We start from the raw sequence: 72,089 nt of genomic DNA, 5'->3' as shown, positions 1-72,089 counted from the left end.
AGGGAAAAGTGATTTTTCTTCATTTCTTTCTTCTTCTCCATCAAGCCCAACCACGACCGATCAAACCCATCTCCAATTACTCTCTGGTTAGTGCTTCATTTTTTATTTCCTTGTGTATTTAAGTTCATTGATCACATTAATCTTGATTTTGCTTCTTGTTTCAAAATTTATGGTGGTTTGAAAGTATTTCTTCCTTAAAATCTGATTTTCATGGAATCCTTTCATTCCTTTTTGCAAACCTTTGTTTCTTTGTTATTTTGTTGCAATGGAAGGAAGAAATAGGAAGAGAACAACTTATGGTCCTTCTTCTTCCCGTTCTGCACCCATTACCGTGCATCACCTTCGCCCTCCTGAAGAGGATCCCGAGAGTATGCGAGATTTTCGTCATAGAAATGTTATTGTTGAGCATGTTGTCCTTGTTGATCATATTGAATGCTTCAACATTGTCCCTCTCCTTCAAGCTGTAGGATGGGAAAACATACTATCTTGGGGCGGTCCTGCATACCGATCCATTGCGCAGGGCATGTACACTTGTGTTACTGAGTTCTCTCAAGATGATTTGACATTTACTGTGTCAACTAGAGAAGGTCCAATTAAGGTAGACCGTCGTTTAATCTCCACAATTATGAGTATACTTGTTGTTGATGATGGTGTACCCATATCCACTTTATAAGCTAGACCTTCTGAAAATGCTAAAAAATTGATTATGAGACTTCTCTATAACATGAATGTAGAATGGAACAACGGTACTACACTCAGTTCCAAATATACGTTGCCCAGATACAGGGTCTTGCATCGGATTTTTATTTCGAATGTCTATCCTCACTCCAGTAACAAGAGTAAGCTGACCTCTTTTATGACTCGCATTATGCATTCTGTTGTAACTGGCATCCATATCTATCTTCCTTCTCTGATCTGTCACCATATTATTCAGTTTCGTCTTCACCCTGGTCATAGCGATATTCCTTTCACTTATCTTATGACTGCCTTAGCTGATCATGCTTTGATAGTTATGCTGGTTGAGGAAGGTTCTATTAATCTCTGTCTATTTAACAACTCTGATATCAACAAGATGAACCTGGACTTGGCACCTAGTTAAGTTGATGGGAATGCTGGAGGAGATAAAGAAGCTGAAGATGTTGACACTTTACCTTAAGAAGACGTTAATATGGATGATTTATTTAATGAACTTGAATAAGATTTTGAGGCTGACTCTGATTATCAACCTTCTGATTTTACTAAGAGGTTACATACTCTTGAGGAACAGGTGGCTCAGATTTGTGTAACCCAGGATTCTCAATTTGCTTATATGCACAAATATATGAGGTGCATTAATAAGGGTTTACAACAAATTGATCCATCTATTCCTACTCCCTCTTCAGGATCTAACTAGTTTTTTTATATGCTATCTGTATTAACTTAATTCTAACTCTTTTCCCTATGACTGCTTGGATAATGTTGTTTAACTTCTTCTCTATGGTAGCAGTTCAGATACTATGTTTTATTTGATTTGGATGAGTAGTTATTAATTCTACTTGCTCTCTTCTTATATTCCTTTATCAGTATTCACTTCCTTTATCATGTTGTGACAAAAAGGGGGAGAAAATGTTGTTGAATGATATGAGGAAATAATATGATAGCTATGATGAAATGGGCTAATATTTTTAATATTTTTTTGGTAGAGAGTAGTGTGGATTAAGGGGGAGAGTTAATTATTAATTATTGATTATTATATTCATATCTTAATATGCTATGTAATGTGTTGTTTGAATATCTATTGCATATTATAATTTTGGTTTCGTCACAAATTTGAACAAAGGGGGAGATTGAAAGTGCTATGTTGATAACCCTAAGTATTGTCAAATTTTGGTGTGCCAAACTAATTCAAGTTTATATCTTGATTTGTATCAAGCTTGTGCATCTGTTCATATGGAATCTTCAACGTTCGTTCTGTTCGTGCTGAATCTGTCTACGATGAACTTACCGAGATATTCAAACTGGAAGAAAGTGAAGACTTAGCTTTCAAGAACATTACGGTTCAAAATCTGGAACCAAAAAAGTTTAAGAACTCAAGACCTAGTTGAAGATTATGTTTGGTATGTCAAGTTCAAGAATTGAAGATCGCAAGAATTAAAGTTACTGAAGTGATCGATAGTTTGATGGTTCATATGTTCTATCTCACAAGTAAGGTATGATTAACCTAGATTGATCTTAGATCATGATTAGATCATTTCATACTTTCGGCTGGTCATTTTGGTCATTTTATAAGTGTAAAATTCTGCTCTTTCGACTAACCCTAGCATTGGCTCGACCAGTCCTAGAATTTCCTCGACTAGTCCAGGATTTGTTATGAATTTTAAAAAATTTTCTGTTAGTCTACAACTAGTCCTGGAAACTGCTCGACCAGTTGTGTGAATAGTACTCGACTCTTTTTTCAGCAAGTAATCTGGACTCACACTACCAGTCGTGTGGTGTCCACAACCAGTCGAGTAGGCCACTCGACCAGTTGTGGGACCCACAAGGCCAGTCGTGCAACTGAAAAATCTTATCGCGCTAGAATTTTTGAAAATCTGTTTAGATAAGGCCAGTCATAGCTATTCAAAGGCCAGTCGTGTGAATCAATTTTTCACCTATAAATTGTGCTCGAATTTTAGAGTTTTTTTTATTCAATTCTTATCATTCTTATGCAATCACTCTGTGTTAATTTTGAGTGCATTCTAAGCTATTTTGTGCATATTTTAGATTCTTTAAAGTAGCTCTTGTAATGTGATTTTGAATCTCTATTCCATTCTTATATTGAAAAGTGATATTTGATTTACCCTTCTTGAGATCAAAATCAATACAAAGCCTCTGCTGATTTAATTAAAAATCATCTAGACTTAGAATCCTATATACTTGTGAGACTGAACATTGAACATCTACGTCGTCATCAAGTTGGTTTTATCGGGCTGCTTCAGAATCGTCATACAGATAAGTATTTTACTTTTTCTGTAATTCAATTCTATTTGTTTGGTTGGTGAGATTGCTCTAGAAAATCTCCATTTATGGTTTGTCTAAGGTAATCCAGAAAACTCAGAGCATGGGGTTTTTGAATTGTGTAAGCCCACTTGAAAGACACGATTGTGAAGGTTTTAGGTGAACCTTGAAAAACCTATTTTGATTAGTGAATGCTAATATCCCGAGGGAGTGGATATTAGGAGTGGATTAGTTGTGTGGCTGTTGTTTAACAGTTGGTGTACACACAAGCAAACTAATCTAATTCTTTGTGTTTGGTGGATGTGTGGTTAATTTCTTTATCTTTTATTATTTAAGATTGTAGGATGTATTTGTGGATGTGAATGTTGTAATCTTTACATTTCAGCATTGTGTACTGAATGTTGTAAAAGATTAGATTCTATTTCTTTCATTTCCTCTTCAGTTTGAGTTTTTGATACTCACCCATGTTCTAGTAATGTTGTCCTGCCATAAACCATTGGTTTTTGGTGTTAAGTTTTCCTTAGAACCAAGTTGGTATCAATCTCTCAATACTTGATTTTTGAGGTTATTATTTCCTTTGATTATTTGCTTTTCATTTGGCTATCTTATTGTTTATATTCCGCTTATTATTTTTTATTTGGCATAGTCCTATTCACCCCCCTGTAGGACATATTGCTCGGCCTTTTCATTTTCAATGTCATCGAAGGCTACTCGATGACATCGAGCTTGGGCCAAAAACAGTTCGACAACCAAAGAGTGAAAATCTGGAAATTGTTAATGACATCAAACCTTGTTCGATGACATCGAACTTAGGTTTGATGACATTGAAAAGAGGCTAAAACACTCTAACAAGCTTTTAAGGAAAATCAGTATTTCTTCGATGGCATTGAACCTAGTTCGATGACATCGAACTTAGGTTCAATAACATTTAAAAAAATCATTTTTTCCAACAAGATAACAAGGAAAATATGATATTCTCAATGACATCGAAGCATGTTTGATAACATCAAACTTCAAATTTCGATGGCATTGAACTCATCTTTGATGACATCGAAGAAGTGCTCAAACAGTCCAGAGAGTTATCTCAAAAAATTAGAATTATGGCGATGGCATCGAAATTCAAATTTCGATGGCATCGAACTCATCTTCGACGACATCAAAGAAGTGCTCAAACAATCTAAAGAATTATCTCAGAAAATTAGAATTATGGCGATTGAAAGTGTCATGGGTTGTCAATTAGCGTGAATGTTGAGTCAGCAAGACAAGTGAGCCCTATAGGAAGATTGTTCAATCGTCTGCCTCAATCAGATGTGGCTTCAGATCTCTACAAAGGTGAACTTAGCCTCACATCCCATGTCCCAAAAAACCAGGTAAATAAAACCCTTAAAAATGCTTAGAACAACATAGGGTTTAAGGTGTGAAAACTGTTTTGCAAAATCAGGAAAATATCTAAGTTTTCAGCCTTTGTCGATTTATCGACAGTGCTTCGATGAAACCGGGCTCTGTTATCGAATGAGGACTTCAGATGTCCAGCAGCCAAAATGAATATTGGGCTGAATTCTCGATGAGTCGATGCCAGGACTGATATCATCAACTTTTAAATCTCGAGTTCATCGAAATGGCTTGATAAAATCGACATCTGATCAGTCTGTGTCCAAAAAGCAGTTAAGGAAAATCATGTGATTTTCATCGTCTCGTAGAGAGTCTTGATATCTTTGAAATTTAAATCTTGATGATATCGATGGACCTTCGATGAATCGGATTGGGGCACAAATCTGACCAGCAAGCTTTCAGGTAAAATCTCTTAAATGTTCAAAGTATCAAGAATCACATGATGATATCGATATTTAAAGATCGATCATATCGATTCCAGGTCGATGTTATCGAATTGGGACACAAAATTGTCTAGCAAGTTTATAGGAAAATTCCTTGAAAAGATTAATGAATCAGACCTGGTATCGATATCATCGATATTCAAAACCATATGATATCGAGGAGTGCTTGATCATAGCAATACTTGTTCATTTCCTAAGGCAAGTCTGCTCTCATGTTTTTAAATGTTGAGGAATCGAACCATGGGTCAATGAAATCGGAGACCGAAATCTGATGAAAAGATCAATGAATCAAACCTGGTATCGATATCATCGATATTCAAAACTAGATGATATCGAGGAGTGCTTGATCATAGCAATACCTGTTCAGTTCCTAAGGCAAGTCTGCTCTCATGTTTTTAAATGTCTAGGAATCGAACCATGGGTTGATGAAATTGGATATCGAAATCCAATGACATCAAAGTATGTTCGATATCTTTGATCAGTTGCAAAAAGGGTCAAAAGCGTTTGACAAATTGAGTTTGTGTCATCGAATGGCCATTCAAAGTTATGGAGAGTATACGTTCGATGATATCAAAAACTGCTCAATGATATCGAATGCTTCAAAAATATGACTGTTTTATTTCCGTTGGAACTTTCTGCCTATTTAATGAGTGCTTGCCTTAGGTTGTTTGTAGAGAAAACAAATAGAACTTTTGAGTGTTTAATTCAGATCACCTACCCTAAGCCCTTTTCTCTCATGGGAGTTCATCCTCCAACCCACCTTCATCACTGATATTTAATAGAGTGGATTGAAGAATGAACTTCTGCATTTAAGGATCATCCAGCTACCACCTTAATGGTAAATCATTGAGCTGGGATACCTTGAATGCTTAGATGCTTAGAATCACTCTGTTTCTAAAATAGGAAAACATTTAATAGAGTAGGATTCCAACATAACCTTGACCCAACCCATCGCTATACATTGGAGCATCATCAGTGTTGTAGATCAAGGGAACCGAAGATTCTTCATCATCAAAGGAGGAGATCTTCATTAACGTGCTTAATGAGGCTCATCTACTTATCTGTAAGTCATTAGAGTCCAGAGACCCTACTGATCATTCTTTGTGTAAGATTGGGTCACAGGTGATTCTCACCCCTTTCAAGACCTCGTAGAAAGCCTCCGACAGGAGAATACGTGTGGGTGCTGTGTTTTGACCGTTGCTCTTGGTGCTATGTGGCCCGTGTCGCCTAAAACCCTAGGTGTTATGTGTTGACCTTTGCTCCTATGTAGGGCATAAACTCTAGGTTCCTTATGTGGATCCTCGGCCTGTGTGGCCTAAAACCTGGGTGCTGTGTGTTGACCCTTACTCCTATATGGGGCATAAACTTATATCTTGTGGAGACCTGTTAGGTAACTTGTATAGGTCCTAGAGTCAACCCTGTGTAGGTTGTACTAGTTTGAGGTAAACCTGATTTGAAACCTTTGTTAGTGAAATCCGGTACACTCAAGGGTTGAGTGCGTCCGCCAGGAGTGGAGTAGGCAAGTAGCCAAACCACTATAGATGACTATGTTTGGGATTGGTTAGTTGCACTTTACTTTTCTGTGTTTTCTTCAAATGTTCACATGATGCATGATGACATGACTATTTAGAACTGATAAGTATCACATTCCACACACAGTTACTCATTTTATCCATCATAAACTAAATTTATATATTGCTTAGATATTGAATAGTCTTTTGATTGGATTCTCTATTTAGCTTGGAAGACATTAGACTTAAGTTAAAGAAATTTTGATAAATTGTTATATTAGATCAAGATTATGATGATAAGATTTTAAACTGTCCTAAAATTTTATAAAGTCCTATTCACCCCCTTCTAGGACACTTTGACCTATTCCTACTTCTACTAGAGCAGCCATTACTGCAATTTCAATTGGTATCAAAGAGAGGTCTCTCTTAAGGGCTTCACCACCTAGAGAGTGATCTTGATTGAAGTTGGAATCATGGCTAAAGGAGAGGGCTCATCTGTAACTAGACCTCCTGTATTTGATGGATTTAATTATGCTTACTGGAAGGCTAGGATGCATTACTTTCTGAGATCTTTGGATCATGATATTTAGAACATTGTCGAAAATGGATATGTGCCGCCAACCGAACAGATAGTACTTGACAATAACACAACCATATCCAAACCAAAATCTAAAGAAAAATGGTCATCATTTGATAAAGAAAAATAAACTGCTAAAGCAAAAGCCATGAATGCCATTTACTGTGATGTGTCCTAAGAAGTCTTTAATTAAATCAGTATCTGTGGTACTTCTAAAGAAGCATGAGACTTGTTGGAAACAGCATCACAGTTTGAAAGTCTCAGAATGGAAGAGCATGAGACCTTCATGGAGTTTTTCATGAAACTGAATATCATCTGCAACTCCATGGGTTGATTAGGAGAAAAAATTTTGGTTCCAAAAATCTGTAGGAAAATTCTGAGATTCTTACCGAAATGGTTCAACTCGAAAGTTACAACCATTGAAGAATGTAGAAACATGGATGAAATGAAAGTAGAAGAACTCGTAGGTTCCCTACAAACATTTGAACTACACTTCAAGCAAACTCCTAAACTTAAAAATACTGTCCTCAAAACTTCAAAGCACACTACTAATGAGGAAGAGGAAAGTGAAAAGGAAAATGAAAATGAAGAAGTGGCTCTTTTAGGTCAACTGTTCAAAAAATTCTTCCATAAAAATCATGGCCGACCATTTAAAGGAAAACAGTTGGACAACAAAAATTATACAGGTTAACCTGGTAAAAAGTCCAAAGAGCCACAGTGTTACACTTACTGAAAGTTTGGACACCTATTCACTGAATGCCCAAATAGGAAAACCAAAGGAAAGGCGATGACAGCCACATGGGATGATACTGAAGAGTCAAATTCAGAATGTAATGACTTAGAGAGTGATGGAGACCAAAAATCCCTAAAAATTCTTATGGCCTCTACAACCTCCAACAGTCTCATAGAGACTGAAGAACCTCAAGCCACAGGATCATTTCCATCTAATGATGAGGAGATAGAGAAAGAAGAAGAAGAAAAAGATAAATTACAGGATGCCTATAATCAACTTTATACTCATAGCATCCATATCCTTAAAAGACTTGGGATAAATGAAAACAAAAATAAATTACTGCAAATGGATCTAGACAAAACATTGGAAATCAATACACACTTGATTAATGATCTTCAGCAATACCACTCAGAAAATGATAGGTTCAAAAGAATCAATACTTTTCTCAAATCTAAGTCTGAAAAACTAAACAAATAGATTGAATTATTGAAAGATAAACACATGCATCTTCAGAATGAAAATCACACACTTATGTTTGATATAGAGAAATCCAGAAAATCTGTTGAACTGAATTACAAATTCTCCTAAAGTAGTGAAAAATTAGAAAGACTCTTAGGGATTGGGAGACCCGGAAAAGACAAGAATGGATTGGGATATGGAAAAGGTAAACCAAGTCCCAAAAATGCAGCACCAACGGTTGAGAAATCAACTGCATCAGGGTGTACTTGTCATTCATGTGGAGATTCTGGCCATTATAAATTTGAATGCATGTCTCCTAGGAGGACTCAACTCAATTCTGGTCTAAATTATACTAGTAAATACAGACCAAGTAGAAGAACAATACAAAATGTCAAGAGTCCACCTAGGAATATGGCTAGAGGTAATACACATCCATCTCCACCTAGAAGGATCAATAGAATGGAGGAGCTATTGAATCAAGTGGCTAGACTGAATCGGAAAACAAATGAATTAATAAAACAAGGAAATATGATTCAGTCGCCCAACATGCCTACAAAAATTCTAAATAAAGAAAAAAACCACCATAGTAAGAAATCCTGTCACAAAATAGGTAGTGAAAGAAAAGAAAAATTGCCTTGTTACTCACAGGCAATAATGCTAAATGGTACCTAGATAGCGGATGCTCTAGATATGTCACAGGTGACAAATCTCTTCTCTCAAATTATTCAAATCTTAATGATGGGACAGTCACTTATGGGGATGGAAGCACCGCTAAGGTTGTAAGGCATGAAACTATTAAAGGAATGGATATGCTCAAAAATAAAAATGCATTTTGCATAAAAGGATTGACACATAATCTTCTAAGCGTTTCTCAAATATGTGACAATGAACATGTGGTTACATTTAACAAGTAAGAAAGAGAGATCCTTGACCTATCATGTCACGCCCCAAACTCAGAAATCGGGCTCATAAAATCCCGATCGCCGAATCTGGCACCGACAGCCTCCATAGTACCCCATTCTTGGCTTCCGGCATCTATACACCAGGTTCCGATCCTGGGATCCTACAAGGAGGATTTCAAGCATGATTTTGATTCAGTATAAGCATAACCCACGAACAATAACCACAAGAACACCATCACATAATCCACTATGATAAAAAACTTTAAATACAATGCGCATGAAGGGAAATACAAGATAATGATAATAACAGAAACTCTAAAAGCTCGGCTACACACTCCAACTGCGATAAGGCTACGGCTGCGTCCTGGCATCACCTACACGCATCAATCGTGCATAAGCTTATAAAAAGCTTAGAGGGCGGTGTAAGTGTGTGTGCAATATGAGCGTGCTCAGAATGTAAGGTAAGAGTAGTGTGGAAACATGCAGATGAGTACATGAATGCAATCGGCCATACCAAGGCTATGTGGTGTAAGATATGAATGCTATCAACCATGTCAAGACCATGCGATGCGAGATGTAACTCAAGTATACCAATCCTCATCAAATATCAGTACAGTTCTCATTCTGGATAATCACCGGGGTTTAGTACACTTCAAATGGCACTGTCGCTCTCATAGCCGCGCAGTCTAAGTGAGCGTAAGAAACATCACTATCCGCCTGACCAATAGTTTTCCAATACCTATCTGACACGTCAATAGCGGACCCATTCACGAGTTGGTCAAACTCAGCCTAGTATTACCCACTACTCTGGGGCGAGTAAGGCCACACCCCTTTCCAACTAATCACGACACAGTGGGAGATGCTTCCTCCTGTTATTCGGCCCTCATGCGCTCATATATCCACTCGGTCTTGACATTGGAGTCGTCCTCTGGTACCATCGGGTTTAGAGATTTTCACCCAGGGACATCTATGGCGCCCCGATGCTTGGTAACAATTTTTCGGTATCCGATCCTGCCATTAACGATGTGTCTGTGGAGGTTATGGCCCTGATGCCGCTAGGGCACAATATAATCACAATCACATGAATGCAAGTGCATGAATCACCCTACCAAACATTCAACAATCCTGCACATACCGCTCGCTCATGTAGGGCAACTCCGCCTATCAGGGAGCCCATAAACAATCCGCCCGAAGGCATATGCTATGATCAGTCACTCCTCATATCAGGCATACATATGATGCGTATGATCATGAATCATGGATCTATACTAAACAAGTTATGTGGTGATGAGCTCTATTCATAACAAAGATGGTCCTAAACGACCTACACACTAGCAGTATGGGCCTAACAATGGGCCCTAGGGAGAGTGACAATGTGGACATTTAACCAACATCATCCTTACAATGGGGACATCAAACCATCATTGCTCCCAAGACATGGCTTGCCATGAACATCATTACATAAACCATGGTGGAATCACACATTGCAATGGGCCTTATGTACATCACGTTGGGCCTCGACCCAAGGGCTCCAAATGCATCAAATGGGCCGCATCACATGGGCCTCATATATATCTAGGTGGGCCTCAACATCGGGCCTCATATATCACATTGGGCCTAATCAAATGGGCCGAATCAACTGGCCTAAGTCGAATGAAATGGGCCGAGTTGAATATGCCGAGTCGAGTGGGCCAAGTCAAATACATCAAATGGGCTGCATCACATGGGCCTCATATATATCTAAGTGGGCCTCAATAACATACCTAAAAAGAGCCATATTGTAGGATCATTTGGACCATACCCCAAGTAACAATGGAGATAATTTTCGCTGTTTAAACAATTCACAGGGGCCCACCATAAGATTTATTTCCCACCCAATGAATTCTTAAGGTCTTAAGGACTTGGATTAAGAGGGAAAAATAAATATCATATTATTCCAAACCTTGTAGTCCAAGGGTTTTAATGGTGCACATTCAAACCCACTGTTTCCTGAAATGTGGTCCACCTGATCCTAGATTTGTCTTATTTTTAGTTTCAAGCCTTAAAATTATCTTTTAAAAATGGTTGGACGGTTTGGATGCAACACATACATTATGGTAGGTCTAATAGGGATAGTCGGCATAGATGAATCACATACCTCATGGTGGAGAAGTTGAATTACTGAAATGCCCTTCTTTAAATTACCATTTTTAATTCGAAAATATGTCCTTTTTTTTCTAGAGAAAATACTAGAAAGGGAATTGTTTAGAAGATCGGGTTTGCAGCTCTAGTATTTCACTCGCCAGGCACGTGTAAACGGGAGAAGCATGTATGAGACACGAGCCGATTGTTATGGGGGCCCCACCATAGATGTCAAGGTATACTAAATACAGGCAGGTAAGATAATTGCAACGGCTTGATTTGAGTGGCTAAAAACTGGCAGTTAACAAGTTGTTCAGCCGTCTATCCTTTCCCTCAAATCCAACAGTCAAGAGTATAGCACAGAATCTACTTAGAGGTTGTGTGCCCCACTCACTTAGAGGTGGAAATAGGCTGAGTTAGCTCAAGCTAGGCTGGCGTAGCCTGCTTAACACTTAGGGGACGTTTGACACATGGTGTAGATATGATTAGGTATGATGGAATTGCATTTGGTTGGGTGCAAGTTCTATAATGTGTTTTGGGAGGATGGAAAAGGTTGAGATTTGGTGGGATGAAATTGCATTTGGTCTCATGGAAGGAACTGTATTTGGTCCTGGTCCCATGCTGGGTTTTTATGTATTTTTTATTTTTTATTTTTTTTAAAGAAACTTTGGAAATTTGTAGTATCAATAGTTGTGAAAAAACGGTTATCAAAAGATTTTGGAAGCACTCAACTTTGAGTAAGTAACTTTTTCTTATAAGAAGATTAGAAGTGTCCAATTTGAACATTTTTGCTATTAGTTAGGATGAGCGGTATAGATCATTAGAAACAAGTGATATGGGTATGTTTCTTAGATCATTAGAAACAAGTGATATGGGTATGTTTCTTAACGTAGGTATAGAAATTTCCTCCTCCGAAGGCATTAGGTCCTTGTTCATGTATGCTGCGGATTTAGAGCTGGGCATTAAGTCAAGTTGTACAGAGTTATGGCTAACCCAACTCGATCTGGTTTTGAAATATACCCGAACTTGATCTGACTTGGTACTAAGTCCAATATGTCTGACTCAATCCGAATCTATGTCTAGCAAGTCCAACCCAGTCACAAGTACTGAGTCATCACCAAGTCAGTTCAGGTGCAGCAAGTATTCACAGCTGAAATCACAGCTCACTTAGGTGCACTTGCTAGATTTATGGCCTTTCCAACTACACGGCATCTCATATTTGACACACACGCATATATATATATATATATATATAGAGAGAGAGAGAGAGAGAGAGAGAGAGAGAGAGAGAGAGAGATGCTCACCCCTGTGTGAACCTTTGCATACATGTCTTAGGCATGTAATCTAAATAATCAACGTGGCACTCCCTGAAACCTCATAAGCCCAATTTCTTGCCCGATAGAAAACTCTAGTGGGCATGGATAAAGGAAACAGGCTCCTCCCTTGATTTGCATTTCTTTTTGCTATGGCCCACTAGAGTTTTGAATTGGGTGCTGCATTAAGTGGACCATTCAAATTTTGTGCCCACGACATGTGTGCAATGGTGTGCACGGATGCTTACGTAAGAAGGTGCACAAGTGAGCTCACGGATGCTATGACCCTCTATGCTCACATGTGCATCTTCTCACGTGAGCATCTGTGAGCACCTTTGAGCACCTTTGCAGAGTCTTATGGGCACATAATCTGAACAGTATACATGATGCGCACCCCTTGAATCCTCACACGCCCAACTTTAAGCCCGATACATAACTCTGGTGGGCCATGGCAAAAGAAAACAATTTCCTTAATTGATTTGCATTTCTCTTTGCCATGGCCCACTAGAATTTTGGAGCAGGCTGGAAATTGGGTTTGTGAGGTTTCGAAGGGTGCCGAATCACGTGGACCATTCAGATTCTATGCCCATGACATGTGTGTAAAGGTGCTCATGTAGGAAGCTGCCTATTTGAGCATTCCTCTCTCTATACACACATGAGTCAAGTTTTGTACCGAGTGAATAAGTACCAAGTTCGATTTTGGTTCGAGTCAAATCATCTGGGGACTCGAACTCAACTTAGCTTGAGTGCGTACAAGATGAAGTCTACTTCGGATGGACTCACCCACTCAGTTTAGATCGAGTTTGGTCTAAACGAGTCATACAAGTTGGGTTTACCGAGTCGAGTCGTCCAGTGACCCGCTATAGTACTGGCAGTTGGCTGGTAGAGCATATTGCATGTGTTCAGGGCATAGAGATACTTGTGCTCGTAATTGTATGGGCCCACTGAGATGTCTGTAACAAATCCACTCAGTCCATCTGTTTTTAAAGAACACAATAGGATATGAATCTATTGAAATAAGGCATATCCAAAACTCATGTGGGCCATGCCACATGAAACGGTGGGATTAGAACGCCTGGGGGTGATGGAAGTTTTGGCTCAGGATGATATTCGTTCCTACAGTTTATCTGAGTGTTAATAACCATATGAACGGTTTGGATGGAATATAAATATCATGGTCAGGTCCAGGATAAGGATATTGATGCTCTGGGATGGAGAGAGAAATCAGACGGTGGAGCCCGAAGAACCCAAAAGTGGTAGATCCATCTCTCCATAGTACACGTGGCAGGAAGATGTATCTATCGGGACCATCCATCTAGTGGGCTCTACCATGGATGGCTCTTGTTTTCAAAAAATCACCTAATCAGACATCCATCAATTAAATTTCTCAGATTTTGCTTGATGAATGTTTGACCATTAACTACTTTCATCTCACACCATAGATTTGAAGGCCACTTTCAAATGGATAGGATAATCGGGTATTTGTGTATTTTAAAACACTAACCATCCAAAGCATGGACAGCTAGATGAGTGGACCCGACTGATTCATTACCCTCTCACTTGATGGAATCATCATAGCAACGGTCCGCATTCAATGGATCAAAGGAGAGATTGGATGATAGATTTCTAATGTGGGAAAACCTTTTTTTGGGCCATGGTCCCAAAGAAGCAACATTTAGTTGGGAGTGGAAGAACATCTGGTGCGTGTGTAAAAGGAGAAAGTCGGTCCCTTTCAATGCAGTTTCAGAAGGCGACGTCAAACGTCTTGATACGTTCCTGCGAGTATCATTTGCGTAGCTCTGAAGGAGATGTATACACTTCGATCTGTAAATCTGGACCGTTCATCTATTGGACACGGCCCGGATGGCTAGGATCATCCAATTGATGGACTTGTGTTTCTTCCCATATCGAAAATATCTTAGGGTTGTCAACGCGACGGGCCCAATCAACCTCCCGAGCCTGCTAATCGGCGCCCAATAAGTGCGGCCTCGCCAACATGATGTTTGTGAGGAATCCGGGTCCACCCAACACCATGTGGTCCTGACCGTGGGACCCAAACAACGTGCGGTCCAAACACCATGCGGTTCTGACCGTGGGGCCAATTTGATATATATTGTATATCCATGCCGTTCACCCATTTGCCAGCTCCTTAGTTCACCACATGCAATCCTATTGAAAGACAACTTATTTATGAGGTGTTTTCATGAAAATCTAATTAAGAAAGATAACCAAATGTAAATATCATATCAATTAAGTATTATTTTATAAAATTGTCTATTTTATATATAAATTTGTTATATCTTACCAATTTCCACTTATAATCCTTAGTTATGCAATCCCATTTCATTGGTCACGTACCCAAATAGTAGGAGTGAAATGGAAAAAAGGATGAGTTAAGTTGTAAGCGAAGTTTTTGTGATGATCTAATCTTCTTGGGAGATAGAGAAGTGAGATAAAAATGGGCCCCGGTATTTTTTATTTATTTATTTTTAAAAAGATCAAATATTCCAATAAATTCACTATTTTATTTATTGATTTTGTTCCTTCTTCGATGGGGTAAAATAGGAAGAAAAAAAAATCTCCATGGAGCGTGAGATTATGCATGTGATAATGGTAGGCTCCTCACCATGTATCATCTGCATGGCCACACCCGTGTGATATCTAAATGGATGGCTAGAAAACTGGGCAACCTTTTACGGAAATGCCAGGTTCAGTCGGGCATTTAGCCAATGGGCAATGGTCCACATCCGTGCCCCACCACTTCAGGCTCACATTCTGATTCTGTAGCGCGAAATACAGAAGAACACCCATGAATGCCGTCCCGGCATCTAATGCCGCCGATAGAACGTAGTTATACTTCTGCCACCACCCTTTCCGGTACCGGAAAACAAAGTAGTTGAAGATGGTCCCTGTGACGAGCCAGCTGGAGATGTTGGTGGGAGTTGCAGGCGGCATTCCTGCAAAACCGTAGGAAATAACTGGTATGTTGATCAACGGAATCCATTCCTTCTCCGGGTAGATCTTGCTAAGTATCCATATGGGCACGGGCAAGACCGCTCCAATTAGGAATAGCCAGACCAAGTTCCTGTACATTCCGCCGGGCCCAAACAGCCGCCTCGGTCCAATGAGGCCCCATATGACAGATGCGTCGAATGTGACCCTGAATTTTGGGCACGTCCATGGGCTTTCTGGATGGAGAGCTTCAACGTCGCAGATGTTCTCGATGCTCCCAAGCATCCACCATGCGACTGCAAGGTTGACGGTGGCTGAAATTACCGTCCCGGCTAGCTGCGAAAGTTGTAGATGGAATTACATAACTGAAATTAACCTACCAAACGCTACTTAATGTGTGATTTATCCAGCATAGTTTAAAAGCACAAAAAATATATATATAAACAAATCGTATGATCCTGAGCATCCGATCGACAACATGGAAAATGGACAGTCGAGATTGAGCGAAGAAACCAGTTCAGTCCAATCATCATCTTGAACCATCTATTTGATAGATCACACTTTGAATTGCTTATGATTCCACTAGTAGCCATTTGGTTTGATTATTCTAACCAAGTAACCATGCGATTTGTGACTCGCATGCAACTAGGTACAAGCCATGGTGCAAAAACCACGCCAACCATGTGATCCTAAGCATCCGACCAACAGCATGAAAAATGGACTGTCGAGATTGACCAGAGAAACAAAATAGGTCCAATCATCATTTTGAACCATCTATCTGATAGATCCCACTTTGAATTGCATACGATTCCACCAGTAGCACTTTGATTTGATGATTCCAACAATGCGATCTGTGGCCCATAAAAAAACAGAATTGGAACAAATTGGCCTCATTCATAGGGTTAGGATCAACAGATTGGCATGATTCTTACACCATGGCTTGCTCCAAAAGGTACTATTGAATGAACGGCCCTCATTGATAATGGGGTGCGCCATCTGTCATTCAAACGCTTTGGACACGTTGCTAACATCCCCGTGAAGGTTTTCTAGAGTTTCACCTGAATTTTTTGAAGTTTTTCTGGAGTTTTGACTAAGTAGTGCCAGATAAAGTTTCTCTCCATGGTGGAATCTGGTCAGTGTGAGTCAACTCAGGCGAGTTGAGTCGAGTTTTTTTCAAGTTCTTAAACCATGGTATCCATGCCTTCATCTAGTGGGTCCACCATGCCTTACCCCAAGACCCAGATGATCAGGTTACCAGTTATGTGCATCTTGTTGACCACCGGTCGTTTTCTATAACTGCACATTGTTTTCCGTAAAGGTGTGGCCCACCCCATGAATTGACCAGCTGTTTTTTAAGCCATGGAACATATACAGTGGGATCCACCAGATGAGTGGCCCAGAACTCACACACACTCTTGCAATGGTAGGAATCAGGGTGGCTACCCTTGTGGGTATCCATTACATTCTTCTTCTGAAATTGAAAAGAAAGAGACTTCGTATATTAGTTGAAAAGGTTTTCAGCATACCTGAGCTGTAAACATGCACCGGGGTGGGATTTTCATGTAATGGCCTAGTTTCAGATCGGATAAGAAAGAAAGTGCATGGATGGTGCTGATCCGTCCATAGATCTTGAAAAGCAGATTCGCGATCGGCTTCCCGGGCATGATGTATCCAATTATGAATTGCGCTATGATATCGTAACCAGGTTGCTGTTTATTCAAAATTGAAGGGAAAAAAAAAAACATAGAAATGTTAATATCCAATCTGCAATTTCAATCTCTGTATCATGCTGACATGGCACATGTGAGTAAGATCCAAATGTCCATCAGGTGGGTCACATCGATGTATTTCCATGATCCTAGAATCAGTCCGATCCACTAATCAAGTGGGCGAATTTGAATAAACAAGCAGGCAGCTTGTATCCGTGAACTGTAGACCACCTGGCCAAAGGACTCAGCTGATCTTTTCGTGTAGGGATCCTCATGGTGGAGCCCACCCGGTGGACAGATCGGGATAGGATCCACAATTGGGGAAACAAGAAAACCGGTGCCTAAGATGCTGCATCATAGAATAAAGCATTGCACCAGCATTCAAAACATGCGGACATAAGTTGGAACTCAGCCAAGTCACCTCAGTTTAATAATGCAGAATTACTGAGTCCATTATCCAGTTTTATATGAATCGATCCAAGTAGAAAATTGACTCAGCTGGTATTTAATAAAATCACCAAGTAATTAATCCCTCTACATTAGTGCTAGAAAAACAAAAGATCAATTTCCAAAAAAAATAAAATAAAAATACTAGTGTGCCTCAGGAACAACTTGATGTGCATGAATTTCAGGCCGATCCTAAGCTTGGGTGGGCCATACCACAGGGAATGGTTGAGATCTCAACATGGTGTAAATATGCCATCCAATCCACTCAACCAATGTGCTCCTCTAGGATAACAGGATGCCCCAAAAATCAGGCTATTCCAAAACTCATGTGGGCCATGCCTAGTGAATTTAGGGGTTTATGCATGATAGTAAACATTTTCCTATGGTGTGGCCCACCTGAGTTTTGGGTCCACCTGAGTTTTGGGTCAGCCTTATTTTTGGGCTCTCGGGCTGACGAATGAGGATCTCATGCACATTTCCTCCACAGGGCTCTCTGCTACTGCCAATCATATTGCATGCAATCATATGCACCCATGCAAGTCATGCTAGAGCGGTTCTTCTCAAATCAGGTCAAGAGTCCTTTTAATTATTTATTTTTTTCAACACACGCACCGCAATGGGTACTTGAACCCATGACCTTATTGTTAATGTTTTGTGACTACAATTATGCAGCCATGAATGAAAGCTTATGAAGTCTTTAATCAGACCACGAATCTGCGGCCCAGAATGGATGCTTATGAAATTTAATCTAAGATCTACATTTCCAATTTATCAGAGGGTAGGGTTGTAGATGGGGGGCCTGACGAGCATTGTCCATGCTCAGCCATAAGCTAGATATATATGCTTGGGTCTAGGCCAGCCTGCTTCCCAGCTACTAGGCCCGGGCCCGGTCATGGTTAAACAACAAGGCAACTTGGACCAACACATCCGGTCTCGAGTTGAGTCAGGACTAGAGCTGTACAAGAACCGAGTTAGCTTGGTTAACTGGCTCAACTCGACTCAGAAAAGCTCGACTCGACTCAGCTCGAAATTGGATTCAAGCAGAGTCAAGCTGATTTTTTTAGCTCGAAAAAATTTCGAGCCGAGCCCGAGCTAGACCGAGCTCAACTCAACTCGGTTGGAATAGATTCAACTCGGATCGAGTTCACTTAGTATAAATATTTTGTATATATTTAAATAAATTATATTACATATATACATATATATATACACACACACACACACACACACACACATATATATATATATATATATATATACACACACACACACACACACACACACACACACACACATATATATATATATATATATATATATATATATATATATATATATATATATATATATAAAACTATAAAACCTAAACTCGAACTCAGCTCATAGGTTTGAACTTGAACTCGAACTCGACTTGAAAGCGAGCTCAAGCTTGACTCGAACTCGGCTCAAGCTGGCGCAAGCTGCCCGGTCAGGCTCGAAGACTGAGCCGAGCCGAGTTTGAGCCGTGGTAGCCTGCTAGCCGAGCTGAACTGGGCCAAAGCTCGACTCGGTTCGACTTGTGTATAGCTCTAGTCAGGACTCTCCCTCTTTGGGGTGTATTGGCCCGACTTGCCCGAGTCGGGTGTCAAACCAGATCAGGTCAGACTAAGTCCAAGTTGACTCAGAAGAGACGCTTAGGACTTGTCAAGTTTAAAACCACAGTACCAACCCTAATAGTGTAAAACAGGCTCGGCTGGGATGTCATGTTGGGCCATTACAAGCCCGGTCAGATAAGTTGTTGGGCCTCAAAATTATAGCTGGGCCCAGCCCCATAGGCCTTTTGCCTCAGCCCAATCCAGCCAAAAGTGGACTCTGACCAGACCTGTACGACCCCCTTTCATCCCTCTCTGTAAGCAACCTTTTCAGTACCAGAAACACAAGCATTGATGCTGTGCATTGAACTAAAAACAGAGTAACTTGATATAATCTGACAGGGTATTGACAACTCATATGCATGCATACAGCAACTGTAAGCTCAACCTGCATGCACCCCAATCAAAAGATTCAAAACTGCCCAAATCATTGGCCTCACTGTCGATGAATCATAACCCAAAATCAAACTGAAAAACTGATCCTATATGTCTGGTGGATGAATCATAAGCCGAAAATCAAACTGAAAAAGGGTCCTGTCCGATTGTTAGCCGGAAAAAATGAAAAATGGCATATGGCCTGAATTCAACAAAAATAAAAGAAACGTCTGTTAATCATAAGTCATGATGATCAACCAACTGAATCGACTTTTGGATCATGCCAAATCTCCATCAGGGCTCCCGATGCCGATGATTTGGGTTGAGGTGCATGCATGCAACCTGTGTACTGCTGTATAAATGTGTGTATCATCTAACTCTGTCAGAGCATCAAATAACTCAGCTGAAAGAACCAGCAAGAAAGCACAGTTCCCTACATCTATAGGAAGGCATTAAACAAAGTAGCAGAGCTCCCTAAGAGGGCAATGAAATCATGGCCTTGAATTCATATTTGGGGAATTGCAAAAACCTACTAAGCATTGATGGGCGGTCTAGATTCTAGAAACTGCATGTGGAATGCTAGAAAATGGGTCAGAAACAGTAGGACAAATATTGCCGAGATTTTCAAAATCCAGCAATATTATCGCAATATTTTATTTTTTTTAATGAAACGATCTTATCTTGGCAACATCACTAGATTTTCAAGATATCTGCATTTTTCAAAATTTTATCATCCCGACATTTACGTGAAAATTATTCAAAATTTTAACTACTTCACTAATAAATCTATATTTAAAACTTTAAAACTATTTATTAATTTATAGTAATGATTTTTGTCTTTATTTTTGTTGAGATTTTTTCTGATAATATCCCAAGAAAACATCAAATTTTGAAAATCTCCTGAGAAATTCCCCGTGTCAAGAAATTCTCGAGAATGACATTTGCCCATATGCTTAGAAGGCTCAGTATCCATGGTGCTCCATCCTCGAATCGATCTCCTATATAGATCTTCAATGAGAATGTGATTGCTATACCCAGACATGCGGATGTGGCATATTCACCAGATTCAGGCTGTTTTATCTTGCAGACTTCCATCTGTGTTGTAGTGGCCAAAAATCAGGCTAGTCAGGCAATCAGATGGGCCAGATGTGAATGTCAGACATGGGCCATTATATTTTTCTCTAACGCAGCATGTGGTAGCCCACATGATAACTGGAGCAGATTTTTTTTTCTACACAAGGGAAGAGGGGCACCTGATGAATGGCGAAGAACTCAATCCCATGGAATTGAACTTCAGGCATTTTAAATTTCATAAATGCTCTACAAATCAGATTCCCTTCTTAAATTAAAATCATTCATGGAAATGGGTTCCACTTTCTAGAGATTCTTGAGCAAAAGTGCTCCAGAATATCTTTGCGGATTTCAAGTTTGAAACGTAGCGATAACAGATTTGGGTGCAGGAGCAGGGATTTGTCTGTTTCTAAATTTAGCAAGTTTAAACAGTGAGGCAGCAGGAATTGGACGCGGATTTCCTGCGAAAGCCTTTCGCAGGAAGTTCCTGCGCAAGGATGCTGGGTGGGGTCCACCGACATGTTTTTGATAAATCCAATCCGTCCATCCGTTTTTCAAGATCATTTAAGGACTTGATATCAAAAATTAGGTGTATATGGAACTAAAGTGGGACACACGAGAGGAAACAGTGATCATTCAGTGAGCACCATTGAAGCATTCTTATGCCCAAAAAATTATTGTATCAGTCTATATTTTTGGTTTTTTCACTTCATCCCATTGACAATGACCTTATAAAGGGTTTAGATAACATATAAACATCAAAGTGGAGACTAGGAAGATTTCAACGGTAGAAATTTCTTTCCCTAATTTTTCCTCTCGTGTGACCCACTTGAGTTTTTTATCAACCTCATTTTTTGTCACACACCCTAAAATGAAATCTCAAAACGGACAGACAGAATGGATTTCTCACATACATTGTAGTGGGCCCCACCCAGATCTTTGCGCAGGAACTTCCTGCGAAAGGCTTTCGCAGGAAATCCGCGTCCGCAGGAATTGAAAGGCTCGAACACATGGGTCCATAGGATTTGACAGTATCTAACACAAACTTAGGGACCTACACGCAGCCAAAGGTGGACACCCACATCCAGCAATCCGCCTAACTACCATGGGAGCAGAAAGGAACATCACCCCTCTAATCCTATGGTTAGAATGGCCACCAGACACGATCAACTGTTTAGATCATCTATAGACAACATAATGGACCATAGATATTCTCTCATTACTCCTCTCAATTCTCTGGGGAATTTCTCAGATGGATTCATTTACTGAGGGACTGTCTTATCACAATCTTCTCTCATTTAAATTTGAATTCAAGGGGACTGGCAAAAGGGATATCCAACTGGAAATGTTTCCAGAGATAACTATGTGGGGGGACTCACCCACTAGTAGTTGCCCATGAGTGGGCCTCACATGCCCATATCTAACAAGAAGGCGGATGAGATTCAAAGCAAGAGGCGGGAGTGGCACCTGGTTAGAAGGACCATGCAACTAAGGTCGGGATCTTCTCAAATTTTGATAAGCAGATCTGACAGGGAGTTTCCAAAACCAAATAACATTTCATGATGGTTTTGTATACTATGTATGTCATCTACATTGTTGCATTCGCTTCAAAACCAGGTTGCTTTACTCAAGAGAGTGTAGAAGCTCTACAAGCTCAGGTATACATGCAAATGTAAATGGATTTTGAGCTATTTAATAAGGAATGCACCTTCCTTATTTTTCAAATGGTGGCATTTCAACATGTTGCCATGTCCACATTCTGACAATCCTGGACACGCCGCATAATATGTCTAACTATTATTATACTTTATTTTGGGATACTCTGGTATGTATAAATAATTGATTTTTAGGATTTCCACTACTACTATTATAATTGTTACCAAGGGTTGTGACACACGTGGAACGGGGAGAGAGAGAGAGAGAGAGAGAGAGAGAGAGAGAGAGAGAGAGAGAGAGATGTGGGGGTTATGCATGCCATAGATAGAAGGGAACGGTGGGCGACCCATCCTACAGTTTTCCTTGCTGTGACCCATGCAAGTCCCTGATCTGCCTAATTTTTTAACTAGTGTCCTAATGCGAGCAACAAATGTACAGAGTGGACGTGTACAAAGTCATTAGGGTAGGCCGTACAGAGCCTTTTTCGCACTTTAGACGCTTCATGCATGTGTTGGCGACACACGGACAAGTCCATGTGAGTTATATGCATTAAAAGAAGTGAAAGGAAGGAGGTGGAATCTATGTTGTCCCATGTGCAAATTTACCCTCTCTTGACCAATGTTGTGAAGACTAGTTGTGAAAGCAAAAACATCATATGCTATTCACGTTATATATAGTAGAGATTGCTCATTTTGGGATTCTTTTACATATGAATAATTAAAATATAATATCAAAAATAATATTTATTAATTTAAATATCATAAGAGTTGCCAACAAATCTGACTATTAAAAGCTAAGGTTCCAACACAGGCACATTACTTTCTACCATGGCAAATCACATCAGTTCTATTGGATCTGAATCTAAAACCATGCATAGATGCAGTAGCTATCATAGACTGGTATACCTGATTTGTAGTTGCTTGAATGACTCCAATGGGAAGAGTAATAATCCATGCCAGGCCGAATGCGAAAAGCATCCCCCACCATGGTAGCTGCACATCTTTTTTCCACACGAATGACATTAGCAGAGATAGCGCAACACTGCCTACTAACAGAATGAGGAACCACCATTGAGGAACCTCTTTGTAATTCTTCATCAATCTCGCATGGATATCCATTTTTGCTGAGTTCATTGCTGATTTGCTTTGTCTCCAAATATCGCTGCGGAAAGCAAGACCAGGAATCAAATAAGCGAACATAACCTCATCAAAAGATACCCATTTGAATTAGTTGAATAATAATTGTCTTGCACTTCTGAAGTAGATGAAACTGATTTAATTCAGCATAACCACTCAATTCTCCATAGTACATAAAGGAGGAGGAATTATATGATTCTCAGCTGGGGAATAATGCATAGTGGTTCAGAGTCTCAGACTGATAATCTGATAGGCCCTAAAGTTGATGAACCATGCCAAAATAATCTCAACCATTTGAAGATCCTAGCGACCGATGCTTTGGTCCATGGTTTTAAGACGTGAATGAGTCAAATACAACTCATTCAAGACGGCTCAGATCTGGTAGTATTACTACAAGATCCAGCTTGATACCCCAACTCACCCTTGATCAGGCAATTCCCAACTGGACTAGGGGCCGAACCAGTCAATCGGAGTCACGGAGTCTTTTAACCTTGCTTTGGTCTTTATGCAGTTGAATGGGGACAACTACTATATTGCTTAACTGTTTATAATTGCATGCTTGCAATAGAAAGGCTAGCTAGGACTATTCTGTCAAGGAGATTTTTAGGACATGTCCATCCACAGGGGTGACCATCAGATGAACAGTCAGTGTAACTGAACATTGGGACCCACTAGCACAAGCCTACAACCGGTTAAGATACTATGCATATTCTCAGATTGAGAATCATATATTTCCCCGAAAAGAAGATACAAATACCCATACCAATAATTAAATTGTCCAGAGGCAATTCATCTCCCAACAAGTTGAATACTAGAAAATGAGGCCCATTAATCTGTCTTGTAGTTTTAAGTCCACTAATAAAGGCAGAGGAATAAAATAATCATGAGCTTTGCAAGCATACATCCAGACGTATTTCAATAAGATATGTCAGAAGAACTCAGGGTCCTTTTCCATGTTCCGAACTGTTTGTAAGATAGGCTCACAACCAAAAAAGAAAAGAAGAAAAAAAGAAATCTGAGATCCAAATATTTTCAACCCTCTGATTATTCGAAGGTCAAGAAGATGTCCATCTTCAAAGGAAAAGATTCAGATGATTGAAATAGTCCAATCTAAGAGTCTTTATTTTTTGCCTATCCCCCATCCAAGGTGAGGCCCATTATGATTACCCCAGATCGAATGGCTAAAGTCACTACATATCCTATAGCAATATGTTGAGATGTACTCTACCAAACCTCAATAAGAGCAGAGAGATTAATGAATTTCAATGTATTTCACATCTATGTATAATTGTGCAAGTTGAAGCAACTGATCATTTACATTCAATGGTATATTCATCATTAATCTAGTTTGAAATGTCCCTAGTGTTCAACAATAGTTCAAGGGCCTTACCTGCCATGGAAGAGAGCAACATGGGTGATGGTTGCAGCAATCCTTGCGAATCCCGATCCTATCGAGAGTGCAAAAAGGGGACTGAGGTAGAGCTTCCCATAACTATTATATGCGGCAATATTGAGGTCATACTGAGGGGTCAAGATCTTGGTAGTATCATAAGTACCCCCACTTGAAGTGAAGAGGTTACTCGAAAATATTGGAAATTTCCGTGAATCAAAAGTATTGTATTTCCAGTAACATAAAGGGATGATTATGTAGATAAACATGATGAATCCGACTGCAATGTTGACAATGGAGAACCAAGGTGTCACCAACGGGCTGCCGTGGTAGGCAGATATCCCAGCCCAGTCGAGAGTGAATGCACCCACTCCAAGCCCATGGTACCCAGATCCAATCTGCTGGGCTGTGACGCTGCGGGGCCATGCCCAACAAACCCAAGAAAAGAATGTCAGGATAGGGAACATATAGCCGGGTAAAGCATAGTAAGCGAAGCTTGCCACCAGGAAGATAAGGAAGAACTGCATCCGGGTGAGACTTTTCGATCGAGAATCCTTCTCATGGAGCGCTCTGCAACACAGCATCTATGATGAGTGAAATGAAAAGTATATTAAGAGGAATGGTAGTTGCATGCTTCAATCTGTAAAAGCCAATGACGAGCGCCCCACACATACCAACATAGCAAATTTGTGGGAGATCTAGAAGGTTCATCAGGAGGGGTCCACTGTTAATTTTCCCTTAGCCCTCAAATCACACAAGTGCATCCTTAAGTTGATCACATGTACCAAACAAGTGATGCTTAGAAAAAAGAATAACAATGATCCACATTCAAGCCACATATGTAGCCTACCCAGTTAGTGGACTGGCTGGATTTTGGGCTGGAGCACTTCGATCCGGGCCTGCCTGATGAACTGAACAGATCTTGTGCACAAGGGATTGGCACATGTGAGATTCTTTGGCATTGTCGGTTCCTTTTGCATTCCCGAGCTTTTTTTCTTTTTCTTATTCTTTTTTTTTCTATGAGTGACAAAACAATCGGTCAAGAATATTTTCACTTTATTCATATTCTTTGAAAATATGAAGCAGTATCCAAATCATGGTTACAGAACGAGTCACCAGACCCATCTGGGGATGAAACTGAATGAGTCAAGGTGAGTCGCAACAGTTCTGGTCACCAAGTGAGTCAAACTCGGCAACCGCTATTTAAATTCTTGGCCAAAATTCTCCATTAAAACCAAAAACAAACTAGAGAGAGTTTCCCATCTCCATTTTTTTCTGCCTTTGTTTATGCCTTTTGTCCCGAAGACAGACATCCACATGTAGAGTTTATCTGAGTATGATTGGTTTTTTTCCCTCATAATTAGTAAACGGTATGGCACCCGCAACCAAGGAATCAAGAACCCAACATTTCCTTTTCACTTTCCTGATTCCCTTCTTTTCACTTTTAACACAAAAGCTTCAAATCAAGAAAGCTTTTCGACTCAAAATTCAAACGCCATCATTAATAAACCCACATAACCAAATACCACCCCCAGATTGATTTTATTCCCTCTTCTTTTCCACCCATGAAAGTTGTCAGGTAAAGAACCTTTTCAGCACTACCATTACAGCCAGAATAAATAAATAAAATTTCGACCGCAGAATTTAAATCAGGCGAATCTAGGCTAACCCATTTCCTTACCCACAGTGCTCCACTCAAAATTGGACAGGTGGAGCAATGGTCCACCGGACCCATTCATCAAGCAGATCCCATCAATGGACCACTTTCTGCAAATTGTGCTGAGCATGGATGGACCAGTTTCAGGCAAATGACATAGAGTGGATGGTCCTATCAACTTTTTCCCAACCTAGGCTAACATTTGTTCATATTTTTTCTACCATCCATCTGTAAGTGACAAGTCCTACGATTATGATCACCCGAGCAGTGTGATGTTACCACTGTACCCAATCCACACTGGGACCCACCTGATGGTCTGGATGATGGACCATATTGCTGTGCGTCTGATTTCTAGAAAAGAAGCGGAAAAATACAGACCTGAACAGAGAGACCTGAGCAAGGTTGGACGGCCACCACATCTCAGCAGGCTCAACCAAATATTTCCTGAGCATCCCAGCCCATCCATACCCCAAAATCTGCAACAGAACCATTCAAATCTTCAAGAGGAAAGCCAGATATTTAATAATAATAATTTGGGCCTGTTTGGATGCCTATAATTTTTTTAAGTTGTAAGAAAGTTACATGTAACAGGTAATCCTGTTTGGATGTAAGTAACTTACTTACTGGTAACTTTGTTTTTGTGTTTGGATAACTTGTAACTTTGTTATAGGTAATAAGTTGGATATTCACACTATATAGAGTTGAAATAGGGAATCGTTGACAAATCAGATTGACACATAAAAAAGATGGAATAAAATTATTCCATTTTATTAAGCTCATGTAAATGAATAGTTTGGCCGATTCTTAGGCTAAACTAATCAACAGGTGGGCCATAAAAGTGGGCCCATGTTTTCAAAATGTTAGTAATGTGGGCAAAAAACTTGAGCTACATGTGTGTTTGACATCCTAGCTGACCATCAGATGGGTCCACTGTGTCCAATGACTAGCCCATAAAATTAGAATGGTCCAGTTATTAGAAGGCCAACTTGTACACTGAACGTGGACCACTGAAACAATCCATCTGCCGAGCAAAATGGCCTATGTTTGGGCCAATACATCTACACAAGGGCGCCCGCTTGATGCACTGCCTAGTTCTCCCATACATGACAGGTTGGCATGTATGGCTGCATGTGTGGGATTACCAGAGCTCAGGGTAACGATTTCATTAACAAAGGAGACAAGCCAAATACAACGAGTATAGCCATAAATCAGCAGTGACTTGATTTGCAAATTTTTTAAATGATGCTATCACTATAAGCCATGAAGGCTATGTGACGTGTTATGTGGGCCCATTATGATGTATTTGTTTCATCCACACCATCTATCCATTATTCCATATCATTTTAAGTCATCAGCCCAAAAATAAGGTACATCAAAATTTCGGGTGGACTACATCACTGGAAACAATGTTGATTGAAAACCTACCATTAAAAACTTTTGGTGGGCCACCAATTTTTTCGATCAAACTGATATTTGTTTTGTTCCCTTCATCCAGGTCTTTATGACCTAATCAACAGCTTGGATGTGAAACAAACATTACAGGGCCCTAGTAGTTTTTTAATGGTGGACTTTCAATCATTATTGTTTTCAGTGCTGTGGTCCACCTGAGATTTAGATATCCCTCTTTTTGGAATCAAGCCCTAAAACAATCCAAAAGAATGGATGGACGGCATGGATAAAACAAATACAATATGGTGGGCCCCACAGATCATCAGCCATTATCCGCGCCACCTCACCACAACGCAGAAGCAAAAAAAAAAAAAGGTGTTTCCTACCTTGCGGAAGCTCGATGGGAGAGGGAGAAGTAGACTGAGAGAGGGAGAAGGAGACTTGAGAGAGGGACACTTCTTCAATGCATGTCCAATTCTTTCCAACGATTTTCATTTCAAAATTTTCAACCGTTAAGATACAGGTAACTTGAAAAACGACTCAAGCGGCAGTAAGATTTTCACCTCTCTATAAGTTACCTGTGACTTTCCTCCCCCAAACACTAACTGTAACAAAGTCACCTGTAACTTCGTTACATTTTAGAAAAGTTACGGCCATCCAAACAGGCCGTTAAAAAAAATAATAATAAATAAATATCAGACCTGTATAAAAACTACGAGAACGTATTGCAAGAAAACAAGAAGAAAAACACACTCTCAAATGCCTGCTTTTGCAGGAGATTTTTAGCAACTTTTACAGCAAACAAATAAAAACTAAAAATCCCACCAAAAAGACAAAAGGTTAAATTATGAAAACTCCAAAAAAACACATGATTAAAAAGTGGGCCCCACTCATGCCCTTCTACTTCAATCTTCAAACCCGTCTCAAAGAGAGAGAGAGAGAGAGAGAGAGAGAGAGAGAGAACCTGTGTAGTCAAGACAATCAAGAGGGCAAGGAAAAAACCCAATCTCTGGTTGTAATAGGCCTTCATGACTGTGATAGCGCCGATCGAGTAGGCGTCCCCACCACCGTAGGATACGCCGCAATTGGCGAAGATGGTGATGATCACGTGCTCTTTCATATTAAACGGTCCAGGATTGAGGGAGAATCCCCATCCCATCAGCTTGTATTGCCTGGTGGGGAGGGAAGACGCCATGAACTTCCCGATCGGAAGGACGGCGATCTGCATCAGGATCACCGAAATCGTCAGCGGCTGCGTCCGATACGTGAAGAAGGTGTTGAGGAACATGAGGACAGTGCAGGACGTGATTCCGAGGAACCATGCCCGGAATGTCATGACGGGGAGCGACGGGTCGTCAGTTTCCGGCACCACAAGGGCCACCTCCTCAATCGTAGGTCGATCGGTTCCGTTGTTAGACGCCATTGCAGGACCTCTGCAACTCTCTCCCTCTCTCTCTCTCATTTGAAATGTGGAAGAGGAGTGGAGTTCTTTTATAAGGACGCGGATTGCGTCCTACCCACGCCCGTCTCTAGCCACGAACGGGCAGTTATGCGGGCGGGCTACCGTGATGAATGTGTTTATCCACGCTGCTATCGTATCATTTTAAGGCATGTGCACAAAAACAACTTGCATTAAATGCATTAAATGTATGTTGCATTTAAATGCAGGAATAATTTGTGTAGCGTGGTCTACTTGTGAATGAAGGGATAGACGACGTGGATAAACAGATTCCACGTAGGCCTGCAAACAGAACTGCCCGTTCGTGGCTACAGACGGTCGGGGTTAGGACGCAATCTGCGTCCCTTTTATAAGGAGGGGAAATCCGGAAAATCTGATTGCGTACTGAATTACTCGGTACGGACGCGGATTTCCTTCGAAAGCCTTCCGCGGGCAGTTCCTGCACTGGAAACGTAGATGGGCCCAGCGTGATGTTTGTATTAAACCTATCTTGTTCATTCATTTGTTTGATATCATTTTAACACTCGATGCCAAAAATGAGAAAAATTTGAGATTCTAAGTGGCCGCACTAAAGAAAAATGTGGATAGGAAAATTCTTACCGTTGAAAGCTTCCTAGGTCGACAGTGAAGCTTAAATTCCATCCATACCGTTCGTAACAACATTCCCACGTTTTCGTATCCAGTGCAGGAAAACACAAATATTTCAACTGTGTATAATCAATGCTCACGTTTTCGTCCCACTTGAGTCTTGAATCCTTTTCATTTTTTTGTAATGAGTCTTAAAATTATCCTACAAAATGGATGGACGGGGTAGATTTCTCACAAACATTACGGTAGGCCCCACCTACCTTTCTAGGCAGGAACATCCTGCAAAAGGCTTTAGCAGTAAATCCGCGTCCACTCAGTATGCTCTTATCCTACTTACTAAACTCAGTTGGGCCGGCACACCGTAAATGCATTTGTCTTATCCACTCCATCCATCCGTGTTTTGAGATCATTTAGTGGTTGAACTCAAAATTGAGTTATATCTAAAGCTCAAGTGGACCATACCATATGAAACCGTAGGAATGATGATTTTAACTGTTGAAACCTTTGTATGGCCCACCGTGATGTTTATTTGTCATCCAACTTGTTCATAATATCACAAAGACATGGATGAAGTGAAAACACAAATACCAGATTGATCTAAAACTGTTTTAGATGGTGTGGTCCATTTGAGCCTTGCATATGCTTCATTTTTGGGCTAAAGACCTAAAATTATTTTCTAAAATGTTTGGACGGAGTGGATAAAATGAATGAATGAATGTGGGACCCACAGATTTTACTCAGTACTAATCGGTTTCCGAAATTGGAATACTCGAGCCTGACAGTGTACTCAGTTTTTTATTTCTGATGCTTGGAGCCCATGGTTAAGTAATCCAGACCGTTGGAATGGTGGGATTCGTTTTAGATAAACTATTTTTATATTTTATTGACGATTGGAAAATGTTGATGTCGTGACTTTTTCATTTTAAAATAGATGGTCGAAAATAGGTATGTATGGTGGGATTCATTTAGGAGAAGTGGGGCCTAGTAATCCTGGACTTTTGTATGGTGGGATCCATCCTGCGTCTGTATTTTATCATGGATGGTGGGATCCTAACATCTTGATTTGTTGGATAAAATGGATGGTTGAAAATAGAAATGAAGATATGGTCCAGATCTATCTGACGTAGTTGATTGGAGATTTTTTGGATATAGCCCATGGACGGTCATTTCAATGGTGCGGATTGATTAAAAATTGGACTCATTTGTCTGTATTGAAAACCTGAGTGTACATACCGCAGAGAGACTTGGTTGAAGATTTGGTGGCAGGAGATGTGGAATTACTGAAATACCCTTCTTTAAATTACCATTTTTATTTGAAAATATGCCTTTTTTCTAGAGAAAATTCTAGAAAAGGAATCATTTAGAAGATCAGGTTTGCTACTCTCGTATTTCACTCGTGGGGCACGTGTAAACGGAAGAAGCATGTATGAGATACGAGCTGATTGTTATGGGGGCCCCACCATGGATGTCAAGGTATACTAAAGACAGGCAGGTAGGATAATTGCAACGGATTGATTTGAGTGACTAAAAACTGGCAGTAAACAAGTCGTCCAGCCGCCTATCCTTTCTCTCAAATCCAACGGTTAAGATTATAGTACAGAATCTACGTAGAGGTTGTGTGCCCCATTCAATTAGAGGTGGAAATAGGCTGAGTTAGCTCAAGCTAGGCTGGCCCGGCCCCGCTTAACACTTAGGGGGCGTTTGACGCATGGTGTAAATATGATCAGGTGGGATGGAATTGCATTTGGTTGGGTGCAAATTCTATAATGTGTTTTGGGAGGATCGGAAAGGTTGAGATTAGGTGGGATTAAATTGCATTTGGTCTCATGGAAGGAACTATTTTTGTTCCTGGTCCCATGCTGGGTTTTTATGTATTTTGAAATTCATTACACATGTGGGGCCCATATTGATGCATGTGTTTATCCATTCTGCCCATTCATATATGCCATTTACATGTGCATTCTAATTATATATGTGTATAAGTGACCGACATCTGTTGTGAATTTGGTTTATTGATTATAATTCCATAGTCTATTAAACAGGATTTTGTTTAATTTAGTATTTGCCTGTAGCAAGAATTTTATCCCAAACATGGGATTGGATGGCAAAAAGACTGATATTTCCAAACATGTAATCATTGTGCAATAATGATATTATTCTCGTCTATTACAATTCAATACCATTTAATCTCATGGACCAAACACACCCTTAATGTGCACATGCATGGGATTACCTCAAAAGCCCCATAAAGTCAAAATAAATAATAAATAAATAAATAAATAAATAAATAAAACAATGTTAAAATTACTATTTTTCATTTAATGCCCTGCTTGAATTCCTCGAAAGAGCAAGAAAATAAATAATATTTCTTATTAAACTCACTTTGCTTGTTTGTTAAGTTTTTTTTTTTTTTTTTTTTTTTTAAAAAAAACTTTTTGAAGAAAATTATATATAATTTCTTATATTTTTATCTTTGTTAGAAAATAAATTTATTTATTTTTCAACAAATTTTTCCAAGAAATTTATTTTCCCACCGTAACTTCCTCCAGAATTAACAACCAAATATACTTTATCTATATTCAATCATCTTACATGTGCCACGTTTTGTCAAATAAGACATTGTTCATCTTCAATCATACTCCCTGTTCATCTTCAATCATACCCCCCACGTCCATCATGCCACATATGTCACCATTCATCTTATCTTCTGACCCACATATAAAGGGCCTTCAATGTGCTAATATGCCATATATGTTACCATCTTCTTGTGTGCTCACACGCTCTATTGTGCCAAATGTATCATAATTCATCTTACTTGTGTCCTATATGTGCAAAGCAACCCCGCATGCACCAATGTGCAACATGCACCATTATTTGTCTTAAATCCATTTTCACGTAGTTTCTTATAATATGTCAAATGTGTCAATGCTTATCTTATGCCACATATGTCACTATACAACTTTAAACACCTCACATGTGTCATTCGTGCTATAGGTTAATTTCAAGTGTCCATATATGCTGGGTATGCGACATGTGTCACTATTCATCTCTAAGCATCCCCATGTACCACATGTGCTAATCTAACATATGTTAGTAACTATCTTTAAAAAAAATCAAAATCAAAATTTATTTATCTTATTTTGTCAAATAATGAACTCGAAAATAAATTTTAAATTTTCACAAAAATCTTGTTAAAAAATAAACAATAAAAATAATTCTTATTTTCAAATAGTTTCTTATAAATAAAGTTTTTTTTAAAAACACTATTTACTTTCTCATGCTTTTTATGCATTCAAATAGGGCGTTAATGTTAGTGGTCTATTTCTTAGACAGTTAAAATTAAAATGACATATTTGTAAAATATAAAACATGTATATATTAAATTAGATTATCCTTCATGATTAAGTCCAAAATCTAATTGGACCATCCATTTAAAGCCTAAGCCAACCCGTGGACCACCATAATAGGCCCAATCTAAAGTGAAAGTGTAGTCAATCAAGTTAGGATGAGACCTAGCTTCGTCAGGCCGTGGAGCTATTTCATTGTCTCGTCGACATGGTAAAATATATGGTCTCTCTCCGGTACGAAAGCGAATGAAATGATGTCAAGTCATTACCTAATCCAATTTGATGTTATCTTAGTTTAATCAAAATTGCTTCCAGATTAAGCGATGTAGCCTACATTCAATGGAAAAGAGACTAGAGATTGGATGGCTAGCTTCTTCTGAATTAAAATAACTTTTTGGCATAACTAATCAATGGCTCAGATGAAACAACCATTCATGCATGTAAAAATGAGCTACTAGCTAGGATTGTCACTTTTAGGAATTTTTATAATTGAAGAATGTTAAGATGAAAATATGTTGTCATGGATTAATATTATATAGTGGATCATCGATATTTACTATGGATCTCCCATATTTAGTATGAATCGTCAATATTTACATTGTTGATCTTCAATATTCAGTGTAATCCATAGTGTAAATCGCTGAAATTCAGTGTGGATCACTAATATTCAATGTGAATCATCGATATTTACTGTGGATCGTTGTTATTTATTGTGGATCACCGATATTTACATTGTGGATCATCGATCATCAATATTTTACTGTGGATTGATGATATTCACTGTATATCGCAGATATTCACTATGATCACCAATATTCACACTACGGTTTACAAATATTCTCACTGTTGATTATAAAGGACCCTACGACCCTCATAAACTCCATGAGATAGCTCTGCCAACAGAGTTCTTCTAATGGGAGCTTGAGGATCGAGGTCCCAGTTTGTCTAAAACTCTCGTGTGGCGGTTGTACTGGCGGCGGCGCCTCTCAACCTTCTTGAACGGGTTGGGCGACTAAGCCCGGCTTCATCAATGGGAGCTCTCTTCTTCCCCATGAAAGAGAGGATGGTAGATATGGAAAATATAGCCGTAATGAGCTCAAATAGGGCCATGAAAAATGAAAGAAAAGACGAGAATGGGAGGAAAGATGGGGCTTCCACGAATTTGAGACTCAAAGGAGGGATTTGAGTGCTCAAATGGAAAGAAAAGAGAGGGAAATCAGTAATGGAGATGGGTTTTAAGATAGGTAGATTGGGGGTGCATGAAAATGAAAGAGGGAAGGATTTGGGGAGGAATTTTTGTGGGTTTTTGGAAGAAATTTCAAGAAAAGGAAAGCATGGGAGGGTAGTTTATGAAGGAAAGAGGGTTTAGAAGGGGTTTTACACATGCAACCGTATATGAGTGGGCCACACTAAGCCCTATAGGCGTCGGCCCGACTGGGCCAGCCCGCTGGGCTGCGAGGGCTCGCCGAAACGGCGAGGTCCTCGCCGTCCTCTGGACATTCCGGCGAGGACACGCCATTTGGGCAAGGTCCTCCAGCCCCCTAGGTGAGAAAATGATATGGGTTCCACCCTGGGTCCCTCTATAATTGCCCCGATTGGGCCCCTAGTCCGATTCAACTCATTTCGAGTCACTTTGAATAGAATCTGATACAGATTCACTTTTACTGGGTTTCTAATGGCTGGAAAGGGATGATACACGGTCTAAACCCATCAATGGACAGTCTAGAAGAAATTTGGGGTCGTTGTGTGTGATCAGGAATGTGCACGGACTTGATCTCGGCGATCGTTTTCAGTAAAATTTCGCCAAGTGGTGCAGCTGGGAAGCCTAAGTTCTTTCTAAATTTTTCCTCGCACCCTCCTACAATAAAGTAGCATCAGCGTGCGTTGTGTGAACATAACCCAGGTCCGGTTTAATCCAGATCATGCTCTGATACCAACTTGTAATGCCCTGAAATTCGGGGGTCGAGCATAACTCAGCTCCCGAGTTCCAACACGTCACTTATGCAACATAAATAATGATTGATGAATGCTGTCTGTATTAGTGCATAAAACATGAAGTAGATTAATCCAAAACTGCAAACATAATCCAGGGACAGGTAAAAATGCAAGCGGAAGACTTAAAGAAATACATATATCGATATAAGACCCTGGGATATGTATACTCAGCCAGGTTATAATTACATGCGTGTGTCTCAAAATACAAGTATCAAAATGGAATAAACCATTACAGCAATAACCCTGAATCCCCGTAGCTCATGACGCGGCTCACATGAACCCGCTTGAGAACTGCATAAAAGAGAACGCCTCCTCATCATCCTCGAACTCCTGCTCTGCCTCATGTGTCGCATCATCATCTGCATCTAAGACAGAGTCTGGTTGGTGTTTAAACACCGTCCCAGAACGTGAGAGTGAGTGATCAACTCAATGGAACTATACAGCAAAGGTTAACATGTTATCAATTCAATCAAGCAGTAATGATAAAGCAGTACAATCAAACATGTCCTAATTACTCTTGTTAATATAAGGATGTATGAAGAATGATGCATGCCCTCGCCTACACTCCCTCAGCATCTTCATCTTACAGTACGCATGACAACCTCCCTGAGTGCTCCACAACGCCAAGGCACATGCAATGCGGTGCATGAACATGATTACCAGGTTCTTATTAGTCCTTTTTCATACAGCAGGATTGGGAAGCTAAGGTACCTTCCCTATGTCAATTCCCAAACAAGGATCCATTATAGGGTCGTCAATCCTAGACAATCTCATATGATGTTATAGTTCTAGGTCGCTGCAAAGGGCTCGTCACCAATCAATGCATGCCTAGTGTACTCTTGTTGCTACGTAAGGGCTCGTCGCCACTACGCAGTCTTAGTGTACGCTCGAGGTCACTACAAAGGGCCCGTCACCAATCAATGTAGGCTGACAACACAAATATAGTGTCTCATACCACCATAATCGGCTCACGAGTTTGGGTGCTCACTGGTCACTACAGGGAGGCTCGTCACCCCAGCATACGCTGACAACTCGACCACGGTGTCCCATACCACCATGCCTGGCTCATGAGTCTTTGCCGATCAAGGTACCATGGTTAACAGGATTTCAATGGTAAGTCCAGTACCCTAGATTCAAACAGAAGCGTCCATACATAGTGAACATACATCGGGCCAATCGGGTTACTTGACGGGCTCGACTAGCACCAGCGCACATTGGGTTGAACAACATGAAGTGCGAAAACAGTCCGTGTGGCCAAACCACTGCCGTCAATCCTAATACGACTTGAGTTCGTCAAACACGTCCTACGTGGCGAAAGCTACCTCAGCCACGAACTCAGAGTTTATTGCCGATTGCCTGGACCATAATGTGGCCCCATACACATTCAATCATAATAGCAAACGTATTCTAAGATGCAGATTAATAACAATCCATACACATGCATTTCATAGGTAAAGCAGTAAAGTTAAGCAACTTGCATGGAGGAAATCATACACATAGTTAACATGAATAATTAGACTAAGCAATTCATGAAGGAAATAGTACATATAAGGGAATAGTTGGGATCTCACATCTCAACTCCCTCATAATTCACACTTTACTAACTATGAACTTATTCAAACATTTTTACAAACACTTAGATTACACTTGGCAACATACATCACATATGTCAACTATATTACATATTAGGGCAAATCCTTTTGACAAGGAGTTGTCATATAAATAACAAGCAAATTCCTATGATAAATAATCATGGCAATCACAATGTCAAATTCCCAATGCATATAGACATTTCAACCAACACATGATTCACACTATTCACAACATAGATTATACATATACGAAAAATGAAACAGATAGCGCATTTGGCATGTGAAATGGCCCCCACATCAGTAATAAATCATTAACTGACATTGAAAGCCTTGAAAACCATAACCTATACGAATATAGTCCGCACCTTTGACCAGAAATGGCGCAACGGAGTTGATTTAGACGATGAGTCTTCATCAACAGAGAATAGATAACCTAAAGCATGAATTATGTTAGCTACATCAACACTTAGGCTATTCTAAGTTCCAAAACAGGTTAGGGTTTGATTGACTTACCCGCTTATGAGATTAAAATCGCCGGGAAAACGATTCAGATGCGGTGGACTAGATACGCAGAATAACTGGGAAGAATCCCAAGATGATTCGCCAACTACTCTCTCTCTTTCTCTCTTTTTCTCTCTCTCTTCTAGCTAGGGTTTGGAAAATTCGTATGGAATTTGAGAGTGAGGGTTTAAGGTCTTTATATAGGCCTAAACTTGATGGCATTAGCCCCAGGGCTAAGGTATACTTAGGTTATAACCAAATCGGGTAAATTTTAATTCAATGGAGCGTTTCTGGAGGTCCTTTTACTGAATGCGGTTGGACTTAAGCTCACTAATAATGGATCTTAAGCAAGTTAAGTTTTCAGTCCGATCGGGTCTCCAGATCGTCCATGGCAGACTAATTTCAGTTCAACGGTCACCGAAACTCGATCAGGGCCACAAACACTTTGACATGTGTGGGCCATCTTCCCTGATCCGAGGGTGAATTTGGGTCAAAATCCAACGGTCAAAATGCTTAAAATCAGCGCACAAGCGACACGACTCAGATTACTTAAATTCATATTTAATTTTCTAAATGATTTCACCTTTCTCACACTCTTCACTCCGGACTCAAGCAAATCGTCACAGAACATCATCTTGACTTGATTTTCGAGGTGATTGTCAAGTCCAACTAGGCGGTCATAATTGTCTAAGTTTATCAAAATCGAACTTTCGACGTTTGGTCCAGGTCCAAAATAAAGTTTCTGAATGCTCCCGAGAGCAACTGGGTTCAGAGTTGAATCCTAGATTTCAGGTTAACATAGCGTTCACGATTCTACAGGTTTTAGGTCTTACAGATTGTATTTAAAGTGGTTGGTGCTAATTTCACAGGTAATCTAGTTTAGCACTAGTTAATTTACGTTTAATTTCTAAAGGATTGAGTTCTAAGAGAATTCTGGTTGAGATGGTGCTTGGGTTTTTGTACGGCATTTTCCAGGATGTTACACGAATAGACCCTAAGACTAGTCAAAGCCTAACAGAAAATTTCTGAATTTTGCAACAAACTTACGACTGATCTAGGAAATTCTTAGACAGGTCGAAGCAGGGCTAGGACTAGTCGAACAAGGTCCCGAACTAGCCTTAGAACAACCTAAACTCACTTATATAAAACATATGAATTATGTATCCAGAATGGCCTACTCTAAAGGTCAACCTAAGGTCAGTCATACCTCAATAGTGAAGTAAGGATATTGAAAATAGGAGACGAGTGACCTTTGAAAGTAGTGAAGCTTGAAGTCTTGATGTAGCTCAAACTTGAAAGCTTCTTGAGATCTTGAGATTGAACTGTGCTTGTCAATCAAAGTTGATCTTGAGTAGAGCTTTGTCTTGAAAGCTTCTTGAGATCTTGAGTTGTGAACAGTGCTTGTCAATCAAAGCTGATCTTGAGTAGAGCTTTGTTCTTCACATATGCAAGCTTCATAACAGTGTCTTTAACACCACAAATTTGATAACAAAAAGGGCTATAAATTATAGCACTTAAAAATCGGAGACAACATACAAGATGCAATATATAATCAATCATCAAAGAGATGGGGATAGCGCTTTCGAATCTCGGCCTTGCGCTCCCAAGATGCCTCATCAACAGAATGGTGACCCCACTGAACCTTCACCAAGGGAATGACCTTGGTCCCTCCTTCCGATCAAGGATACGGACTGGTTGCTCAATGTAAGAAATGTCCTCACAAACCTCCAGTGGCTGCCAATCAATAACAGGAACGATGTCTGACCCATATTTCCTCAGCATAGAGACATGGAAAATGTTGTGGACGCCAGACAACTGAGATGGTAAGGCAAGTTGATAGGCCACAGCGCCAACGCGCTCAGTGATCTTGAAAGGTGCAATGAATCTCGAGGCACGCTTGCCCTTTGTTCCAAATCAAAACACGCCCTTCATGAGTGAGACATTGAGATACACTCTGTCCCCAACAACGAACTCCAAGAGACGACGCCGATGATCAGTAAAACTCTTCTGCCGGCTCTGAGTTATGCACATCCTCTGCTTGATGATATTGATAGCTTCTGACATCTACTGCACAAGCTCGGGACCTAAGAGACGCCGCTCTTCGACCTCGGTCTAACAACTCGAAGATTTGCACGGTCTGGCATATAATGTCTCAAAAGGAGCCATGCCAATGGTCACCTGATAGCCATTGTTGTATGCAAACTCAACCAATCGCAGATGCTTATCCCAGCTACCCCCGAAGTCAATCATGCAAGCCTGAAGCATATCCTTGAGGATTTGGTTGACCCTCTCGGTCTGGCCATTGGTCTGCGGATGGTATGCGGTGCTGAGCTATAATATAGTCTCCATCGCTCTATAAAAGCTCCCCCAAAACTGAGACGTGAACCTCGGGTCTCGATCAGAAACAATCAAGACTGGAATGTCGTGCAGTCTCACAATCTCCTCGATGAATAACTTCACAAGCCTGTCCAAAGACCAGGTTCAACGAATTGTAAGAAAATGTGCCGACTTTGTCAGGCGATCCACGATAACCCATATAGCATTATGACCGCGCTGAGTCCTCAGCAGGCCCCTAATGAAATCTGTCGATACGTGCTCTCACTTCCACATTGGGATGCTCAACGGCTGCAATGGAGTAGGGGGTCTCTGATGATCGGCCTTGACAGGCGTCGCAAGGATGAGCACTGAAATTGAGCTTCATAATGAGGTATAAAAATCTATCTTTATTGTTGAAATACAAAAAATGAACAAATGATGGTAAACTACATCTCTAACTCATAAATCTTTTCCCCATTGAAGTCAAGAATTTATGTTATCAATAGAGCAAAGCCTTGGAGTGTAGTGGTGAATTTCCCTTTTGTTAATTGGCTGTGTTGGTCTTGTGTTCATTTGTGCATTCTACAACAAGGAATTAAAAGTCATCAGCATAAGCCCTCTATCACAATCCACGACTCATAATCCCACTACCTAGGTAACTCTCATATGGTGTGTTAATTCTGGTTTGGGCTGAGCCAATATCAAGCCTTCGCCCAACTGAACATTAACTGGCCTCAAAGTCAAACTTTGATACAGACAGTTTAATAGTTGAAACTTTGATTTCAGACCAAAGCCCATCCATTTACATCTTAAGAAGGCATTTTTCAAGGCTCACTCATGCTTCAAAATAAAATTTTGTAAAACCTAGGCCTGGGATAATCTGGAGGGCTATTACAAGCTTAAGCTCAGCCTGATGGTACTAGGATCAAACTTGATATAGCAGCCCAACTCCTAGCCTCTTGCAAACCTTACTACAGTTTGCTAGGGAGATTGTAGGTAGTTATTGGAAAGAAAATAGGAAACAGGGCTCGAATTTCCAACTCCATGTGTTAGGAGAAACAATATTCACCCTTTACATATTTTTTTAAACTATGATTTAAATATAATGATGCTACAATCCTGAATTAAATGGGTTTGTATCTTTCTTATGTTTTGATTCTTCTTTATGTGAAGTTTACTCTGTTTATGATGTTGTTTTCCTACACTGTCTGGACATTCCAAATTGTATTTTTGTTACACTATCTGGATATTTCCAAATTGCACTTCTTCTAAAAATCCATTACACTAGCTTTGGTTTCCCTCTAAGCCTAAATAACATTTGTCTTTAGTATCACCATCCAACTGATAAGGAAGTTATTACAGATTCAACAACTTCTAATTTTCATTTGATTTCTTATTTTTCATTTGTTGCTAATGCAGATGTGTTCAGATATTGGGCCTGAAAGAGATGAGCTTAATTCGGAGTTCTTGGGAAACAGAATAGGGCAGCTGTATACAATACAAACCAATGTATACAAATCAAGAGTTGGAGGCAGGGAAATGAGAGATGTTCTTTGGTTTGATCCAACTGAGGACTTCCACACCTATTCCATTCTTTGGAACAACCACCAAATAATGTAAGTACAACCATTTTTTTTCAATGTTGCTGGAAATGCCCATGGTCAGCAATAGGGCCCACCCATATATTGGGGCCCGATTGTAAGTCCGTCCGATTCGGGTCGATTATGCTTTAATGCAGATCCATTATGCCAGTGGAAATTGGCAATATTGGAAGTGAATTAGACAACTCCCTGCTTGTAATTTGAGCAGTGTATGTGCTGTTTGTTGCAAATTGTTGAGCTTCCGAATGAGAAGCCAATGTACATGTACTCTAGCATATAGAATGTTGTCTATGCTCCTTGTTTCTAGTACATTTTTTATTTTTATATTTGGTCTCTCACCATTGAAAATAATAATAATAAGAGAACCATCTGTTAGTTTCATTCTCTCATAATTTTCTTAATATTTCGTTTTAAGTTGCTAGATCTGTAGCATCGTATAATATCTGTAGCATCATATAATGCATGGAGGCAGGTAAAATCATTTACTTAATAGCAGTCCTTTTAAAAAATTTTAGATTTCACTTTTGCATGAAGTAATGGAGACATAATATACTCTCATGGTTTTATGTTATTTACCTTGCAAAACACTAAGGATGCTTATATAATTTATATATTACTTGCTTTCAGTGACTACTCATGCATAGATTACTTGTATAATTTAGCCATTACATGTTATTTTTTGTTATTATATGTTTCTCTTTGATGGGCAAGACTTCTTGAATGCCTTACTTCATGAATTGCACTTCCACTAGGATGTATCAGTGAAATCTTGATAATATTTACCTATTAGAAATAAGATTCAATAACTTCTGCAAATCTTAGGAACACATAACAACAACCTTACATTCTTTAGAGCTGAATAGATTTAAACATTCACTATAACCCCATTTTTTGTTTCTTTACTTTTGTTGTTGTTGTTTTTTTCCCCCTATGTTTCCATGCAACTTATGAGAAAGTGTGGGTGGAAAATTCATTCTCTAGAAAAGTTCATCCAGAGGAGCATCCACCAAGAAATATTTGTGTCCTTGAATTGCTTGAAGTTGTGCAGGATCCGAGGGCTGCAGACAGAATATCACTTATTGAAAAGAATATCATTAGTATGTGTCCCTTTCTTCCATTTCTTTATATGTTCCTTTTTTTAATCAATGGAGAAGAATAGAGTGTGTGCTATGTTAGACTAAATGTCTTTTGGGAGATCATTTAATGTTTGTTGTTGTTTCAGTCCTGTTTTGAACATTAGACATATGTGGGACAACATTTGATCCTCTATGTGCCATGGTAACTGATTTCGAGCTGCGAATTCAGAAGCAGCTCGAACGGTATCCCTCAATGAAGAAGAAAAAGAAAAAAAGAAAAAGCCAAGCAAAACAAAAACAATACCAGTCAACAGCAACATAGTAAGTAGAAACCTTCTGTATGCACAAAAGCTGAAGAAGTTGAGCTCAATTATGAAGTTAATGTCATGGCTCCTATTACTTCAGTTTTGACATGGACATTGAGTTTTCTAATCATCCAATGGAATGGAAAGTCCTATTTCTTTTTTCCTTCTGGGGTATAAATTCCCCATTTCATTGAAAAGCATGGTATTAACTAAGTGAAAACTATGGGTTTATAGCTTCCCCCTCTTAGTCATACTTCCAGTGCTAGAGAGTCAGGTATGCAAAAAGTTTACATGTATAATAGCACAAAAATTATCCAACTAAATTTACCATAAAAGAAATACTGCATTGCATCTATGGTACTTCCTGGCCTTGAAATTGATTTTGCAGAGTATATTTGTTCCGTTTGGAAATTTTTGGTGGGGAAATCCGATAGAGTTCAATTACTTGTGTGGTCACATTAATTATATCCTTGTGCTGTCACTTTCATGTTTTTCTATGTATAGATGATTGGATCTCTAAGTTTAAGGATGTTTTTTGCTACTCTGCCATGTGTAGGATATCCAAACAAGGCAAAAGATGGGCCACACAATGAAGATCGTGTTCCTTGAAAATCAGTCCATTCAGAATATTCAGGGGAACCCCACTTAAAAATAGTTAAAACTGTGAGTTACTACTATAGATTCTCCAAATCATGATATGTTTGCACTTCATTGTCCAATAGCGTGTGTCACGCCCCAGACTCTATAACTGGACTCATAAGGAACCCGATACCCAGTTCTAGCTGCAACAGCCTCCACAGTACCCATTCTTAGCTCCTGAAGCAGGTACCGATCCTAGGATCCTACAAGGAGGATTTTCATAATCATATATCCATTTCAATAAGAGCATACCCAAAATCACAACAAGTAAATCTCAGAAATAACAAGGAACACAATTGCAAAATCTACTATAAATTTTAGCTTTAGATACAAGGCTGAAGGAAAATACATATGATAATAGAAGAAAGAGGGAAAGATCTGCAACACTGGGGTCCTCGGCTTAACTCCTATCCAAGCTCCACTGCTACGATGCCGACCTAAGATCTCTTGCACGCATCAATTGTGCATAAGCTTATAGAAAGCTTAAAGGGAGGTAAAAGTGTGTGACAATGGTGCTCAGAAGAAGATAAAAAATGTAGAAGGGAATCATGATCAATACCAATACCACTAGACTTACTAAGGCTTCCATGAACGCAATAAGCCATACCAAGGCTAAACTATGAATGCAAGAAGTCATACCAAGGCTACACAATGTAATCAGTACTAGGAGCCATGCCATGGTGATGCAATATAAGGCTTATGTAGCAGATATAAATGCAATGTGAAGTGATGCTAGTCCTTATATCTAATCCACATATCAAGTACAGTTCCATCATAAGGAATCTACCGAGTTCAAGTACACTGCAGGATGACTGCCGCTTTACAGACCCGCAAGTCAAACTAGCATAGGAGACCTCACTATCTGCCCGTGGACAGTCAACCACTAGCAAGGCTTGGCGATAGTGGGCCCATTCACGAGCTGGTTAAACTCAGCCTAGTCATTGCCCTCTCTCTTAGGCGGGTAAGGCCACACCCCATCCCAACCGACTACATGACAGTGGGAGTCACGACCTAAAGGTGTAAGGCACTTGGGTGCTTATGGTTCCACTCAGACACGACATTGGGGCATCCCCTTAGTACCATAGAAGTTTAGGGGTTTTCACCCAAGGGCATCTTATACACCCAAAATGCTTAGATAACATTTTCGGTGTCCAATCATGGCCATGCACAATATACCTGTGGAGGGTACGGCCCTGATGAAGCAAGGGTGAATATACACATGGAATGCAATGCTAGATGCATGAATCAGACAATCAACCATGCATCAATTACAAGCATCCAATATGCTCAAGAGGAGATACTACGTCCCTCGGAGAAGGTAACATGCAATGCCCAATGACATAACCATGACCACACACACAGAGTGTCAACTAAGCATATAATGATGTACATGGCCCATGAAGATGAATCTAAATGCGCTATGCGGTGATATACAATGTGGTACACTCCCCCTATCCAAGAAGGGACCAAGGCTAGGTACTTATACAATATCCATAAGGAACCAACCTCTAGTAGAGGCCCATTTACCTGGGGTAGCCCACGAGACTAAGCATACAAGCTACGGGTCTAAATAATACAGAAATAGCCTTAGAAAGAGTCTAAGATGGGCATCCAATCACAATTAGATACTACCAGGCCTAGAGCGGTCCAGAATGGGGACATTTAGCCACCATTCCCCAAAAGGTATATCAACCATAAACTATATAGATAGAAGGCCCAAGGCCCATAATCAAGAAAAATAGGTGGCCACATATATATATCCCTCATAATGGGCTATAAGAAAAAGAGTCTAATGCTACCTTCAACAACATGGGCCCAAAGAGGAGAATTTAAGGCCCCAAGGGTTAAATCTCAATGGCCATAAAATCCATGCATTAAGTTGGACTTGGTGGGCAGCCCATGTACACAATATATGGCTTAAAAATAAGTCTAAGTTTGGGTGAAATGGGCCCCACTACATCAGCCCAATAACTAGCAATTTAAGTGGGCAACCAAGGGCCCAATACCATCCTTATCTCAGCCCATAAGTACATCAAAATGGTGGAAGTCAGCCCAACATATGGCTAGGCCAAGCTGAGACATCTTAACCCACTCTGTGCCCACTAGATGTCCCAAAAATCTGATCTAAGATGGGTTCCTCATAAGATCACTAAAGGTGACCCCAAAGAATGCACTAATTAAGCCCTAAGATTATAAAAATATAACATACAACACGTGCACAAGTTCTCAATATGGTGGACCCCACATCCAATAAAGTTTCAGCCATAACAATGTATATTTAAGGCCCCTTGATAAGCTTTCGGCTCACTCAACTTCCTGGGCCTGTTAAAGCCCATAAATTAGTCAACTATGTGGGAATAATCTCATGAAGGCCAACAATACTCACAGGGGGCCCCATCAGATGGAGGGTGTGTATACATCATAAAAAGATCAAGTGGGCCTGCTACTGGATTGTGAGTCCAGCAGTAGCCCAAGATAGAGAGTGTCCCCATGATCGGGCGATCCAAGGCTTGGACGGCCTAGACCAAACATACATTAAGGTAGGTTCCACATACATTCATATTGGGCCTCCAATAAATGTCCTAGGGTCTATGGTAGGCCTTTAACCACCCATAGAGAAACCCATGGGCCTACCTTAGGATCATCGAGGAGGACATCCAACCTCAACTGGTTGCCCAGAGGTAGCCCACCTCTACTCGAATACAAATCAAGACCCAAGGTCTATACCATAGTGGGCAATCATACCAAGCCCAACTCATAAGCAATATCATGGGCCCATAAGCAAGGTTTGGGCCAAAAAATAGGGGTCATAAACCCACATATTGTGGTGGGCCTAATGGGTAGCCCGTTATTCCAACCACATGGGCAATTCTTATGTTTAATTCAAGTGAATTGGGCCTTACAACTTGGCCCACGTATAAGGTTATTTTGGTGGGCAATCCAAAGGCCCAACAACTTGTGAATTTTTACCCCGCAAATCCATCATAATACGTACTAAAATATAAGCCCAAGGGTCTAATGGACCTATCTAGAAAGTTCCAGCCCAACTGTGCCTAAAGAATCCACCAACTAGCTATATACATGGACCCAATAAAACCCAACTGGGGTGGGCCTCAAATGTGCACTAATTAAGCCCAAAGCATGATAGAAAATAGGGCAATATGTGTGTATAAACATCCCCAAATCTAGTGGGCCATGCTACCCCAAAATATATAATTATGGGCAGTAACTTTGGGCCTATTGCTGAAATTCCAGCCCATCCACTTTCTGGGTTTATTGAAATCCAGCAATAATTTAATTTATGTAAAATTCCTATTCCCTGATGACCCATACATGTCACAACAGGTCCCACTAGAGGAAGGGAATGGATACAACACATATATCAAGTGGTCCATGCTGCTAGAGTCGAGGTCCAACAACATCCCAATATGGCTGGCGTCCTAGGGTGAACGGTCATGGGGGGCCTCGAAGGCTGCCCCAAGTTAACACCAAAGTGGGCCCCACTTGTGGACGTCCCACTTAGGAATGGGCCATGTCCAAGTGGGCCACATGAGAGGGGGGATGGCTTGGATAAAACCATACATCAAGGTGCGGCAAATGGGGTGGACGGCCAGCCCATGGTTGAACATCAGCCTAGCCGGAACATCCAGCTATGGGCTGCTAGTCCATCTGTAAACTGAAATTGTTGTTGAGACCGCTTTAGTTGAAGTACGAATATGCCAATATGTCCTAGAGGGGGGAGGGGGGGGGGGGGGGGGTGAATATAACTTTTAAAGTTTTTATGGTTTATTTAAAATCCTATTACACTAATCCTAACAATAAGCTCACATTAGGATTACTCAAAAGTAACTTTACTAGCTTCCAAGCTCGGTAGAGGATCCAATCACAAACTATTTAATAAGTGAACAATATGTAAGCTAGTTTATCATGGATATGACTGTGTATGTGTGTGAGGTATGATCTCAGATATTCAGATATGAAAATATTAAAGCAAATCACACAAACAAAAGAATAGTAATCTCAAACACATTCAATTTTATAGTGGTTCAACTATTTGTCTACTCTACTCCCGGTAACCGCACTCAACCCTTGAGTGTACCGAATTCACTAAGGAGGTTTCACAGCAGTTCACCTCAAACCTAAGGTTTTAAATTAGGTTCACCTTCAACCTCTACAACCTACACTGAGGTCGACTATTTATGCTCTCACGAGCAAGGGTCAACACAACGCACCCACTTTTAGGTACACTGGCCAAGGATCTTCCATAAGACCCTGAGGTTTCACACTGTTCACCTCTAACCCAAGGTTTTGAATGGTTCACCTTTAACCAGATGTTTATGCTCTCCACAGAGCAAGGGTCCACACAACCCACCCACCACGTACACTCCCGCCAAAGGCCTCCTACGAGGGCTTGAAGGGGTGAGAAACACCTTAGACCCAATCCTAAAAAGGAATGATCACAAGTGTCCTTTGGACTCTAGTTACTTACATATAAGTGGATGAGGCCCATTCAGCTCGTTGACAAAGTTCTCCTCCTTGTTGATGAAGACTCTTGGACTTCCTTGATCCGCAACACAAATGATGTACCAATACGAGGTTTCGGGTTGGGTCAAGCATATGATGGAATCCTACTCTCTAAATTGTTTCCTATTAGGAAGATAGAGTATTTTCAATCATCTCTGCATTCAAGGCATCCCAGCTTAATGATTTGCCATTAAGGTAGTAGCTGGAGGATCCTTGAATGCGGAAGTTCATTCCCCAATCCATTCTAATGAATATCAATGATGTGGGTGGATTGGAGGATGAACTCCCTTGAGAGAAAGGGCTTTGGGTATATGATCTAAGGTAAAATACTCAAAAGCACACTCTTCTTTTTCTCTAACAGCATCAAAACACAAGCTCTCTTTATATAGGTAAAAAGGTTTCAATGGATATAAAATGGTCACATTTATGACAGAGTTTGATATCATCGAGTAGGGTCAATATCATCGAGCGTATACTCTTGATAGCATCGACTGACCGCTAGATGATACAAACTCAAATGTCATTCGCTTATAAAACTAATTGGCAGCTGGTCAAGGGAATCAAGACTCATATCGATGTCATCGGATTTCAAACTCCGATTCCATCGATGCAAGGTTCGAATCCTTGACATTTGAAAATGAGAGAAACTTGCTTTGAAATATTTTAGGTTTACAAGAATGATCGAGGGACCTTCGAGATCATCAGAATTTGAATGTTGATGATATCGATAAATCCACAGGATTTTCGTTTAAGCTTGCTGGACAGTTTCTTTCCCTGTTCGATGCTATCGAAACTATACCGATATCATCGATATTTGAATATCAATTTATCATGGGACCCCCGATCATAGATAAACATCCTGAAATATTTTGTTGTAAGACTTCGCGCCCATAGCCGATATCATTGAGAGCCCTCCGATATCATTGAGATTTGAACTTCGATGGTATCGAGAACAACTTCGATATATCGATGCACATGTGATTTTCTTAAATAAAAATAAGAGTGCCGAAGATCTGTCTGTCGATATTATCGAGTCATTTTCGATAGACTCGAGATTTAAATATCGATGATATCGATAGGTAGATCGATACATCGATAAATCAGTCTAGAGATATATGTGATTGCTGGACACTTTTGTCCTCATTTCGATGATATCGATTAAGCGTCGAGGACATCGATAGATCAGGTCGATTCTATCGAGATGTGTATCGATAAAATCGACAAAGTAAGAAAAGCTTAAAGATTTTCTATTTTCGAAAAAGTTTTCTCACTTAAAAACCCTAAAATGTTCTAACTTGTTTTTGTAAGTGCCATAGTTTATAGCCCTTTGTGTTGTCAAATTTGTGATGCTAAAGACACTGTTATGAAGTTTGCATCTGTGAAGAGCAATGCTCTACTCAAGATCAACTTAGGTTGAGAAGCACTATTCATAAGTCACGAATCTCAAGAAGCTTTCAAGTTCAACCTCAAGATCTCACGAAGCTATCAAGTTCAATCTCAAGATCTCAAAAAGCTCTCAAGTTTAAACGACATCAAGACTTCAAGCTCCATTACTTTCAAAGGTCACTCGTCTCTAAAGTTTCAATGTCCTTACTTCACTATTGAGGTATGACTGACCTTAGGTTGACCTTTAGAGTAGGCCATTTTGGATACATAATTCATATGTTTTATATAAATGAGTTTGGTCTGTTCTAAGACTAGTCCTGGACTTTGTTCGACTAGTCCTAGCACTGCTTCGACCTGTCTAAACATTTCCTGGATCAGTTGTAAGTTTGTTACAAAAATTAAAAATTTTCTGTTAGGCTTCGACTAGTCCTGGGTACTGTTCGACCAGTCATAGGAATAGTGTCGACTACATCTTCAACCAGTCGTAGACCTATGACTTAAAGAAGAAAGTTGAAATTCGGCCACCTACGACCAGTCGAAGAAGACCTACGACCAGTCGTGAAACTGCCAAATCTTATTGTGCCCGAATTTTCAAATATCTGTTGGTTCTACGACCAGTCGTAGAGGTCCTTAGACCAGTCGAAGGCGTGATTTGCTTGCCTATAAATAGAGCACGAATCTCAGAATTATAGAGGAAAATTAAAGAACTTCAATCTAAATTAATTTGGCCTTCTGAGAGATAAGTCGGTGCTCCATATAAGTTAAGTGTGGATATTTAATATTCTCTTTCTTTAGCTTTCTTAATTGATTTTGTTTCTTGTATTCCAATCTAATCTGAAAAGAGGAATTGTGGTTTTCCTTTTTCTAGAATCAAAATCAATTAGAGCTAGCCCTTTTGTTTTAATTTAAAATCTATTAGAACCTAGAACCATCATAAAGTGAGTATTGGACATTGAACTTTGACATTCAAATCTCTACTCCGACTTGGTTCTTCTGGGCTGCTACAACGAAGGAGAAAATCAGGTATTTTACAATTTGTGTAATTTACATTGTTTGGTTTTATTTGAGGTTAAGCCAGAAAAATCTCAAAGTTGTTGGTTATCTGAGGAGAGCCAGAAAACTCAGAAGTGAGGGTTTTTGAATTGTGTAAGCCCTTTGAAAAGGACACAATTGTGAAGGTTTTAGGTGAACCTGTGAAAACCTATTTGATAGTGAACGCTAATATCCCATGTGTGAGGATATTAGGAGTGGAGTAGCATTCTGTGTGGTTGTTGTTTAACAATTGGTGAACACACAGGCGAACCACTATAATTCTGTGTTGTGGATGTGTGATTTATATTTCCTATCTTTTATCATTCAGAATTATGGAATGTATGTGTGGATGTAAATATTGTAAATTTTACATTTCAAGCATAGTGGGGAATGTTGTAATAATTTAGATTTACATTTCAGCATTATCGTTTTGCTATCTCTTTATTACTTTGAGCTTCAGTTTCTCTATTTGTTCTAGTAAGGTTGCCCTGCCATTTTTATGGTGCATGGTTGTCCTTAGAACAATCAATATTTTGAGCTAGCATTCAGCAGTGTGAATTAATTTATTTATTCAGTTTTATCTTTCTATATTTCCGTTGTATTTATCTTAAAATTTGGCATAGTCCTATTCACCCCCCCTCTAGGACATATAGCTTGGCTATTTCAAGTGGTATCAAAGCCTAATAGCTCGCTCTTATAGCTTTTTATTTGGATTTAATTTCTAAGCTAACGATCTCAGCTATATAAAAGACGTCAAATTTTAATAGCCTATCAGTTACTAGGCCTCCACCCTTTGATGGCTCCAACTATGCCTATTGGAAAGCCAGGATGAGGATCTTCCTCAAATCGATGGATGAAAGTGTGTGACTATCCACAGTGAATGAATGGACCCCTCCTACCACTAAAGTAACCAGGATTGATGGTTTAAAATCTATGAAAATTACACTGTATTTCTCTTGGACCACACTTCAGAAAACTGAGAGTAGTGCAAATGTTAAAGCAGTAAATGCAATTACTTATGCACTATCACTGGATGAATTCAAAAGAATTATATCCTGTGATTCTGCAAAACATGCTTGGGATATATTGGAAATGACACACGAGGTTACTTCAATTGTCAAGAAATCTAAGATACAAATCCTCACAACTAAATTTGAGGAAATACGTATGGAAGAAAATGAAATATTCATGGACTTCTATACCAGATTAAATGACATTGTAAACTCTATGTGGGGTCTAGGCGATAAAATTCCTGAAAGCAAGATATGTGCTAAAATACTATGCTCACTTCTTGAACGGTTTAATTCTAAGGTAACCGTAATCCAGGAACTTTGTGATACGGACAACATGAGGGTTGAGGAATTAGTTGGCTCATTACAGACTTATGAGTTACCTTTAAAGCTCCAAAAGGTAAATCTATTACTTTAAAAACTTCTAAAAATGGTTTTCATAAAAATGATTTAAACTCTGATTTAGAAAACTCTGAGGTTGATATGGCTCTTTTGGCAAAGAGATTTTATAAAATTTTTAAAAGTAAAAAGAGGGTTGATTTTCAAAAAGCATTTGATAAAAAGAAACCTAAACCTAAAACTAGAAAATCATTAAAAGACAGTCAATGTTACAACTGCCATGAGTATGGGCATTTGGCTAACAAACGTCCTAATAAGGGCAAGTCAAAAAAGAAAAGTATGATGGCTACTTGGGATGAGTCCTCTGATTCTGAAGTCTCTTCTGAATCAGAAGATTCTGAAACTGATTCAGGGTGTGATGTTAAGGCCCTTATGACTCTAGCCAAATTCACTTTTTTAGATAATGATGACTCGACCAATGAAGAAAATCTGAATAGTGAATATGAAAATGAAGATGATCTTCAAGATGCTTACAATGCCCTATACAAGGAAAGTTGTAAAATTGCTATGAAATTGAAACTTCAAAAAGAGAAATTTTCTAAACTCAAAGAAATTTATGAATCTCTTGTTTTAGAAAAGTTCCATATTTCTGACCATTTTGAAAAGACAAAATGCGATTTAGATTTTAAAACCGCCCAGTTTGAAAATCTTAAATTTGAAAACGAACAACTAAAACATAAAGTCTCTTCTCTCTTGAATTTAAAAGAAACCTGAAAATATGCCCAAGGTGATCCTAAATTAGAAAAACTCTTATCTGGATTGAGAAAATGTGGCGATCGATCTGGTCTGGGCTATGACAAGAGTGTTCCTCCTAAATTGAAGAATACTTCTCCCACGTTTGTAAAGGGAGAGATCTTAAACTCAAAAGAGAAAGATCAAATGTTTTTTAAAAACTTTAAATCTTTTCAAAAACCTAAACGACATATCAACTATAAAAGCAAAACCAAAGTCCTTTGGCAGAAAAGATAGTTGATTTACTTAAGGAGCTTATCAAGTCTAACTCACTAGGTTATACTTATAACTCTTACAATCGAAAGAAGACCTGCTATCCTCCTAAACCCAAAATGGTTATGGAATGGGTTCCAAAGGTCACTTACTTGGTTGCCCACGCTGCTTTCAAAGCAACAAGCCATTCTAAGTGGTACCTTGATAGTGGATGCTCCAGGCATATGAAAGGCGCAAGGCTTTATTCATCGATCTCAAAGACATGACTGACGGTTCAGTCACATTTGGAGATGGCAGCAACTGCAAGATTATGGGCCAAGGCGGTTCAACTCTATATAACCTTCCTTTGATTAAAAATGTGTTGTATGTTGAAGGATTAAAACATAATCTTCTAAGCATATCTCAGATTTGTGATAATAACCATAGTGTACAGTTTTCTAATCAAAGCTGTGAGATTCTAAACAACAAGGGTTCAGTAATACTAACTGGACGTAGAACGTCTGAAAACTGCTATATTGTTAACGAAGCCAGCTCATCTAATCAATGATGCTACATGGTCCAAACAGACGAGACTAATTTGTGGCACAAACGTCTTGGACATGTACACTACCAAAATTTACATAGATTGAGCAAATGAGAACTTATAAGAGGTCTACCCAAACTATAAAAATTAGATAAAATATGTGGTGAATGCCAGATTGGCAAACAAATAAGGAACTCACACAAAAAGGTAAATTCCAATACCACATCAAGACCACTCAAGCTTCTCCATATGGATCTAGTAAGACCTACCAGGACAAAAAGTCGAGGTGGCAAAAGATATATTTTGGTAATAGTAGATGATTTTACCAGATATACATGGGTTGTCTTCTTAAGGGACAAATCAAAAACCCTTGAAGAAGTAAAAAAGATTCTCAAAAGGATTCAAACTGAAAAAGGTTCTCAAGTCAGTAAGATTCGTAGTGATCATGGATCTGAATTTGAGAATAACGATTTTGAGAAGTTCTATAGCGACCAGAGAATATTACATAAATTCTCAGTGCCCAAAACTCCACAACAAAATGGTACAGTTGAAAGAAAAAATAGAGTGCTTCAAGAAATGGCTAATGCCATGTTGAATAGTATGAAGCTCTGTAAGAATCTTTGGGTTGAAGCAGTCAATACAGCTTGTCATATTATTAACCGGGTTTACACTAGTAAAGGTAATAATAAAAAGGCTTACGAAATGTGGTTCGATAAAAAGCCTACTGTTAAATACTTTCGAGTTTTTGGCAGCAAGTGCTATATTTTACGAGATCGTGAACATCTGGGAAAGTTTGATGTGAAGAGTGATGAAGGGATCTTTTTAGTATACTCTTTAAACAGTCGAGCTTATAGGGTTCTAAACAAAAGGACCAGTGTGATTTAAGAATCCATCAATGTGGTCATTGATGATCACTTAAATACACCAGTCTCAAATTCAGATAATGATGAAGTACTAGTAATTAATAAATCTGATATTTCATCTAATCAGACTGATTTTGAACTGAGGACTGTTAAAGGTCATCCAACCATACAGATTCTTAGAAACCCTCTCACTGGTGTTCGTACCCATAGACAACTTGAGGATATAAGCAATTACGTATGTTTTACATCCCAGATAGAACCATCTAACGTAAAAGAAGCTCTTACTGATGAAAACTGGATTGTTGCAATGCAAGAAGAACTTAACCAATTTGTGAGAAATGATGTTTGGTATCCGTACCTAGACCTAAAGATAAACACATCATTGGAACCAAATGGATTTTCAAAAATAAGTCTAATGAACTTGGCAATATAATTAGAAACAAGGCTAGACTAGTGATACAAGGTTACACTCAAATTGAAGGTATTGACTTTGATGAAACCTTTGCACTAGTAGCACGTCTTGAATCAATCAGACTCTTTATATCCATTGCGTGTTTTAGAAAGTTTAAGATTTACCAAATGGATGTGAAAAGTGCATTTTTAAATGGCGATCTGTATGTGGAAGTTTATGTTGAACAACCAATGAGTTTTGAAGACCCCAAAAATGCTGATCATGTGTATCGTCTTAGAAAGGCACTTTACGGTTTAAAACAAGCTCCTAAGGCATGGTACGAGAAACTAACAAAGTTTCTATTAAGCCGTAATTTTCAAATGGGACGTGTTGATAAAACTCTGTTTATTAAAAAACATAAGGATCACATCTTATTAGTACAAATCTCTGTTGATGATATCATTTATAAATCTACCTGTACTGACATGACTATTGAGTTTGCAGATTTGATGAAATCTCAGTTTGAAATGAGCTTGGTTGGGGAATTGAATTATTTCCATGGGTTGCAAGTAAAACAAAAACCTGATGGAATGTTTATTTCTCAATCTAAATATGCTATGAACTTGATTAAGAGATTTGGATTTGAGAATGGTAAGAACTTTGATACTCCTATGAGTACAACCTTGAAACTCTCAAAAAATTCTGCAGGTAAAAATATGGATCCGAAATTATATCGGAGTATGATTGGTAATCTATTGTATTTAACTGCTAGTAGACCCGATATCACTCTAAGTGTTGGTATTTGCGTTAGATATCAATCTGAACCTAAAGAGTCGCACTTGACTGCTGTCAAGCGGATTATACGATATGTCGCAAGTACTGTTAATCTAGGTCTCTGGTATCCTCATGAGACTAGTGTTCAATTAGCTGGGTACTCGGATGCTGACTGGGCTGGTAATCTTGATGATCGAAAATCAACCAGTGGTGGTTGTTTTTATATCAGAAATTGTTGGTTTAGTAAGAAACAAAGTTTTATATCACTTTCAACAGCTGAAGCTGAATATATCGTAGCTGATAATGCATGTACAAACTTGTTTGGATGAAACATATGCTAAGTGATTATGGAATTAAACAGGATTCTATGTTATTATATTGTGATAATTTCGAAGCCATAAATATTTCGAAAAATCCAATTCAGCATTCTCGTACTAAGCACATTGATATTAGATTTCATTATATTCGGGAATTAGTTGAAGAAAAGGTTATATCTTTGGAATATATCCCTACCAAGAATCAACGTGCTGATATTTTCACTAAATCGCTCGACAAAAGCAGGTTTAAAAAAATGAAATTTGATCTCGGCATGTGCATTTTAAAATGATTAATTATGCCTATTTGTATCATAGTGTATATATTTGCTAGTTTAGTTTTCAAATCTTAAAAAATATGCAAAAATCAGATTTTTTACCCTGTACTCGACCAGTCATGAGTATCCACGACCGGTCGAAATCAGATTTTTTGGCCTACACTCATCCAGTCATGAGTATCCACGACCAGTCGTTCTACGACCGGTCGTGTATATCCACGACCAGTCGTGAATCACGTGGATTCACTTAAAATTTGGGGAAATCATCTTCTTCTTCATTTCAACTTCACTCTCCAACGAGTCGACACACAACTAGTCAAACCCATCTTCCAAAATCTTCAAGGTTAGTGCTCCATTTGCATTTTGCTTATAGATTTGTCTAAATTGCTTCTTCTTCTCTCCTGGAGTTGTCTATTTTGAATTTAGTTGAGATTTGGGGTTTTTCTTTTGAAAAATCTGATTTGAGAAATCCCTTTTCTCAATCCTTTGCAACTCTTTATATACTTGAAATCCTTATTGCATATGGCTTCTAGAGGAAGAAAATCAACATCCCGTGGTCCGTCTTCTTCTTCTAGATCAGCCCCTATCACTAAGCGTCATCTTAGTAATCCTTGAGGACGATCCATCTTATGTTCAGGACATCAGATTGCGTAATGTAATTGTTGAGCATCCAGTTGATATTTATCATGTTGCTCCTTTTGATATTTTTCCTATGCTCCAATCTGTAGGTTGGAATAACTTATTGCTTTGTGGTGGGCCAGCATACTAGTCCATTGCCCAATCCATGTTTGCATGCATATATGTGCTTTCTCACTAAAAAATTTAACTTTTTCTATCTCCACAAGAGAAGGGCCATTTGAAGTTGATCATCATTTGATTTCAGCCCTTATGGATATTCCAGTGAATGATGAGGGTATTCCCATCCATACTTTATCTGATAAACCCTCTGTTGCTGAAAAACGTATGCTGACTAAGGACTTATGCAATTTGGATGTACAATGGACGCATAAAGGGAATGCGCTTCCCTCAAGGTATTTGTTACCCAAATACAGAGTTCTTCACAAAATCTTTGTGTCTAATTTATATCCTCGGTCGGGTAATAAATCTGAATTGACGTCCTTCATGGTTCGTATTCTTTATTTTGTTGTCAGAGGTGTTAACTTTTGTTTACCATCCTTGATTTGTCACTTCATCATTCAGTTTCAACTCCATGCTGGTCACAGTGACATTCCTTTTGGATATTTGATGACTGTGTTGGCTACACATATGTCAGTCGATATGCCGGTTGGAGAGGCCCCTATCCATCATCTGATATTTAACAATTCCAATATCAATAAGATGAAGTTGGATTTCCTTCCTGGCCAAGGTGATGGTGTTGGCAGTGCTGAAGCTGAACATGAGGAAGAAGCTGGTGATCTTCCTTCTGATGATATTAACATGGATGATATTTTTAAAAAACTTGAGTCCGATTCTACAAATGATCCAGATTATGAGCCTTCTTCATTTGATGCACGTCTGAGTGTATTGGAAGATAAAGTTGAGAATCTAAATGTTAAGATGGAAAACATGTCTGTTGCCCATGATTTACAGTTCAAATATATGCGTAAATATCTTAGGCGCTTGAATAAAGGCATGCATCAACTTGATCCTTCCATTCCTGCTCCTTCATCTGGGTCAAATTAGTATTTTTAAAATTACTGGTCTGTAATAACTTTAGTACTCTTAACTAGTTTTGAGTTTGTCACTCTCTTTAACTTAGCTCAGTCAATGAATTATGTGTGTTGCTTATGCTATGTTCTCATATCTTGACTAGTTACCTCTCATATTTCTCATTGATTATTTCTCCTTAGTGCTTCCTTTGTCCTACTGTGACAAAAAGGGGGAGTATGGATATGTTATGGATATGTATATGGATATGGATGTTGTCATGAGGAGGGAGTAGCATTATATTGCATGGTGTTTTATGAGTATGTAACTCAGGGGGAGTTTGTGCAGAGGTATGAGCAGAGGTGTGGAGAGGTGGATTGTATGTTGAATAATATTGATTTACAAGTCTGCAGGATGCCAGTTGATAACAACTGGTACATGATTCTTTAATCAGATATTTTGTGTTATGTAACATATCTTGAAAGTGTGTTTTGTCACTAATTTGAGAAAGGGGGAGATTGTAAGTGCCATAGTTTATAGCCCTTTATGTTGTCAAATTTGTGATGCTAAAGACACTGTTATGAAGTTTGCATCTATGAAGAACAATGTTCTACTCAAGATCAACTTAGGTTGACAAGCACTGTTCACAAGTCAAGAGTCTCAAGAAGCTTTCAAGTTTAACCTCCAGATCTCAAGAAGCTTTCAAGTTCAATCTTAAGATCTCAAAAAGCTCTCAAGTTTAAACGACATCAAGACTTCAAGCTTCATTACTTTCAAAGGTCACTCATCTCTAAAGTTTCAATGTCCTTACTTCACTATTGAGGTATAACTGACCTTAGGTTGAGCTTTAGAGTAGGCCATTTTGGATACATAATTCATATGTTTTATATAAATGAGTTTGGTCTGTTCTAAGACTAGTCCTGGACTTTGTTCGACTAGTCCTAGCACTGCTTTGACCTGTATAAACATTTCCTGGATCAGTCGTAAGTCTGTTACAAAAATCAAAAATTTTCTGTTAGGCTTCGACTAGTCCTGGGGACTGTTGGACCAGTCGTAAGAACAGTGTCGACTGCATCTTCGACCAGTCGTAGACCTATAACTCACAGAACATCGTCGAAATTCAGCCACCTACGACCAGTCGAAGGAGACATACGACTAGTCGTGAAACTATCAAATCTTATCGCGCTCGAATTTTCAAATATCTGTTGGTTCTACGACTAGTTGTAGAGGTCCTTAAACTAGTCGAAGGCGTGATTTGCTCGCCTATAAATAGAGCACGAATCTCAGAATTATAGAGGGAAATTAAAGAACTTCAAGCTAAATTAATTTAGCCTTCTGAGAGATAAGTCGGTGCTCCATATAAGCTAAGTGTCCATATTTAATATTCTATTTCTTTAGCTTTCGTAATTGATTTTGTTTCTTGTATTCCAATCTAATCTGAAAAGAGGAATTGTTGTTTTCCTTTTTCTGGAATCAAAATCAATTAAAGTTAGCCCTTTTGTTTTAATTTAAAATCTATTAGAACCTAGAACCATTATAAAGTGAGTATTGGACATTGAACTTTGACATTTAAATCTCTACTCCGACTTGGTTCTTCTGGGCTGCTACAACGAAGGAGAAAATCAGGTATTTTACAATTTGTGTAATTTACATTGTTTGGTTTTATTTGAGGTTAAGCTAGAAAAATCTCAAAGTTGTTGGTTATCTGAGGAGAGCTAGAAAACTCAGAAGTGAGGGTTTTTGAATTGTGTAAGCCCTTTGAAAAGAACACAATTGTGAAGGTTTTGGGTGAACCTGTGAAAACCTATTTGATAGTGAACGCCAATATCCCCTGTGTGAGGATATTAGGAGTGGAGTAGCATTCTGTGTGGTTGTTGTTTAACAGTTGGTGAACACACAGGCGAACCACTATAATTCTTTGTGTTGTGGATGTGTGATTTATATTTCCTATCTTTTATCATTCAGAATTGTAGAATGTATGTGTGGATGTGAATATTGTAAATTTTACATTTCAAGCACAGTGGGGAATGTTGTAATAATTTAGATTTACATTTCAGCATTATATTTTTACTATCTCTTTATTACTTTGAGCTTCAGTTTCTCTATTTATTCTAGTAAGGTTGCCCTGCCATTTTTATGGTGCATGGTTGTCCTTAGAACAATCAATATTTTGAGCTAGCATTCAGCAGTGTGAATTGATTTATTTATTCAGTTCTATCTTTCTATATTTTCACTGTATTTATCTTAAAATTTGGCATAGTCCTATTCACCCCCCCTTTAGGACATATAGCTTGGCCATTTCAATTTTAGGGGTTTTATTCACCTGGTGTTTCGGGACATGGGATGTGAGGCTTAGATTTACCTATGGCGAGCTTGCACACATCCCGATTGAGGTAGACGCTTGAATTGATCTTCCTATGAGGCTCTGCAATTTGTTTGATTCAACACTCACGCTAATTGACAAACCAGGGCACTTTCACAAACACCCCAATTTTGGGTAGAAAAAGGGTGGCCCACATACCTAAGATGGGTCCCTACATGATGGGCCACAAGATGGGCCAATTAGGAAGGCATAAACCTAAGCAAAACATAAAGCAAACACATGGACAACAAGGTCAGAAAATAAAATCTGCTGCATAACAATGTTGATGTCCACTCCAATGTACACCCATTAGAGTGGGCCTTGACTTGCCTAGAAGGGGGGAATGAGTGGCCGATAATTTCCTTGTAAAATACAATAAAGTAGGGTCCACAAAAAAGGACCCACCACTCAAAGAATCAAGCTGAAATTTGTGTTTTCCCTTCTATCAGCATGGCTGGACGGTCCAACAAGGTGGACCGTCTACCCCTATGGGCCTGCACTTTTGGGTGCATTTGGATAGACAAATGGAGGTGGGGTTCTACATACTCCAAGGTGGGGTCCACTCCTCCAAAAGACACCCCACATCAGGGAGAAAAGGAATCAAATACATGTTTAAAAGCCATGCTAAAAATCTGTTATATCAGTTCAAGAAAAAATAATCTAAAATTTCTCGATAGCCATATATGGCTGGACATACCAGCCCATATCTGGAAAATTACATCAAACAAAGGGTGGTGTGGCCTTCCTTAGTGGGCCTCACTAATGTCCAAATCATAAACTCAAGCCAAAACACTTTGCATATATCATATAGGCAGCAAGTAGGACACCCAAAATCTTGGTGTATGTGGTATGGCCGTCCCACCATTGCTGGATTTTCTGGACATTCTAGGCCCACCAAATGGGCCACACACACACACATCAGGGAAAAATAAGAGAAAAGGGAGAGAGAAGAACAATCTGGCCATAGGAAGAGGGCTTCGCCACTATTGAGCCCTCCCAAGAACAACCACACTTACACATCTTCATTAATATGGGATTAGAACATAGATCTACACCATGCATGTCCTATAATCAAGATGAATGGTTGGGATGCCATCCCAACCTTAATTCTAAGGTCTAGATGACCCTCTATACTATGAAATCCAAAGAAACCTCCATGATCAGGCCCATAGAGGGAAAACCCCATGCATGGGACATGCATGCATAAGGTAGGCCATTTGGCCACATCCAAGGGATTGTGTAGGATCTCCACCATTGATTGGTGGGTCCTACACTCCCCAAATGAAAGGAATAAGAAGATCTATACTAGCGAAATGAAATTACACATCTAGAGGAGCACCCACCTCTTGGGTCAATGTGATCAGACTTAAGGATGACCGTAAACACTATCCGAGGGTCACAGGACACCGGGATTCGACCAGTAAGACCGCGGGACCAAGAGAAACGAAATGCATACACACTCATACACACATAGACATGCACTTGAGTTGGGTCTTACAACCCTCTCCACCAACAAAGAACTTTCATCCTCGAAATTAACCAATCCCAGGTCAAAATGAAAGGTAAAACACCACCATCATATAGCAATCATAAAAAAAGAGGCAATGCAAACAATCATACATCAATCAATCATCGAATAAATGGGGATAAAGCTCTCTAATCTTGGCCTCGCGTTCCCAAGACGCCTTGGCCTCTGAATGATGATCCCACTACACCTTCACAGAGGGAATGACCTTAGTCCAGAGGACTTGCTCTTCCCGATCAAGAATACGAATCAGCTGCTCAATATAAGAAGTATCCTCACAAACCTCGAGGGGCTTCCAATCAATCATAGGAATGATGTCCGACCCACACTTCCGTAACATGGAAACATGGAACACATCGTGGATCGCAGACAACTCAGAAGGTAAGGCAAGCCTAAAGGCCACAACGCCCACTGCTCAGTAATCTCGAAAGGTCCAATAAATCTCGGGGCAAGCTTGCCCTTCACACCAAATCAAATAACGCCTTTCATAGGCGAGACTTTGAGATATACCATGTCTCCAATTGTAAACTCGAGGGGTCGACGCCGACGATCAACAAAACTCTTCTGTCGGCTCTAAGCTATGCGCATCCTCTACCTAATAACATCAATAATCTCTGACGTCTACTGCACAAGCTCAGGACCTGGAGACGACACTCTCCAGCTTTAGTCCAACAACTAGGAGATCTGCACGGTCTATCATAAAGTGCCTCAAAAGGAACCATACCGATAGTTGCCTGATAGCTATTGATGTATGCGAACTCGGCTAGGTGTAAATGCTCGTCCCAACTGCCCGCAAAGTCAATCACACAAGCTCCTAAGCATGTCCTCAAGGATCTGGTTGTCCTTTTTGGTCTGCCCATCTCTCTGCAGATAATAAGTAGTGTTGAGATGCAAAGTGGTTCCCATCGCCTGCTGGAAGCTCCTCCAAAACTGAGACGTATTATCTGGGGTCTCAGTCATATACGATTGAAACCAGAATGTCATGCAGTCTCACTATTTCCTCAATGAATACCTTCACAAGCCGGTCCATAGGCCAGGAAGCACGCATCGGAATGAAAATGCACCGACTTTGTCAGACGATCAATGACAACCCAGATGGTATCATGAATACGCTGAGTCCTTGGTAAACCTGTGATGAAATCCATCTACACATGCTCCCATATCCACACTAGAAAGCTCAATGACTGCAAGGGACCAGGGGGGTCTCTGGTGATTGACCTTGACACGCTGGCAAGTTCACACTCGACTACGAAGCTAGCAACAAAAAATACTGCCTTGACAACAAAACAATCTAACAAGCTCGACATCGGCAATACAAAATAAATCAGTGGGCAGGAACACCTCACCAACCAAGACGGAACACGATAAACAACATTGGCCTAATACAATGGTCTTCCCAAAGAATGTCGATACTGACAATCCCTCACGGCAGACTCTAATAGCAATCGGATCAAACAACATAAGTCCTTGGATATAAAAAGGGTGGGATGCACTAAGACTTACACACGGAGACAGGGAGAATACCCTCAACGACTCCTCTAATAATTAAAGGTCCTGCTGAGTTGCGCAAAATCAAGCATGAGCTGGTCGGGGAGATGCCTGTCCCCTCAGCGGTCTCTACTGCTGTTGTTATTACTACGGAGGCCTATACTGCTGTATCGACTGCTGTCGGGGTCTCAGTGGTGGGAGCCACTGTCGCTGCTGCAAAAGAAGAGGGCACTTGCGCCTTCGATGCCCTGGCTTCTTACATCCATAGAAAATACCGAAAAATGGTTCGAAAGAAGGAGCTGCTAGCAGCGCCAATGATGAAGTTAACTAGGAAGAAGATGGCACTGGCTATGCTGCTGGCAGTCGAAACCCTGAGCTAAGCACGGTCGAACTGAGTTCAGACTCAGTCTGGCTCGTCTCTAAGTGAAGAAGAAAATGAGAGAAAAAAAAGACAAGGAGGGAAAGAGGGAAAGGAAGGAGTGAGGAGTAGCTAAGTCAACTCACCTGAGTCTCGGGTTGGGGCTGTTGGAAACAGGTTGGGTTTGGAAGCCCGAATCGCTAATGAGCCAACTAATATGGGTCAGCCTTCTTTGCTAAAGCAAATTTGTTTATTTCGTATTATAATTGGCATTACCGTGATTATCGTGATTATTAAAAATGATTAGACGATTGCAAGATGTGTATGTTAGTTATTATAAACGAGGCTACAACTGTTAAATATTGGACACTAATATTTACTTATCATTCCTAAATATTATCATTGATAGCAGATTACACTAATTGTTACCACTCTTATTATTAGGGTTGCTAACATTAAGTATGATCAATCATTAGTGGATAACCTATGCTAAAACTAGTTATTATAATCAAAGTTGCAATTAGTGAACAATAGTATTTTATCTATTTCTCTCAAACATTATCAATAATAGTATAGCATAATAGTTATTATCCTCATAAGGGTTAAGGTTTTCATGTTAGCTAATAACAGTTTCATCGCTAGTATTAATGGAGATTTTACAATTATTAATACTATTGACATGATTATCATCCCTATCATCATTAAGATTTTAATATTAGGAATGAATAGCCGTTAGTGAAAAGGGCAAACACTATCCGAGGGTTGCGGGTCGCCGGGTTTCGACCGATAGGATCACGGGACCAAGAGGAATGAAATGCCTACTCAAACACAAACACACGCACATGCAGGAACTCGGGTCGGATCTTACATTTACAGTCAAATTCATGGGCCATGATCATCTTATAAAAATTTTCATACGGGTAAATCTAGGCTTAAACCCAATAATACATGTCTATTGATAACCACTAGTGATTCAATCCCACTAAGACTCATGAGCTAGGCATGGTGGAATGGGACATTGAGTCCGAACTGTCAACCCACGCTGGGGTAACGAGCCTCCCCGTAGTCACTAGTGAGTAACTAAGTCTCAGGAGCCGGGCATGGTGGAACGGGACACTGTCCGTGTTGTCGGCCTACGCTGGGGTGATGAGCTTCCCCGTAGTGACCAGCGAGCATAACCCCGTAGTGACCAGCGAGCATAAGAGGTGACAGGTCCTTGTTCGAACGGCCTTGTCAAATTACCCAGCTGATGGTTCCATGCCAGTGTACCATTCGATATAATAAAATGATCATATATTATATAGATATACAATGTCATAATATCATAAGTACTCATTGTGGTAGCTAATCAATTACAAATGCAATCATGAATTGTTAATATGGGGTTTGTGTTAATCCTTATAAATACAATTAATATTTTCCTTCACTTCACTCAAAATGCCATTTATATGTTTTATATCCATTTTTAATTAGTGTGCTTTTAATATTTTGGTTGTATGAGTCCTGTATGGGCACTACATTTGGATTTTTATTATGAATGGAAAAGTTGTGCTCAATGCATGGTTTGCTCCGCTAATAATTACTACTTTTATCAACTAATGATAAAGCTCAAAATGTTCCACTGGGACCTCGTCTATCTCTTTATATAAACATTAGACCATGAATTTAATTAATTTCATATCTACATATATCATAGGATTGGCTAGATTATGTTGTCGTGAAAATTTTTTTGTTGGTATAATTCTAGAATGGATGTTTACACGTACAGAGATAATTAGCTTTCAGAATCAAGGGAATCCAAGGATGTAAAAGAACTCAGAATAAATAAGATACTCTGTGATATCTGTTCTCTCATTCTTTCTTTATTATCATTGAATGAAATCCCCCAAATTGAATGCATTTGTTTCTTGTTCAAAACAACATGTCATCAATAAATAAGTATACGGTTGATATGTTTACGTTTCATTTGCTTTTGTACGTGTAAGCACGGTGTAATAAGTGAGATGGAAAAACTGATGCAGGATGTGGATATACAACTAGAGCTGGGCAGAATCCAACCCGATCCAGCGGATCTGACCCAATCCGAACCGAACCGAAGGCCTGGTTCAATGCAGATCGAGTAGGACCACTCAGATCTGATCGTACATTGGATTGAGTTCAGATTGTGGTCAATTCAGACTGATTTGATCCGAAATCCTATCCGAATGGATCTGATCCAAACTGATCTGACCTAATCCAGTCGACTCGACTCGATTTGACTCTATCAATTATAATTTGGAGGAATCAATTTGGCTTTATAATGATCATGATTTAATCATTAGATCATTATAATCTATGAAATTATTGACCACAGAGTAGTTTGAAATGAATATAAACGCTAACAAATAATAGATAATAAGTGCTTTAGTTATACCAACCTCACATATAAAATGTCCTTTGCCAGGCATCACATAAGTTTGGTTTAGACAATGGATTTATCTATACTTTTCTTCTTCTTCTTCTTTTCGGATTTTAGGTAAAATCAAGTCGGGTTATCTCGTCCAACCCATTAATAACCTATGTGGACATTGGGGTGTACACGAACTGAGCTAGCTCGGTTAGGTCGCTCGACTCAACCCGAAAAAGCTCGAATTAACTTGACTTGTAACTGAGCCGATTTTTACAGCTCGAAAATGAGTTCGAGTAGGCCCCAGCTTGACTCGACTCAGGTTAATACTCGGCTCGACTCAGTTCGACTCGGTACACCACTATATATACCCCTTAAACATATAGAAAGGCTTGGATTAAGTTAAAACATTAGTTAATTAATGGTCAAAAATTGATGATGAAGGATAACATGGCTCAAAGTCTTGGGATAACATTTTAACCTTGAGCTTATCATGAAATTCACAATTATATCAGCTAATGTAACAGAAAAGCCAGTAGAGAAGTACGACTTTTGGCGGAAGGAGGTGAAGTTCCTCAGTCATGTGGTGATGAGGGAGGGGGTTGAAGTGGACCCCTCGAAGGTTGAGGCAGTGCATCAGTGGGACTAGCTCACGAGCACGTCCAAGATCTGCATTTTTCTTTGTTTGGAGCGCTACTACTGACGTTTCATTGAGAGCTTCTCCCATGTCACAGCCCCATTGACCAGGTTGACTCGAAAGGGCACAGTGTTTGTTTGGAGCGACGCCTTTGAGTGAGCATTTATGGACCTAAAGGATCGGGTATTATAATTAACAAGAAAACTACATTGATTCAAAGAAAGGGAATTAATTAGTAAATGGTCAATAGATTACAAATAGATGACCTTATAGTGGTTTGAAATCTCATAAATTGTATAAAGAAAATATGAATTATAATATTTTAATTTGATCATTATGCCCCTTATAAAGATAATTTCGGAGGGTCTAATGTTAAATTCTTAGAATCGCTGTATATTAAGAATCTATAGTTTCCTCAACAAGTTTGGGTGGAAACCAAAATCACAGGATAAATCTATAACTCAGGTATAATGATGACTTGGGACATATGATCATCATGGTCTGATTATCTCACATACATCTTCATAGTTAGTAATCTTATGAACATCTTGGATGACAAATAAACATCATTGAGGGAACTAGTAAGGTTTCAAATAAAATCATGGTGATAATATCATATTTTAAGTACACATTTCCTTAATCTAATAACATTTGTAAACTATGGTTACTTGATGTAATTTACAACATAAAACAAAAATGATTGTTGGGCACTATATAAATGGATATATTTTCTAATTCATTTTGGTACCTGATATATGTATAGGTCATTAGTTATATCTTCAAACTTCGCTTGTAGAGGTAAATCTGCAATTTCAGACTACACAAGCCACAATTTATATTCAACAAAATCAAACCTCAGAGTCCACCTAGCTCAAGACTCTAATATATACATGTCCAAAATGAATAATTTCATGCCCCAGACTCGGTCATCGGACTCACAAGGAACCCGATAGCCGGTTTTGATCGCAACAGCATCCGTAGTACCCCATTCTCGGCTCCTGAGGCAGTTCCAATCTTGGGATCCTACAAGGAGAATTTTCATAACTGTATATCCATTTCAATATCAGCATACGCAAGATCATAACAAGTACATCTGAGAAATAACAACGAGACACATCCCGAAATCCACTAAAAATTTGAGCTTCAGATACAAGGCTGAAAAGAAATACATCTGATAGTAGAAGAAAGAAGAAAAGATCTGCAACATTGGGTCCTCAACTTGACTCCTATCCAAGCTTAGCTGCTACGACGCCAACTTAGGATCTCCTACACACATCAATCGTGCATAAGCTTATAGAAGCTTAGAGGGTAGTGAAAGTGTGTGACAATGGTGCGTAGAAGAATAATAGGAGATACAAAGAAAACATGATCGATGCCCAATGCCACAAGCCTAACCAAGGCTAAGTCATAAATGCAATGCAATGAGTACTGAGTGTCATACCAAGGCGATGCATAAAGGGCTTGTATAGCCAATGAAAATGCAATGTGAAGTAATGCCAGTCCTCATATCTAGTCTACATGTCAATACAGTTCCATCATTAGGAATCTATCGGGGTCTAGTACATTGCAGAATGACTTCCGCTCTACAGACCCACACAGTCAAACGAGCATAGGAGACCTCACCACTTGCCTGTGGACAACCAATCACCAGCAAGGCCTGACGGAAGCGGACCCATTCACGAGCTGGTCAGATCTTAGCAATGCCCTCTCTCATAGGCGGGTAAGGCCACACCCAATTCCAACCGACTGCACGACAGTGAGAGTCACAACTTAATGGTGTAAGGCCCTCGTGCGCTCATATTTTTCATCCGATCACAGCGTTGGAGCAGATCCTTAGTACCATGGAAGTTTTTGAAATTTCACCCATGGGCATCCTAGGCACCCTATATGCTCAAGTAAAATTTTCGGTGTCCACATACGGCCATCCACGAATACTCCGGTGGAGGCAGGGCCCTGATGAAGCAAGGGTGATATTATCATGAAATGTGATGTCAATTCATGAATCATGCATATAGATCATGCACTAGCTCTAAGCACTCGATGTGCACAAGGGGAGAACTCCATCCCTTTATCATATCAACTCAATGACCACACAAATGCAATCCAAACATTCCATGATGCATATGGCCATAAGGGTGTAAGTGGGCCACTTAGCGATGATGACATAAAACATACTCCTCGTTTCTAAGGAGGGACTAGGTCTAGATGCATAGACAGGTACTTTAAGGAGCAATCCTCTAGTGGGGGCCCAATACTTTGGGGTAGCCCACAAGCTAAAATGGCCATAAAAGTCCACGGAAGAAAAGGTCCTAACAGGGTCCAAGGTGGGCCTTTAACCACCTATAACAACCCTATGGGCCTACCTTAGGGCCACCAAGGAGGACATCCAACCTCAACTAGGTCCCAAAATATAGCCCGCTATGACTCGAGTACAAAACAACACCCAAGGCCTAAGACAATCCATGGCCTAGTGGGCTATACACAAAGCCCAACTCATAGGCAATATGGTGGGCCCTTAAGCAAGGTTTGGACCCAACCATAAAGGTCATGAACCCACATATTGTGGTGGGTCTCATGGGCAGCCTAGTAGTTGAAGCATATGGGCAATTTTACACTTAATACAAGTGATTTGGGCCTCACATCTTAGCCCAAGTACAAGGGTGTTTGGGTGGGCAACCAAGGGCCCAACTACTTGCATACTATGGCCAACAAACCCATCACAATAGGTAGAAGAGTATAGGCCCAAGGTCAATGGGCCTATCTAGAAAATTTCAGTCCAAAAGCCTAAGGAGCTAGCAATTAACCATATACAATGATCCAATAAAAACCCAACTTGGGTGGGCCTCAAATGAGCACTAATTAAACCTAAAAATGCTGAAGGAAAATGGCAAGGTAATTGATTAGATTATCCTCAAATTAGGTGGGCCATGCTGCCCCAAAACAAACATTTATGGGTAGCAACATTGGGCCCATTGCTGAATTTCCAGCCCACCTGCTTTCTTGGCTTGCTGGAGTCCAACAAATAAAATCTAATTTATAGTATATTTATTTCCTAATGACCCACACACATCATTGTGGGTCCCACCAGATGAGAAGGGGATGATCATGTCCCATGTGGACCCCACTTAGATGGATGACGGGACAACAAAATACATCAAGTTGGGCCCACAAGGGGCCTTGGACGGCCAACCAAGGCTAGACGCCCCAGCCTGAGTGTCCCAGCCTAGTGGCCCAGTCCTGGCTGCACCACGGATGGTACGGAGCTCCGTTGACTCCAAAAATCTACAAGTAGATCCTACCATGAGTGGGTCACACTTCTACAAGTTTTTAGGATTTTTGGAATAGCAAAACTATTTTAATTAATTTAAAATATACAGACTGTCCAAAAAATCTGGGCGTCCTAGCCTAGTGGGCCGGTCCAGCGCTTGCCACGGTGTGCACAAGAGTCTGTTGGCCTCAAAAATTGGTAGGTGAGTCCTACCATGGGTAGGTCACCTCTCTACAAAAGATCAGGGCTAACAGGAATGCAAATTAATTTATACAATTTATGGACAGCAAGGGTAGAACCAAAATCTGCTACATACATGTTGCTGCCCTGAATTTGGGCCATCCAATGGGGTGGGTCCAGGGCCTTCAAAATTCCTGAAATTTGGGCTTAAGGTCCCTCATCAAGCCTAAAAATAGGTGGAACCAAGAAAGATGGCCCACCATTAGAGAAACTATTTTTAAATTTTGGTTTTTATGGGACTATGTTGCTGGACTGCACAACAAAAATTCCTGGTAGTCCACCATGTTGGCCCGCCATTTTGGATGCCCAAATGGGGTCAGTTGGGGCTGAGATTTGGTATGATTGTGTGTGGAACATACACCTATAAGGATCATATATTAAATAGCATCAGTCTTCCTACCAAATAACCAAAAATTAGGCCCCAAGGTGGCCCAAAAATCTGTCCAGACAGTTCTAGACAGCAACAATAAGTTGAAATAAAAAAATTATAACCACCGATTCAAATGGTATTTAATCTTAGGAAATCATGGGAGGGACCACCCTAGTGGGCCCCACAAATATCCAAACCATCCCACCATCGAAAACACCTTTACAGGTGCCCTAATTAGTTGGATTTCGAGGCCACATGTCATAGGGTGGAATACCATGGGCATCCTCCCTTTATGGATGGCTAGATTTTTGTTGGTCCACAAGGTGTGCCACACCCCCATGATCAGGCAATGCAAATAAGGGAAAGGAGAGAAAGAAGGATGATCTAGCTATAGGAAAAGGGCTCCGCCACTAATGAGCCCACCCAGGTAAAATCACACCCATACATCTTCATTGATTTACATCCACAACATAAATCTAACACATGCATGGCCAAAAATTAAAATAGATGGTTGGGATACCATCCCCACCATGAGGATACAGTCTAGATGACCTTAGAATGATTTGGATCATGAGATACATCATGATGGGGTCCATGGAGAATGGCCCCATCATGGAACAGTGAATGCATGTAGGATGGGCCAAGGGCCACATCCAAGGGATCAAATGAGATCCCCACCATGGATTGGTGGGTCCCATATGTTCCAATCATGGAGAAATAAGAAGAAGAAGGGGAATGAAATAAATCAGCAAGATATAGTCACCCACATTCAAGTCATGCTCTCAACCTTTCACACCATGTAGATCTTGGTCCAAGGAAGGGGGTTTAATGGTTAGGATGAGTTTTTAAGGGTTGGATTTAAGGGATTTTAGAGCTTTGAGGGATGGAGAAATGGGGGATTATTGGACATTGGGAGAGGGATTTGCTAGCAATGGAGAGAATGAGGAGGGAGAAAGATAAAGAGAGAGAGTGTAATGATTAGTTTGTAAGAGAAACAATGATTACCTATAGGAGGAGAAAACAAAGTTGTAGGGTAGAGTAGGCTTTTGGGTGGTGTGTGTGGGGCAAGTAGTGTTAGCTATGGAATTTTAGTGGTGTGTGTAGTGTTGCATTGGAACTAGTTGTCATGCCCCAAACTCGGAAACCAGGCTTACAAAATTCTCGATCGCCGAATCCAGTGCCGACAGCCTCCGTAGTACCCCATTCTCAGCTCCTAGCATCCATACGCCAAATTCCGATCCTGGGATCCTACAAGGAGGATTTTTTTTTCAATGTACATTTAACTCGTAATAAGCATAACCACAAGATTACCCAATTCACAAGGGCAACATCAACAACACATATCCACTAATATAATCATTTGAGTACAATGCTGAAAGAAAAATACATAAATGAAAATCAAGCTCCAGAAGACTGCTGCATGCTCCAAGCTCAACACTGCTGCAACCTAACATCACCTGCACGCATCTATTATGGTTAAGCTTATAGAAAACTTAGAGGGTGGTGTAAGTGTGTGCACAAGGTAAGTGCCAAGTATTCAATACAATACCATCATCATACAGTACCGAAAATACTGGTAATCCATGAATCCTACAATATCGAAACAAACAGAAATATTAACAAGATCATGAATTATCAGAGTAAGCAGAAGTACTGACAAGAGCAGGAATTATCAGAGGAAACAGAAATACTGACAAGATCATAAATCATATGATAACAAAGTAAGCAGAAATATGGATAGGTCCATGAGTTGATCAATATCAGAATACGCAATACAAGACAACTATGCAAATGAAGAGTCATAAAGAGCCAAATATCAGATGTTGAGGATGCGATGTAATATACAGTTCCTAATTAGTTCACGAATAGCGTCAGCCATATCTAGACCATATAAATGTAGAAATACAGTAACCCAAAATGCCATATGCCGTGGATGTAATGCAATATGCAGTGCGAATGGAATGGCCATGCTGGAGTGTGAAGTCGAGATGATAGTACGTAATATCGCAGACTATAGGGTCCATCACAAGGGACTTCTATCCAAACTAATCCCATACCTAAATTTGGATAGTCAGACTCGATGTGGTAAACTCCTGATCTCCCCAACTGA

General features: G+C 39.7%; 1 protein-coding gene across 2 annotated transcripts; it reads right to left on the bottom strand.

The window, feature by feature from the left end:
• Nucleotides 1–14,994: 14,994 nt before the first annotated feature.
• Nucleotides 14,995–29,366, bottom strand: LOC131258263 (oligopeptide transporter 3-like). Of its 2 annotated transcripts, XM_058259464.1 has the most exons (6): nucleotides 28,805–29,366; nucleotides 26,830–26,927; nucleotides 24,795–25,364; nucleotides 23,174–23,429; nucleotides 16,906–17,088; nucleotides 14,995–15,715 (listed from the first exon to the last, which is right to left on the bottom strand). In XM_058259464.1, the coding sequence occupies exons 1-6, from the start codon at nucleotides 29,300–29,302 to the stop codon at nucleotides 15,101–15,103; spliced, it is 2,220 nt and encodes a 739-aa protein (XP_058115447.1). In that variant the 5' UTR covers nucleotides 29,303–29,366; the 3' UTR covers nucleotides 14,995–15,100. The 2 variants fall into 2 exon arrangements, with proteins under 2 accessions (XP_058115447.1, XP_058115448.1); XM_058259465.1 differs by lacking the exon at nucleotides 16,906–17,088 and having other exon boundaries at nucleotides 14,996–15,715.
• Between the last annotated feature and the right edge of the window lie 42,723 nt (nucleotides 29,367–72,089).

This window comes from Magnolia sinica, chromosome 10, assembly GCF_029962835.1.
Source record: "Magnolia sinica isolate HGM2019 chromosome 10, MsV1, whole genome shotgun sequence".
Lineage (NCBI taxonomy): Eukaryota > Viridiplantae > Streptophyta > Magnoliopsida > Magnoliales > Magnoliaceae > Magnolia > Magnolia sinica.
This window is presented reverse-complemented; position numbering and strand designations above follow the sequence as displayed.

What these genes read in the sequence shown, in the direction of transcription:
- LOC131258263 (XM_058259464.1), bottom strand. Translation starts at nt 29,302, where the DNA reads ATGAGAGAGAGAGAGGGAGAGAGTTGCAGAGGTCCTGCAATGGCGTCT. An exon ending in GCTCAGGTCTCTCTGTTCAG is followed by an intron (nt 25,365 to 26,829) that starts GTCTGTATTTTT and finishes GCTGTGTTGCAG; the next exon opens with AGCGCTCCATGAGAAGGATT. An exon ending in GTTGCTCTCTTCCATGGCAG is followed by an intron (nt 23,430 to 24,794) that starts GTAAGGCCCTTG and finishes TGCTTTCCGCAG; the next exon opens with CGATATTTGGAGACAAAGCA.